At 46.6% G+C, this 72,089-nt stretch overlaps 1 protein-coding gene across 1 annotated transcript; it reads left to right on the top strand.

The window, feature by feature from the left end:
* Positions 1-22,272: 22,272 nt before the first annotated feature.
* TMEM35B (transmembrane protein 35B) lies at positions 22,273-68,099 on the top strand. The gene is made up of 3 exons (XM_063954418.1): positions 22,273-22,474; positions 65,952-66,132; positions 67,694-68,099. The coding sequence occupies exons 1-3, from the start codon at positions 22,367-22,369 to the stop codon at positions 67,822-67,824; spliced, it is 420 nt and encodes a 139-aa protein (XP_063810488.1). The 5' UTR covers positions 22,273-22,366; the 3' UTR covers positions 67,825-68,099.
* The last annotated feature ends 3,990 nt before the right edge of the window (positions 68,100-72,089 follow it).

Genomic DNA, 72,089 nt, shown 5'->3' with positions numbered 1-72,089 from the left:
TATGGTTATCACAGAAGGCAGCTCTGAGTACAAGGGGAGCTACACTCCTCTGCTCTGTTCAGGCTGAACATGTAATATTTTTCAGACTCCCCCGAGAAATTGGCGCTCATCAGAATCCGGCAATCTGCAGATCGGATCTGTGTCTGGGAATTGCACCTTAAGGTAGGTACATTCTAGGACAACTCACATGTGATGCGATGTCGTCAGCAACAGGACCCAGCGGGGGTGCCAGCATCGGCGAGTGCATACTTACATATTTTAAGGATAATGTGAATTACCAATCTGATGTGCAATTAGTTATAGAGGAAATCATGAGAGAAAAAAGAGTGGGGATTGGTTCCCTCCTGAATCAAACCCAGTATCTTTTTACATTGAGATTGTTTGACAATTTAAATAATTTAGACCAATTTATAGCCTAAAACATTGTTGATTTTACATGTACATATGGTACATTTTGCGTATTACAGCATTTGCACCTAATTTAATATTAAGTCAAAGCAATCTATATTTAAAAGGCACAAGGCTAGATGCGTCATCGCTTGAAGAGTGATAAAATGGAGAGAGAAAAAGTACCAGCCAGTCAGCTCCTAAATGTCATTTTTCAAACATTGCCTGTGACATGACATATAGAAGCTGATTGGCTGACTTTTTCTCTTCCATTTTATCACTCTCCAAGCAATGACGCATCTAGCCCACAGCATCGGATAGCTTGCGTGAACATCACCCTCAGGTTACTCAGGATGGGCAGGCTGTTCACACTGCTGGGGCTAGCAAAGCTGCGCCCAAGGACACAGCACCTGTCCTAGTCCTCCCAGAAAACAGGGGCAACATGCCTCTGCCTTCAGGAATACTGTCCAGGTATGCCCACTCCGCCACAAATTCTAGCAGCCTGCACATGCGCTGTTCCCCCCAGTTCCGTCAGTTTACATACCAACCTGAATAAGGCCCTAAGTTCAATTAAGCACAGACATATGTTGTTTTCTTCTTCCATAACTTCAATTGGGAATTATTTTAATAACAGCAATAAGGCATCTAGAGAATCCTGCTTGTTAGAAGCTACAGTACTTATTTCTCCCAAAGCAATGAGGAGGATGGGCCTTTCCAGATCTGGAAAATTACCATGTGATCTGTCACTTGGACCATCCGTAAGATTGAACATTCAGGGCCTGATTAGAGCCGCATGCAATCTATATTCACTGCCAATATTTACATAATTGAGCATTTATTTGCGTGAAAATTCTGAAACCTGCTATAGCGCATTCGTACACACAAAGTATTGCTGTGATAGAAACAGATGGTATCAGAAGAGTGGCAGAAAAGTAAAGGGTGTTCTTAGGCAGTGACTGGAAGGTGGCTACTAGTAAATGCAAAAATGGACAGTTCAGTGGGCGGATTATGAGTCATGGGCGTGTCACTGCAAGCGGCTGCGTTCCCAGATACTGCAAGTATAGGAGGCCATGGTCAGACAGAGACACTGCACCTGCCAGAGGGCTGGTGCAGTCTTTTGATTGTGAGACCAATGGTGATGTATAAGAATGCATCAATAAGAGAGGGAGGAAAGAAAAAAGGAAAGAAAGGGAAAAAGAAAGAAAGAGGTAATAATGGGGGGAGAGAGAGAAAAAAAAAGAGGTGAGACAGAGATGGGATGGAGGGAGATGAGAGAAAGGGAAAGGGAGTAAGAAAGATGGGGGAGAAAGAGGGTTCGAAAGAAAGAGGGAGAGATGAGGCAGAGAGGGAGGGTGAGAGGGAGGGGTGGGGGTAAGAGAGAGCAGGGGTGAGAGAGGTAGAGAATGAGACAGAGAGGTGAGACAGAGAGGTGAGACATAGAGGGAGGGATAGGGTTGAGAGAGAGGAGCGGGGGGGGGGGGGGAGGAGAGAGAGAAAGAAAGACAGAGGGGGGAAAGAAGAGGTGAGAGAGAGAAAAAGAGAAGTAAGACGGAAGTTGAGAGAGGGTTAGTAAAAGAGTTGCATGGGGTAAAGAGAGGGGGGGGGGGGGGTACAGGTGGCACTGTGTACCTTGCTCTGTCCACTGTCCACCCTTTAGCGTGTACCTCAGGTATCTGCAGGTCCCCCTTCTCATCAGTGCTGGTAGCAGCAGGTTCCCCTTTCAGTGCCAGTAGCAGCGGGTCCCCTCTTCTGGTTTGTGGGATTGTGACGTCGGGCAACAGCAGCGTCAGAGAGGGAAAGAAAGACAAGGGGAGTGGCTGGATTGGCTGCACCACCTCCTTCTGCTGCTAATACTGCGCTGACAGTGCTGCTGCATGCCCCTTCATTGCACCACACTGCCGCAGTTCTATGTTTAAAAAAAAAATGTAGTGTCAGAAACTACATGGGGGTGGGAATGGGCCCATGTGCCCCCTTCGCTGGATCCAACAGTGCCTCCAGTCACCACACACACCGCCTTTCCTCTCCAGTTAGTATACACTAGGGATGGCCATCGGTGGGTTATCCATAGATTTTACCATCAGTGTAAAAACCTCGATGGTGGGAAACCATCTGTAAGGGAACCATCAATTGTTTTGACCATTGATGGTCACCATTACTTTAGTATTGAGCTAGATGCGGGCCAATCAGGGCCCAGGGGCGTGGATTTGTGAGTGTCATCGATGGTGGGAAACCAACTGGTTCTCCCCCATCGATGGTAAAAGTAGTAACCATCGGTCATAGACATCAATGATTTTGAATCATCGATGGTCAATGTCAATCCCTAGTATACACACACACACAGCCTGTTACCCCCGAGTCACCACACACACACAGTGTGTTCCCTTGAGTCACCACCCTCCACACAAACACATAAACATACATGCATGCATGCATACATACATAAGTGTTAGCTCCAGGTCCCCACAGGGGGAGCAACAGGGCCAGGCCACACACAAACAACCTCCGGGGCCCAGGCAAAGTTGAGGGCGTGGCCTAATCATGGACTCCCATGACCAATCTCCCTTAAAAAAAAGCCCTAGAATGCACATGGCTGCACCTGGCTGTCGGCAGAGCTGGCCCGGTAGAGGAGGAGGAGGCACAGGTGTCGGGATATGCCCAGCACCAGCAGTTAGGTGCCTGTAGGCGCAGCCTGCAAAACCACCACTGCCCAAGCTGAGTCGGCCCTAGGCGTGGCATGCATGACACTAGACATGTTAAATGCCCTAGGCATTTGATTAGTTTGCCTATGGCTGGGGCTAAAATGACACAATCCATGTCATTAAGCCCTGCCCCATCCAATATGGCACTGCAATCCTGCCCGCTTCCAGGATTTTAGTGAACTGGGCAGGATGCGGAAGACCTGCCTGATATTCTGGAGGTGCGGGGGACTATCCGAAAAATCTTGAGGGATTTCTGGGAGAGTATGGAAGTATTGAGCAAAGTAGCGGTAAGTGGGTGCCTGTATGGCATCTAACCACTGAAGAAGGGCGTATTAAGAGAGGAGGCGGACCGTGTGCACTCTCCGTCAAAGCCCCCTACTTTCTAGCATACAGCGGCAGTGACTCTGAGCACTAGCTGGTGCGCAGGTCATCAGGGTGGTGCTCCATTTTCCCGTTGACTTGTGCAGCACCTAGTTCTACGAATCACTGTCAGTATTAAAAACATGGGTGCAAGCACCCATTACAGATACCTCACTACACTGAGGTAGAGTGCGGCGGTTCCGGTATGAATGGTGGACCATGTTATGGTCGACAGTCATTAGGTCGACCACTATTGGTCGACATTGACATGGTCGACATGGACACATGGTCGACACATGAAAGGTCGACACATGAAAAGGTCGACATGAGTTTTTTTTTTACTTTTTTTGGTGTCGTTTTTTGCGTAAAGTGACTGGGAACCCCAATTAGTGCACCGCGTCCCCTCGCATGGCTCGCTTCACTCGCCATGCTTCAGGCATGGTGCCTTCGCTTCGCTCGGCACACTTTACCGTTCCAATCGTAGTCCATGTGGATCGTAAAGTATGGAAAAGTTCCCCAAAAGAAAAAAAAGTTAAAAAACTCAGGTCGACCTTTTCACGTGTCGACCTTTCATGTGTCGACCATTTTCATGCGTCGACCATGTGTCCATGTCGACCATGTCAATGTCGACCAATAGTGGTCGACCTAATGACTGTCAACCATAACATGGTCGACCATGTGAACGGATACCGAGTGCGGCTGGGTCAACACAGCAGCATAATGCAGAAAGAGGGACTGACACATGACCACATCCTCACTCCATTTTCCCTTCCAAAATGTTGGAATGTGAGTTATCAATCCATTCGCATTCCGAAAGGAGGACGCATGTTCCTGTATGCAACTCAGAACCAGGACAGTACATCCCAGGAAGTGTAATATGTCATGTTTAGATGCAAAGTGCTTAGTATATTTTAACCAACAATCACAGTAAGTTTGAAGATAATAAGATTTTAATTACCTACCGGTAAATCCTTTTCTTGTAGTCCGTAGGGGATACTGGGAATCCATTTAGTACCATGGGGTATAGACGGGTCCACTTGGAGCCATGGACACTATAGAAGTTTGATAACGTGTGCTGGCTCCTCTCTCTATGCCCCTCCTACCAGACTCAGTCTAGGAAACTGTGCCCGAGGAGACGGACATACTTTGAGAGAAGGATATAGATAAGGAAAGTGGTGATATTTCGAACCAGCACACCCAGAACAAGAGGAAAGCGATGCTAACCAGACTTGAAAACCAGAACAGCAACAGGTGAACCAAACAACAGTATTTAAAAAAGAACCGTGCATGGAAGAACGAAGCACCGGGCGGGTGCCCAGTATCCCCTACGGACTATGAGAAAAGGATTTACCGGTAGGTAATTAAAATCCTATTTTCTCTTACGTCCTATGGGATACTGGGAATCCATTTAGTACCATGGGGAAGTACCAAAGCTCCCAAACCGGGTGGGAGAGTGCTGAGGTTCCTGCAGAACTGACTGACCAAACTGAAGGTCTTCAGAGGCCAAGGTATCGAACTTGTAAAACTTAGCAAATGTGTTCGAACTCGACCGAGTAGCTGCTCGGCAGAGCTGTAATGCCGAGACACCCCGGGCAGCCGCCCAAGAGGAATCCACCGACCTAGTAGAGTGGGCTTGTACAGATTTTGGAATCGGCAAGCCTGCCGTGGAATAAGCATGCTGGATAATAAGCCTGATCCAGCGAGCAATTGACTGCTTTGAAGCAGGACACCCAATCTTATTGGCATCATATAGAACGAACAGCGAGTCTGATTTCCTGTGACGAGCAGTTCACTTTACATATACCTTCAAAGCCCTTACAACGTCCAAGGACTTTGAAGTAGCAGAGGTGTCAGTAACAACCGGGACTGCAATTGGCTGGTTGATGTGAAACGCCGACACCACCTTAGGAAGGAATTGCTGACGAGTCCCGAGTTCAGCTCTGTCCTCATGGGAAATCAAGTAGGGGCTCTTGTGAGACAACGCCCCTAGCTCTGACATGCGCCTGGCTGAGGCCAAGGCCAACAGCGTGACGATCTTCTAGGTAAGATACTTTACGTCTACCTCCTGTAACGGTTCAAACCAGTCCGACTGGAGGAAAGTCAGAACCAAATTGAGATTCCAAGGTGCTGTGGGGGGCACAAAGGGAGATTGGATGTGAAGAATACCTTTCAAGAACATCTGGACCTCAGGGAGAGAAGCCATTTGTTTCTGAAAGAAAATAGACAAGGCCGAAATCTAAACTTTTATGGACCCTAGGTGTAGGCCCACGTCAACTCCCGACTGCAGAAAAAGCAGGAAACGCACCAGATGAAATACCACCGTGGAATAATGTCTGCTCTCACACCAAGAGACATATTTTTCCAGATACGATAGTAATGCTTTGACGTTACCCCCTTCCTGGCCTGGATCATAGTAGGGGCCTTGTCAGGAATCCTGGCTAAAATCAGCCATTCAACTTCCATGCCGTCAAACGTAGCCGTGGTAAGTCTTGATAGACGAACGGACCCTGTTGCAGAAGATCCTCTCGAAGAGGCAGAGGCCACGGATCTTCAAGGAGCATCTCGAGAAGATCTGCATACCAGTCCCTTCGCGGCCAGTCAGGAGCAATGAGGATTACTTGAGCTCTTTTTATTTGTTTGAGAATTCTTGGGATCAGAGGAATAGGAGAAAACAAGTACACCAGCTGGTAGACACATGGAGTTGTCAGGGCGTCAACCGCTACAGCTTGTTGGTCCCCCGACCTGGAACAATACCGCTTGAGCTTCTTGTTGAGTTGAGAGGCCATCATGTCGATATGTGGATACCCTCACCGATGTGTCAACCACTGGAACACCTCCGGGTGGAGGCTCCATTCCCCCGGGTGTAGGTCGTGTCTGCTGAGGAAGTCTGCTTCCCAGTTGTCTACTCCCGGAATGAAGATCGCCGACAAAGCCACGGCGTGTTTTTCCGCCCAGAGGAGAATCCAGAACACCTCTGACATTGCGGCTCTGCTTTTCATTCCGCCCTGTCGGTTTATGTATGTTACCGCCGTCACATTGTCCAACTGGACTTGAATGACCTGATTCTGAAGAAGAGATGAGGCCTGCAGAAGGGCGTTGTATAATCCCGAACCTTTGACCCTCCACTAGGTGAGAAGTTTGTAGCCACCACAGGAGGTGGCTTCCACCATAAAGTTTGCAGAGTCTTGTATGTGTTGCAGGAGCAAAACAATTTCCTCTTGAGTTACAGTGTCTGTCCCCTCAATTAAATTACCAGACCATTTAGCAATGGCTCGAGTAATCCACCCACATGCTATAGTGGGTCTCTGGGCCACCCCTGCAGCTGTATACAAAGATTTGAGTGTAGTCTCAATCTTACGATCAGCTGTATCCTTTACGGAGGCTGCACCAGGAACAGTTAGTACTATTTTACGTGAGAGCCTGGAGACTGATGTATCCACTATCGGTGGGTTTTCCCATTTTTTCTTATCCTCAGGATAACCGTCTAGGATTTTGAAATTTATCTGGAGTAACCCACAGTTCTTCAAACAGGGTATTTAGTTCCTTTGACACAGAAAAAGTGGCTGAGGACTTTTTCTTTATATTAAACAAAGATTCCTCACACTTCTCTGTCACCTTATCAGGGATATTTAGGACGTCTCTGATAGAATTTATGAGAGCCTCTACACCCTGTGACAGAGTGCCCTCCCCTACCTCTAAGTCCACCTCACCTTCCTCCATTTCAGACCCTTTATTATCAGAGTCAGAATGGAGGATATGGGCCAAAGTACGTTTTTGCGGACATTTGGTAGAGAACTGAGACGCTGATCTGGGTACGGAGTCCTTTTGCATAAACTCAGCCATAGACTGTCTTAAGTATTGCGTCTCTTTCTCATTACGAGATAGTTTAGTAGAGATGGTGGAAATCATCCCCTAATGGAGTCCAGCCATGCTGGCTCCGCCCCACTAGCTACAGAAGGGATACTACACTGAGGGGGGATTCAGACCTGATCGTAGATGTGCTAAATTTAGCATATCTACGATCAGCTTCCCTGACATGCGGGGTGACGCCCAGCACAGGGCTAGTCTGCACCGCATGACAGGGCCGACCCCCCCTTCCCAGCACTCTTTGCCTGACATACTGCAGCAGTGACAGCACACACACACATGAAAAGGTTACATGCACAATTAACCCACAAAGAGCTCTTCCCGAGAGACACAGAGAGAGGATAGAACCAGCACACGGCGCCCTTAACGCTAAAGCCAAGCTTAGCCGGGTTGCAGACTTAGGGGGTCATTCCGACCCATTCGCTCGCTGCGTTTTAAAACAGCAGAGAGAACGGGTCCCTGCTGCGCATGCTCCGTAGTGCGCCTGCGGGACGGCCGAAGGCCGTAGCAGGACAGCGATCGCCTCTGCCTGATTGACAAGCAGAGGTGATCGATGGGTGGGAGGGGGCAAAACGGGGGCATTTGGCCGCCGTTTCGTAGGCGCGGTCCTGCCAACGCAGGCATGGCCGGACCGAACGGGGGGCGGGCCGCAGCGGCTGCGTGACATCATACGCAGCCGCTGCGGGCCAGGGAGCGAGGAATAGATCCCGGCCAGCACGCTAAAGTTTCGCTGGCCATGAATTACTCCTGAAGTGCAAAGGCATTGCTGCTGTGCGATACCTTTGCACTTCTCCGAGGGGAAGCCGGACTGACATGCGGGGCGGACTAGCCCCGTGCTGGGCGCCCCCCCCCCCGCATGTCAGGAAAGATGATCGTAGCTGTGCTAAGTTTAGCACAGCTACGATCAACTCGGAATGACACCCTAAGTACCTAGATTAGGGACTCAGGGGATCATTCCGAGTTGATCGCAACTTTTTGCTGCCCGTGCGATCAACTAGACGCCGTCTATGGGGGAGTGTATTTCTGCATAGCAGGGCTGCGAACGCTTGTGCAGTCCTGCTATGCAAAAAAAAGTTTAATGTAAAAGAAGACCAGGGTAAGAGTTACTTACCCTGTGCGATCGATCCAGCGATGCAGGTCCCGGAAATTGACGTCAGACATCCGCCCTCCAAACGCCTGGACATGCCTGCGTTGGACTCACCACTCCCCAAAGATGGTGAGTTGCCGCCCAGTTACGCCTTCCTCCTGTCAATCTTCTTGCGGTCGCCGCTGCGACCGCTTTCCTCGCTAGCGGCATCGCTGCCTGGCAACGCCCGTCGCCAGGCAATGACGCGCCTGCGCAATGCGGCTGCCATACATGCGCAGTTCCTACCCGATCCGCGGCTGCGAGGACGCGTAGCGTGCAATCAGGCTGGAATGACCCCCTTAGTACACTAGTATATAGCTCCCCCCTGCTATGACCCCCTTGTACCGCTGAGGTAATCTGGAGGCTCTCCGAAGGAGTTGCACATCCCTGTAGTCAGCGTCTGTGTAAGCTGCAGTAGGGTAAAATGGCACCTGTGAGCCCCACCCGTCTTCCCACTCTTCTTTATACTGGCTTTATGTGTCTGAGTGCATAAAATGGAGTAAGCCCCCTTTTAAGCCTGTATTGCCAGTCTGGGTACTGTGTACACTACAGTGTTCTAAGGGGGCATGTACTAAGCAGTGATAAAAGTGGAGAAGTGAGCCAGTGGAGAAGTTGCCCATGGAAACCAATCAGCTGCTCTGTATATTTTTATAGTATGCAAATTCTAAATGTTACGTCAATGCTGATTGGTTTCCATGGGCAGCTTATGCCGCCATAATGGCAGACGACCCGCTAACTGGGACACCGGCTTAGTACTCACCACTCTTCTTTCTTCTGGCTCTGTTAGGAGTGGCGGCGTGATGCGGGAATGTATGCACGCCGTGGTAGGGCTTGCAAATAGTTCCCTCAGGATCTCGCATCCTGTCAGCGTGGAACAGGACCATTAACCCTTAGTGGGGTAGGCCCGTTTCCCCCCCCCCTAAGTCCCATGAAGCAGGCAGATGGTGGTGTGTGAAGTGATGTGTTCTCTGTGTATCTATTTGTAGGGGATGTGGTAATGATCACTCGATGTAAATGAAATATAGGATTTTATTTGGATGTAATAGGATTAATATTCCATAGTCAATAATGAATGTCCCAGGTTGGTTCACCACTTATCAGGTGTGTCTTGCAGACTACCCTTTCTCTGAGTATACCCTCCTATTGGTATACTGATGGAGCTACAGCTCAGGTAAATGTTAGGTATGCCCTAGGGGCCACCTTTACCATAGGTGTGGATGGTCCTATGTATCCTCTGATGCTGTGTCTATTGTTAGGTTTGTGGTTAAGTTTATGGTGTGACTAGTGCGGCGTCCCGCCTGTCAGACCCTTCCGTGTGTGGCAACGAGTGGCGTGGTCATATACTGTGTAATGAAACTTACCGCCGGGGGCAGGTGCTACCTGCCGCCGGTGACCAGTTCTTAGCCGTCCTCAAGCCTGTGTTCCTCGATGTATCCTCTCTGGGTGTCCTCCGTGTCTCAGAAGCCGCGCACCTTGTCTGTAAATGCCGGTCTCCTAAACTCCCGTCCCGTCCTCTGACTTCCTGGTTCGCGCGTCACGTGCCGGGTCACGTGAGCGCGATGTGTGCGGAAGCGTCTCCTTCTCCAGCCGGAGAGAGGAGAATGTATGTGGCAATGTCGGTAGTAAAGTCTGTGGGTCCCAACGCGTTTCAGCACTGATGCCTTTTTCTAGGGTTACCCATATGGTGTTCAGTGGCTTATTTATGCTGTGATCGCTTTCCTGATTGGTCCTTCCTCGGTGTCCCAATCTCTATTCTGATTGGGAGGCGGACATGTCAATCATCCAGATTAGGTGTCAGTGATTGGATGTGTGACTGTTTTGATTGTGTACATGAATTGGGTGTTAATCGGATATCCTTTACATAGGAAACCTTGTATTTATGTTGATGTGTGTTAACCTGCATGGTGGAAGAAGGTTGTGTACCAAAAAATGTACTGTTGGAGGGGAGATACTGAATGTTTTTTGTTGTGATATAAAGAAATTGTCACCGTTAGTGATACTGTGAATATTTTCTATATTGTGATAGAAGGAATTGTCACAGTTAATGGTACTGTGAACATGAATGGATATTTGTTAATATAATGCATGTGTGTTGTTATTGTGTGGTCGTAATTGTCACAGTTAATGGTACTGTGAACATGGTTGGATATTTGTTAATATATTGCATGTGTGTTGTTATTGTGTGGCCGTATATGTCCTTTACTGATGATTGCGGACCAGGGTGATATGGTGGTATGTGTCGATGACTGGCCCATATTGGGGAGGGAAGTGGTGCAGAAGGTCTCAAATGGGGGGATGTGGGATCAGCTTGTACTAAATGGCTGTTGCTGATTCTAGTAAATTGTTCTGGTGCGTGTATTGTATGCTGCACCAAAAGTGTCAGCAGTACCTAGCTAGATTTTGTTAATATGAACATTGAGGATGAGCGAGTGTGGGGGGGGGGATGAAAGGGCAGGTGGGGATAGGATTGCAGGTACATTATTTTTGCTGTAGCTGTGATTTACATGGCAGTGGTCGTGTTGTACTCTATATTAAGGCCTCGTGGTGCGAGTGTCTTTAGATTGAAGATCCACCTGAGTTCTTCTCTATTGATTTTTTTCACATAATCCCCCCCTCGCCAGTTGTTAGTAACCTGTTGTATTGCTATGAATTGTATTTTGGATGGGTCCTGCATGTGTGTCTCCTTGAAATGTTGTGAGACGCTGTGTTGTTCATAGCCTTTCTTTATGTTGTGGATGTGTTCAGAGATCCTGATCTTAAGTGTTCTAATGGTACGCCCGACATATTGTAGTCCGCACGGGCATGTGATCAGATATATAACCCCTTTTGTGTGGCAGGAGATTTCTTCCCTAATGGTGTATTTCTGACCTGTGGTGTTCGATGTGAACTCAGTGGTTCCTTTAGTTGATCTTGAGTTGGATGTTCTACAACCTAGACATGATCCACAATAATGGAATCCCTGCCTCTTCCCTGTGCCGTGTAATTTTGTCTGTTGTGGTCTGGTTGGTGGAATGTGGTTGTGTACAAGTTTGTCCTTGAGATCTGGGGCTTTCTTGTATACTATTTTGGGTTGTGAGGGTAGTATTCTTGCTAGGGTTTCATCTTGCATAAGGATCGTCCAGTGTTTTAATATACTCTGTTTTATTTGACCTGCTCCAGTGTTGTATTGTGTAACAAAATAGATGTCCTTATTGTTTTGTTTTTCGTCCCTTTCTTTGTATTTAAGAAGATCTTTCCTGTCTGTGTTTTCCAATTTTTTGTAAGCTTTGTGTACAATTTCTTTATCATAATTTTTGTCTATAAATTTTTGTTTGAGGTCTAGTCCCTGTGTACGGTAGTCTTCTATTTGTGTGCAGTTTCTTCTTAGTCGTGTAAATTGTCCTGTCGGGATGCTTTGGAGCCAATTCGGGTGGTGGCCACTTGTGGATAAAATGTAGCTGTTGACGTCCACCTGTTTGTGATGTGTGCGGGTGTGGATCTGATTGTCCTTGATGTAAATGTCTAAGTCAAGGAAAACTGCTTGTGTCTTGCTGTGCTTAGTGGTGAATTGTAAATTTCTATCGTTGTTGCTGATGTATAGTAGGAATGTATTTAGGTCATGTTCTGTCCCTTTCCATACAAGTATGATATCGTCAATGTATCTGCGCCAGAGGACCAGGTTCGCCCCAAAGTCATGCCCCTTCCAGATGTGATCCTCCTCCCACTTGCTCATGAAAAGATTCGCATAACTTGGTGCGAACCTGGTCCCCATGGCGGTCCCTGTCTGTTGTTTGTAATATTCGTCCTCAAACCATGTATAGTTATGCTCCAATATGAATTGTATTGCCCTGATTATGAAGTCAGTCTGTGCCAATGGTATTGTGGCATCTTGTGACAGAAAGTGTTTGGAACTGTCAGTCCCTTGGTCATGTTTTATGATGGTATAGAGGGATGTTACGTCACTGGTCACTAGTATCATGTCATCTGCCCAGGTTATATCTTGAAGTAATTGAAGTATATGGGTGGTGTCTCTGAGGTATGATTTTTGTCTAACTACATGTGGTTGGAGGAATGAGTCTATATATCTGGATAGGTTGGAGGTAAGGGAATTGATCCCTGATATGATGGGTCTTCCTGGCGGGTGTTCCAAATCTTTGTGTATTTTGGGAAGATAATAAAGGAACCACTGAGTTCACATCGAACACCACAGGTCAGAAATACACCATTAGGGAAGAAATCTCCTGCCACACAAAAGGGGTTATATATCTGATCACATGCCCGTGCGGACTACAATATGTCGGGCGTACCATTAGAACACTTAAGATCAGGATCTCTGAACACATCCACAACATAAAGAAAGGCTATGAACAACACAGCGTCTCACAACATTTCAAGGAGACACACATGCAGGACCCATCCAAAATACAATTCATAGCAATACAACAGGTTACTAACAACTGGCGAGGGGGGGATTATGTGAAAAAAATCAATAGAGAAGAACTCAGGTGGATCTTCAATCTAAAGACACTCGCACCACGAGGCCTTAATATAGAGTACAACACGACCACTGCCATGTAAATCACAGCTACAGCAAAAATAATGTACCTGCAATCCTATCCCCACCTGCCCTTTCATCCCCCCCCCCACACTCGCTCATCCTCAATGTTCATATTAACAAAATCTAGCTAGGTACTGCTGACACTTTTGGTGCAGCATACAATACACGCACCAGAACAATTTACTAGAATCAGCAACAGCCATTTAGTACAAGCTGATCCCACATCCCCCCATTTGAGACCTTCTGCACCACTTCCCTCCCCAATATGGGCCAGTCATCGACACATACCACCATATCACCCTGGTCCGCAATCATCAGTAAAGGACATATACGGCCACACAATAACAACACACATGCAATATATTAACAAATATCCAACCATGTTCACAGTACCATTAACTGTGACAATTACGACCACACAATAACAACACACATGCATTATATTAACAAATATCCATTCATGTTCACAGTACCATTAACTGTGACAATTCCTTCTATCACAATATAGAAAATATTCACAGTATCACTAACGGTGACAATTTCTTTATATCACAACAAAAAACATTCAGTATCTCCCCTCCAACAGTACATTTTTTGGTACACAACCTTCTTCCACCATGCAGGTTAACACACATCAACATAAATACAAGGTTTCCTATGTAAAGGATATCCGATTAACACCCAATTCATGTACACAATCAAAACAGTCACACATCCAATCACTGACACCTAATCTGGATGATTGACATGTCCGCCTCCCAATCAGAATAGAGATTGGGACACCGAGGAAGGACCAATCAGGAAAGCGATCACAGCATAAATAAGCCACTGAACACCATATGGGTAACCCTAGAAAAAGGCATCAGTGCTGAAACGCGTTGGGACCCACAGACTTTACTACCGACATTGCCACATACATTCTCCTCTCTCCGGCTGGAGAAGGAGACGCTTCCGCACACATCGCGCTCACGTGACCCGGCACGTGACGCGCGAACCAGGAAGTCAGAGGACGGGACGGGAGTTTAGGAGACCGGCATTTACAGACAAGGTGCGCGGCTTCTGAGACACGGAGGACACCCAGAGAGGATACATCGAGGAACACAGGCTTGAGGACGGCTAAGAACTGGTCACCGGCGGCAGGTAGCACCTGCCCCCGGCGGTAAGTTTCATTACACAGTATATGACCACGCCACTCGTTGCCACACACGGAAGGGTCTGACAGGCGGGACGCCGCACTAGTCACACCATAAACTTAACCACAAACCTAACAATAGACACAGCATCAGAGGATACATAGGACCATCCACACCTATGGTAAAGGTGGCCCCTAGGGCATACCTAACATTTACCTGAGCTGTAGCTCCATCAGTATACCAATAGGAGGGTATACTCAGAGAAAGGGTAGTCTGCAAGACACACCTGATAAGTGGTGAACCAACCTGGGACATTCATTATTGACTATGGAATATTAATCCTATTACATCCAAATAAAATCCTATATTTCATTTACATCGAGTGATCATTACCACATCCCCTACAAATAGATACACAGAGAACACATCACTTCACACACCACCATCCACCTCTCCAATCAATCCAATCCCTCGCACACCCTTTAGAGCGCGCTGACCACCACGAAATACGCAATTGTAACAGGAGGTGGGACACCTCCAGGTCAGCTGCACACTCAGCCACCATCCCCCAATGTGAGCGCAGCCTTCAACCATATTTAATCACTGTCTGTCCATCAAAGGCTGCAGCACACACACCCCATCCCCTACCATCCCATTGCCCAGTGTACATACTAACACACTTAACCAGCCACACATGGGACTCCTAGACTACAGAAATGAACGTATAGATAGGGCCAGATTAACATTCAACAAATTTGAACAAACCACCTCATTTCTCAGCAAAGGACAGGACTTATGTACACACATCGTCAAGTTAGAACGTTTACTCAAACAGGAAACAAAATTATGGTGGGATACATTCGCCCTACAATGGTATGAAGATCAGAAAACAATACCAAAGGGTCTCAACATCAAAAAAATACCCACACATAACAGAAACAACACAGAATTTATGGACAAATGGAATAACACACTCAAAGACTGTTCCCTAAAACTGATACACATTATCATAGAACAACATGAGAAAGACTTAGAAACAATAGATAAAGACATCATTTCATTACATAGTGAATTGGAATCTTACCACAAGGATCAGGACTATCAAGAAATAGAGACACTTACCAAAAACAGATTAAAGAAAGGGGAGGACATTATTATTGAAAGAAAAAAGAAAAAATTTCTTAGAGACAAGTGGGGCATCAAAACCACACACAAAAGGAAAATACCCACCACACCCAAACCCTTAGCCATTCCAGATAACACCAATCCACCTCACAGAACAAATCGGAAAAACATCATTAACACAACATACAGACATCCGAAAACAAATAGGATCCTGACGTATCAAGAGTACATGACAGTGCTACACTCTACAACAAACGGACAGACACAACCAGACTCCGAGACAGAATCAGATATCACTGATACATCATGCATGAAAGACATAGAATCATCATTCTCCATCCACGAGATAGAGGACCCAAACTACGAAGACACAATAAGACAATCCCTAGAAACAGGCTGTCTAACAGCAGTATCAGACATACAGTTAGAAACACCATACGAGAATGGAAAAAAGACAAACGCATACACCGAAAGATCACACGACCAAGCACCCAACACCACCACCCAAAACGGAGAAAATTGGGACATAGATTTTTTAGATCTGGAGGCAGGCATTGCAGCCTGCCGCACACCCGTAACAAAGAAACAAAACAACAAAAGAAAAACACTAGAAATAGAAGGGGGTGCAGGGGAGGCCAAAAGAATAAGACCACCAAGGGCCCTGAGAAAACCCCGCTGACTGAAGGAGTATTTAACTTAAGCAGCTTCCCATTAGGAGATCAACATAAGAAATTACTAAACAAAGGCCTCAAGTTTGCCCCTACTAAAAAAATGAACAAGTTCGAAACCTATATGGACATACAAGCATTTACTAGGAAAATCACCCTAAAAAAGTTCTTCGCACAGACCCACTTACAACACCGACCTGTTACCGAAACCTCAGCATTCAAACATACTGAATGCAAACCACAATCGACCTTTTACCCACAACACATAAAGGGACACTTAATCAACACATTTGAAAAATTAGTAACAAATGACCTAGAGAAAATCAACAAGACTCACAAACAACGTCTCAACCTAGATAAGGGAGAAATACAGGCAATGGAAGAACTAAAGGGCTTAAAAACATTAATCATCAAACCAGCAGACAAGGGGGGAGGTATAGTGCTACTTGACAAAAGTGACTACATCCTAGAATCATTACGCTTACTTGGGGATACACATACCTACATCAAACTGAAAGGGGACCCAACACAAGATTATCAACGGCAGCTACAATCACTATTAAACGAAGGTTTATCCACAGGAATCATCAACAGAAAGGAATTTGATTTTCTCACACCAACCAACCCAGTAATACCGGTATTTTATTATCTTCCCAAAATACACAAAGATTTGGAACACCCGCCAGGAAGACCCATCATATCAGGGATCAATTCCCTTACCTCCAACCTATCCAGATATATAGACTCATTCCTCCAACCACATGTAGTTAGACAAAAATCATACCTCAGAGACACCACCCATATACTTCAATTACTTCAAGATATAACCTGGGCAGATGACATGATACTAGTGACCAGTGACGTAACATCCCTCTATACCATCATAAAACATGACCAAGGGACTGACAGTTCCAAACACTTTCTGTCACAAGATGCCACAATACCATTGGCACAGACTGACTTCATAATCAGGGCAATACAATTCATATTGGAGCATAACTATACATGGTTTGAGGACGAATATTACAAACAACAGACAGGGACCGCCATGGGGACCAGGTTCGCACCAAGTTATGCGAATCTTTTCATGAGCAAGTGGGAGGAGGATCACATCTGGAAGGGGCATGACTTTGGGGCGAACCTGGTCCTCTGGCGCAGATACATTGACGATATCATACTTGTATGGAAAGGGACAGAACATGACCTAAATACATTCCTACTATACATCAGCAACAACGATAGAAATTTACAATTCACCACTAAGCACAGCAAGACACAAGCAGTTTTCCTTGACTTAGACATTTACATCAAGGACAATCAGATCCACACCCGCACACATCACAAACAGGTGGACGTCAACAGCTACATTTTATCCACAAGTGGCCACCACCCGAATTGGCTCCAAAGCATCCCGACAGGACAATTTACACGACTAAGAAGAAACTGCACACAAATAGAAGACTACCGTACACAGGGACTAGACCTCAAACAAAAATTTATAGACAAAAATTATGATAAAGAAATTGTACACAAAGCTTACAAAAAATTGGAAAACACAGACAGGAAAGATCTTCTTAAATACAAAGAAAGGGACGAAAAACAAAACAATAAGGACATCTATTTTGTTACACAATACAACACTGGAGCAGGTCAAATAAAACAGAGTATATTAAAACACTGGACGATCCTTATGCAAGATGAAACCCTAGCAAGAATACTACCCTCACAACCCAAAATAGTATACAAGAAAGCCCCAGATCTCAAGGACAAACTTGTACACAACCACATTCCACCAACCAGACCACAACAGACAAAATTACACGGCACAGGGAAGAGGCAGGGATTCCATTATTGTGGATCATGTCTAGGTTGTAGAACATCCAACTCAAGATCAACTAAAGGAACCACTGAGTTCACATCGAACACCACAGGTCAGAAATACACCATTAGGGAAGAAATCTCCTGCCACACAAAAGGGGTTATATATCTGATCACATGCCCGTGCGGACTACAATATGTCGGGCGTACCATTAGAACACTTAAGATCAGGATCTCTGAACACATCCACAACATAAAGAAAGGCTATGAACAACACAGCGTCTCACAACATTTCAAGGAGACACACATGCAGGACCCATCCAAAATACAATTCATAGCAATACAACAGGTTACTAACAACTGGCGAGGGGGGGATTATGTGAAAAAAATCAATAGAGAAGAACTCAGGTGGATCTTCAATCTAAAGACACTCGCACCACGAGGCCTTAATATAGAGTACAACACGACCACTGCCATGTAAATCACAGCTACAGCAAAAATAATGTACCTGCAATCCTATCCCCACCTGCCCTTTCATCCCCCCCCCCACACTCGCTCATCCTCAATGTTCATATTAACAAAATCTAGCTAGGTACTGCTGACACTTTTGGTGCAGCATACAATACACGCACCAGAACAATTTACTAGAATCAGCAACAGCCATTTAGTACAAGCTGATCCCACATCCCCCCATTTGAGACCTTCTGCACCACTTCCCTCCCCAATATGGGCCAGTCATCGACACATACCACCATATCACCCTGGTCCGCAATCATCAGTAAAGGACATATACGGCCACACAATAACAACACACATGCAATATATTAACAAATATCCAACCATGTTCACAGTACCATTAACTGTGACAATTACGACCACACAATAACAACACACATGCATTATATTAACAAATATCCATTCATGTTCACAGTACCATTAACTGTGACAATTCCTTCTATCACAATATAGAAAATATTCACAGTATCACTAACGGTGACAATTTCTTTATATCACAACAAAAAACATTCAGTATCTCCCCTCCAACAGTACATTTTTTGGTACACAACCTTCTTCCACCATGCAGGTTAACACACATCAACATAAATACAAGGTTTCCTATGTAAAGGATATCCGATTAACACCCAATTCATGTACACAATCAAAACAGTCACACATCCAATCACTGACACCTAATCTGGATGATTGACATGTCCGCCTCCCAATCAGAATAGAGATTGGGACACCGAGGAAGGACCAATCAGGAAAGCGATCACAGCATAAATAAGCCACTGAACACCATATGGGTAACCCTAGAAAAAGGCATCAGTGCTGAAACGCGTTGGGACCCACAGACTTTACTACCGACATTGCCACATACATTCTCCTCTCTCCGGCTGGAGAAGGAGACGCTTCCGCACACATCGCGCTCACGTGACCCGGCACGTGACGCGCGAACCAGGAAGTCAGAGGACGGGACGGGAGTTTAGGAGACCGGCATTTACAGACAAGGTGCGCGGCTTCTGAGACACGGAGGACACCCAGAGAGGATACATCGAGGAACACAGGCTTGAGGACGGCTAAGAACTGGTCACCGGCGGCAGGTAGCACCTGCCCCCGGCGGTAAGTTTCATTACACAGTATATGACCACGCCACTCGTTGCCACACACGGAAGGGTCTGACAGGCGGGACGCCGCACTAGTCACACCATAAACTTAACCACAAACCTAACAATAGACACAGCATCAGAGGATACATAGGACCATCCACACCTATGGTAAAGGTGGCCCCTAGGGCATACCTAACATTTACCTGAGCTGTAGCTCCATCAGTATACCAATAGGAGGGTATACTCAGAGAAAGGGTAGTCTGCAAGACACACCTGATAAGTGGTGAACCAACCTGGGACATTCATTATTGACTATGGAATATTAATCCTATTACATCCAAATAAAATCCTATATTTCATTTACATCGAGTGATCATTACCACATCCCCTACAAATAGATACACAGAGAACACATCACTTCACACACCACCATCCACCTCTCCAATCAATCCAATCCCTCGCACACCCTTTAGAGCGCGCTGACCACCACGAAATACGCAATTGTAACAGGAGGTGGGACACCTCCAGGTCAGCTGCACACTCAGCCACCATCCCCCAATGTGAGCGCAGCCTTCAACCATATTTAACCATGAAGCAGGCAGGCTGGTGCCATCCAGTCCTGCGTGAAAATAACAGACTTTGAAAATAAATACAGAAAACTCTTCAGGAGTTTCCAGAGATGTGAACGGCTCCTTCGGACACATTTTCTAAACTGAATCTGGTAGGAGGTGCAGAGAGGGAGGCAGTGGCGGAACTAGCGAGCGGTGGGCCCAGGTGCGAAAAAATGCTTTGGGCCCTCCCATCCCGTCCAAGTCCACCCCCTCACCTCTGGAGAGGATCTGGTGATGAGGGGGACCTGCTCAGGGCCAGAGAAATGGATACCTAGCAACAGTGCCGTAACTAGACATTTTAGTGCTGTGTGCAAGAAACAGCATCGGAGCACCCCCCCCTATGTAAAACAGGGGCAGTGCGCGCCGTAGGCGCGTGCAAAAAATATAGCGTCGTGGCTTCATGGGGGAAGGGGTGTGGCCACAAAATAATACCAATTCATATAACGGTGCACAGTAGTCTCCATTATTCAAATTACGCCGCACAGTACCCCCACTACACCAGGTAGAGCCCTTTTTACACATTAGGGCGGACAGATTCCCCTTTTTACACATTACGGCAGACAGCATCCTCTTTTTACACATTACGGTAGACAGCGCCCCCTTTTTACACATTACGGCAGAAAGCGTCCCCTTTTTACACATTACAGCAGACAGCGTCCCCCATTTTACACATTACAGCAGACAGCGTCCCCCATTTTACACATTACAGCAGACAGCGTCCCCTTTTTACACATTACGGCAGACAGAGTCCCCTTTTTACACATTACGGCAGACAGAGTCCCCCATTTTACACATTACGGCAGACAGCATCCCCTTTTTACACATTATGGCAGACAGCGTCCCCCATTTTACACATTACGGCAGACAGCGTCCTGTTTTTGTGCACATCACACAATCCAACACCCCTTATGCATTTTATATCTATCACCCCTTGACTCCCCCTATGCCTTTATGCCTATAACTCCCACACCCCAAATATACGCCTATCATCCCAAGCATTCACACACCCTTTGTATAAATAATGCCCATCATCCCTCCCCCACACTCCTTATATACTGTACCTATTACACCCCTTATTTACATAATGCATATCACCTATACTTTATGCCTATCAACCTCCCCATTCCACATACTGAATACCTAAAGATCACCATGACAGGCAGTTTTTACCTGTTTGGATGATAGTGGCTGTTCCTCCCAGGATGAGAGGTTCCATGGCAGGTATCAGCTCTGCTCTCCTCTGTGCATGCTAAGATTCTGTCTTTCTGGAGCAGGAATCGGAAGAACTAGCCAGGGTCAAGCACGTGTAACGGAGCCAGGGACAGCACGGGCTGGTGAGCTGCTATGGTAGCATTTCATGGCAGTGGCCGGCAGCTCAGTAATATTACTTGATGCAGCGGGCTGGGGGCAGCGATCACATCTCCTTGCCCGCGTCTCTGAGAGGGGCTGCGGAGTCCAGTCAGCCTGATTGCAGCCGCTGCCTGATTGCATGTAAAGGAAGGAGGAGCCTTTCCCTTGCTGCCATTGCTGCGGCCCCAAAACCTCTAAAGTGTACCAGCGGGGGGGAATATGTCACCCTACCCAGCCAGCCACTGCTGATGGTCGGGAGACAGTGGAGGAGCCAGTTGCCCTCTTCAGGGCTGGAGCCTGGAGGCAACAGGCTCCGTTGCCTCCGGGACTTCCGCCCCTGATTCCTAATCAGTGTGGCCGGAAGTGCTCCTCTGTGTCAGCGGCAGCAGCAGGGACGGGCTGGCATGGGGTCATGCGTAGTGACGCCGCAACGCTGGCAATACAGCACGGCGGACCAGCTCAGAAGCTCTGACCAAGACCAAGTGACGGGGTAAGCGAGGGGGCGGGGCTTTGGCCGGACAGCGGCATGTAATGAGTCAGTTTGACTCATTACATGCCGCGCAGGCTTTGGGCCCCTTGACAGTGGCGGGCCCAAGTGTAAGGCACTGCCTGCACTGGCGGTAGTTCCGCCACTGGAGGAAGGAGCCAGCACACGTTATCAAACTTCTATAGTGCCCATGGCTCCAAGTGGACCCGTCTATACCCCATGGTACTAAATGGATTCCCAGTATCCCCTAGGACGTAAGAGACAAACAGGAGAACCTCACGGGAATACTTGAAATAGTTGCATACTAAATTATCAAGAACTAGGGCTATAATATAAACCTGAATATTTGCTGGAACAGAGAGATGCTACTACTAGGAAGGAAGTGCTGCTCTCTGCATTCTCTACTCTATAACAAGTGGCGGGCGGGACCTGGGATTGTTTTTGCTTGAGTGTAGATACCAGAGCAGAGTTGGGGAGGCGGGAGAGTCCGCACTGCTCCCTCCCCCTGTAATGTAATGCTCCGTTGTTGCTGGGCTGGCCCAGGCACTGAGCGGGAGCCGGGAGGGTCTGGGCACAGACGGAGCAGCAGCCATGGCCTTTGTGTACACTGCTATCAGGGTGCTTTTGGGGCTTTTCTTTGCACTCAGCGGAGTGATCAAACTGACTGATCAGATCTCAGCAGAGGTGTACCAGACGATGGTGAGTGCTGGCCCGGGTGGCTACATGCCCAGAGCACAAGCGGCAGACCCAGCGTGTACACGCACATACATCCGTACACACACATACATGCATGAGCACAACATGCCAGCAGCAGTCTTATCCATGCTCCCTACAGCCAGCTACAGCAGCAGGTTCCCAGTCTGTGTACTAGGCCGGGCAGGCAGGCGTTGCTCAGTGCAATCCTGTGGTACCCATGTGTGTCATTATCCTATAGCGTAGTATGAGCTAACTCTCCAGCTATACTTGTATAGCGAGCTCTCATCTCTCCCGGCGGTAAGTAGCGGACTAGCTGGCTTGTGCTATGCTATAAGCGGAAATGAGCAAAACAAATGTTTACAGTAGCATCCTATGGCTACCAGCCTGCTCCAGGGCAAGCCCAGCCACTGTGCCCCACAGAGCAGTAGCGGCGGTAACCAGTGCTACAGCGATATCGGCCCCATAGCCAGCGGCAGAGGGAAGTCCCTGTGATTGCTAGGAGAGGACCCCGTGATTGCCTGTAGGAGCCAGGACTGGATGGGGACAGTGGGCTGCATTGCTTGGCAGTGCACAGGGGAAGGGAGGGGGCTAGCTGTCATTATGTTATCACACCGCATCTTATTACATACATACAGACAGACGTGGATAATGTGTATGTTTCTTACAGCAGACTATACTGACTAGCCAGTATCATGATTGCGGTTATGTCCTGCTCAGACTGACCTCTGATCTCATTGATGCAATGATAGGGGTCAGAACTGAATACATGGCAGAGTATTATACACAGGCTAAAGTCTGATAGACTTCTGTATGAACTATTGCACCACGCTATCTGTTTCCGTACAAAGATCACCTATGAGAAAGATGACACAGGTGTTGCACAATTAAATGGCATATCGTTAGAATAGAACCATCTAGCACTTTGTGCATACAGTGATGCACTGAACTTATGCTTATTTGTTGTGTTCTGAACAGTAAATCAGAGTTTTGTTTTGCATTATGTTGTTGTAATGAGTGCAAGCTGCCATGTTGCTTATTTTGTTAAATGTCCAAATCTATTTCTGCTGGCTAACACAAACTGATGGATATTGGCAGAACGCTACAATTAAGTGTTTTGTATCTTTACATTACGGGCCTTCATTTTCTATTTGGGGGTCATATGGTAGGATATATCCCATAATCTCTCTGAAACTACTAAAACATGTTTTAAAACTCGCTATTGCATTGCAAGTGTGCTAGTACTACTTTGAAGGACAACTGTCATCTAAGCATTGTGGCACCATGTATCTCCTTCAGTGGTGCCAACTCTGAAATGGAAAAACAAGCAACTGATGACTAAAAAATAAGCCCAAACCAATCCTAAAAAGCCAAACATTGTTTTTTTAATTAAAATACATATAATTATTAGTGCTATGTCTGGCTGCTACTACTAAGTGTAATCTCAGGTGCTGCTGGATGGATTGAAGACAAGTTCTGGAACTTATCTTGAACTTTTTCTTCTGGTATCTGGTTTTCCACTAGACATTATTGGCCTCATTTAGACCCTGTCGCAGACAGACGACAGTCTATTTTCAGTTATCTGCACACGCACCACTGCTGCAATTTGTATGCTATCATGATGTGTTCGCATCATGATTGAGAGGCGATGGGTGTCTGGGGGTAGCGTTGGGGCGAGGAGTGTCACGGGAAACGCCTGCGTTTCCTGCAATCGGAAACATGGTTGTGGTGCCCCTGCTTACGCAGCCATGCTGCATAGGCAGGGGTCAACCTCTATTTTATAATAATAATAATTTTATTTATATAGCGCTCTTTCTCCAGTAGGACTCGAGGCGCTTAACAGATACATAGCATAATATAGTACAGAAAATAATGAAGTACATTTTCATAAAATACAGAAGCATGAAGATACTAAAAGGGACATTATGGAAATGCTTGAGTAAACAGAAAAGTCTTGAGTCTACTTTTGAAGGATTCTATAGTTGGGGCCTCTCGCACTGTGCGGGGAAGTGAGTTCCATAGAGTCGGAGCCGCATGACTAAAAGCTCGACCCCCAGATGAATTACGGTAGATTCTAGGTACTGCTAAAAGTCCTTCATCTACAGATCGCAGTAATCGAGTGGGGCAGTATGGGGTCAGAAGCTGTTTCAGGTACCTTGGGCCTTGGTCATGTAATGCTTTGAAACTCAGTAAGCCAATCTTGAAGATGATTCGCCATCGTACAGGCAGCCAGTGAAGGGAGTAGAGGTTGGGTTTTATGTGGCTAGAACGGGGCTGGTTGGTTAATAGCCTGGCAGCTGTGTTTTGCACCAGCTGTAAGCGCTGCAATTCTTTTGCTGGTAGACCAAGGTAGAGGGCATTACAGTAGTCTAAACGAGATGATACAAATGCATGTATGACTTTCTTTTTCATCCACTAGGGGTCACTGGAGTACTCTTGGGATATGGACGGCTTACGTAGGAACAGCACTGAATATTTAAATTTAGAACACTCCACCCCTCCATATCCCCGAGTACCTCAGTGTTTTTTCTGTGCTCGATAGCAACAGTTCGTTTGTGGCTGGGTCCACAATTACTTTGAATTTTTTATTTTTATATTTTTCTATTTTATACACATCCCTTTCCCCCTTCCAACAGGCAGGGTCAGGGATAGTGCAAGCTGCTGATAGCAGCAGGGGCGTGTCGGTCCTCTCTAAAAGAGCACCCTCACAGCCACACACACAGATCTCCTGCAGGCTGGCCGGCGCTTACTGAGAAGCCCCGTCGGAGCCTCATCACAAGAAGTGCAGGTATGTGAGCGGGGCGGTCAGCTTCCGCTGCCGCCCCGAGGTGTGGGGAAGGCGCTGGGTTCCCTCTGCTGACGGAGCCGCCGCTGCTCCGGCCGCCGTGTCTAATAGCCCGCCCGCTGCTCCGGCCGCCGTGTCTAATAGCCCGCCCGCTGCTTCTTATGGCCCCACCGCTGCTCCGGCCCCGCGTCTCAGAAGCCGCCCGCTGTTCCACCCGCCGCTTCTCAGAGCCCGCCCAGCTCCGGCCGCCGCTTCTCAGAGCCCGGCCGCCGCTTGTTCAAGCCACCGCTGCTCTGCCCGGTAATCATAGCGCTTCACAGCGCGCTCCCAGTCCCGCTGGCGGCACCACAATACCCGCTGCCCGGCCCGCACTGCATCCGCAACGGAGCAGACGCGGGGGGGGGACAGCAGCAACATCAGCAGTATGACCCACATATATATATATATATATATATATATATATATATATAATGCTGTTTTATACTGGCAGGGATTTTATACAGGCTGTTTATAATATCAGTATGAATAGAACCTGCACTGTGATTATAAGTGTATGCATGGCAGCCATTTTAACCATGCTTCCTGTGTCTTCCTGCTGTGATTCCAGAACGTTCCAGTACTACATCGCTACTCCACCGGAGGCGCAGGGGTGTTAGTGGGAATTTGGAATCACATTTCATAGTACTGGCCACGTGTACTGCACTTGGCCAGATATATATATATATATATATATATATATATATATATATATATATATATATATATATATATATATATATATATATATATATATATATATATATATATATACAGAGACACCTTACTACTATTTTACTGAGTCGTGCAAGTGTCTGTTTTTTGTGTATTGTATTGTCTGTCGCCATAATGAGTAAGGCACCAGCAAAAACTAAAAAGCATAATTGTAAATAAGAATTTACTTACCGATAATTCTATTTCTCGTAGTCCGTAGTGGATGCTGGGAACTCCGTAAGGACCATGGGGAATAGCGGCTCCGCAGGAGACAGGGCACATCTAAAGAAAGCTTTAGGATCACCTGGTGTGCACTGGCTCCTCCCCCTATGACCCTCCTCCAAGCCTCAGTTAGGATACTGTGCCCGGACGAGCGTACACAATAAGGAAGGATTTTGAATCCCGGGTAAGACTCATACCAGCCACACCAATCACACTGTACAACTTGTGATCTGAACCCAGTTAACAGCATGATAATAGAGAAGCCTCTCGAAAAGATGGCTCACTACAACAATAACCCGAATTTTTTGGTAACAATAATTATGTACCAGTATTGCAGACAATCCGCACTTGGGATGGGCGCCCAGCATCCACTACGGACTACGAGAAATAGAATTATCGGTAAGTAAATTCTTATTTTCTCTGACGTCCTAGTGGATGCTGGGAACTCCGTAAGGGCCATGGGGATTATACCAAAGCTCCCAAACGGGCGGGAGAGTGCGGATGACTCTGCAGCCCCCAATGGGAGAACTCCCGGTCCTCCTCAGCCAGGGTATCAAATTTGTAGAATTTTACAAACGTATTTGCTCCTGACCAAGTAACTGCTCGGCAAAGTTGTAAAGCCGAGACCCCTCGGGCAGCTGCCCAAGATGAGCCCACCTTCCTTGTGGAGTGGGCATTTACAGATTTTTGGCTGTGGCAGGCCTGCCACAGAATGTGCAAGCTGAATTGTACTACAAATCCAACGAGCAATAGTCTGCTTAGAAGCAGGAGCACCCAGCTAGTTGGGTGCATAGAGGATAAACAGCGAGTCAGATTTCCTGACTCCAGCCGTCCTGGAAACATATATTTTCCGGGTCCAGACAACGTCTAGCAACTTGGAGTCCTCCAAGTCCCTAGTAGCCGCAGGCACCACAATAGGTTTGGTTCAGGTGAACGCTGAAACCACCTTAGGGAGAAACTGAGGACGAGTCCTCAATTCCGCCCTGTCCGAATGGAAAATCAGATAAGGGCTTTTACAGGATAAAGCCACCAATTCTGACACGCGCCTGGCCCAGGCCAGAGCCAACTTTCTGTGAGATATTTTAACTCCACAGATTTAAGTGTGTCAAACCAATGTGACTTTTGGAACCCAAAAACCACCTGGAGATCCCAAAAGTGCCACTAAAGGCACAAAAGGAGGCTGTATATGCAGTACCCCTTTAACAAATGTCTGAACTTCAGGGACTGAAGCTAGTTCTTTTTTGGAAGAAAATTGATAGAGCCGAAATTTGAACCTTAATGGACCCCAATTTCAGGCCCATAGATACTCCTGTTTGCAGGAAATGTAGGAATCGACCCAGTTGAATTTCCTCCGTCGAGCCTTACTGGCCTCGCACCACGCAACATATTTTCGCCAAATGCGGTGATAATGTTTTGCGGTTACATCCTTCCTGGCTTTGATCAGGATAGGGATGACTTCATCCGGAATGCCTTTTTCCTTCAGGATCCGGCGTTCCAACGCCATGCCGTCAACGCAGCCGCGGTAAGTCTTGGAACAGACAAGGTCCTTGCTGGAGCAGGTCCCTTCTTAGAGGTAGAGGCTACGGATCCTCCGTGAGCATCTCTTGAAGTTCCGGTTACCAATTCCTTCTTGGCCAATCCGGAGCCACTAATATAGTGCTTACTCCTCTCCATCTTATCAATCTCAGTACCTTGGGTATGAGAGGCAGAGGAGGGAACCCATACACTGATTGGTACACCCACGGTGTTACCAGAGCATCTACAGCTATTGCCTGAGGGTCCCTTGACGTGGCGCAATACCTGTCGAGTTTTTCCCAGCGGTTTATAATCATGTGGAAGACTTCTGGGTGAAGTCCTTACTCTCCCGGGTGGAGGTCGTGCTGAGGAAAACTGCTTCCCAGTTGTCCACTCCCGGAATGAAAACTGCTGACAGTGCTATCACATGGTTTTTCGCCCCGCGAAGAATCCTTGCAGCTTCTGCCATTGCCCTCCTGCTTCTTGTGGCACCCTGTCTGTTTACGTGGGTGACTGCCGTAATGTTGTCCGACTGGATCAACACCGGCTGACCTTGAAGCAGAGGTCTTGCTAAGCTTAGAGCATTGTAAATGGCCCTTAGCTTCAGGACATTTATGTGAAGTGATGTCTCCAGGCTTGACCATAAGCCCTGGATATTCCTTCCCTGTGTGACTGCTCCCCAGCCTCGCAGGCTGGCATCCGTGGCCACCAGGACCCAGTCCCGCATGCCGAATCTGCGGCCCTCTAGAAGATGAGCACTCTGCAACCACCACAGGAGGGATACCCTTGTCCCTGGTGACAAGGTTATCCGCTGAAGCATCTGAAGATGCGACCCGGACCATTTGTCCAGTAGGTTCCACTGGAAAGTCTTGCGTGGAATCTGCCGAATGGGATTGCTTCGTAGGAAGCCACCATTTTTTCCCAGAACCCTTGTGCATTGATGTACTGAGACTTGGTTCGGTTTTAGGAGGTTCCTGACTAGCTCGGATAACTCCCTGGCTTTCTCCTCCGGGAGAAACACCTTCTTTCTGGACTGTGTCCAGGATCATCCCTAGGAACAGAAGACAAGTCGTCGGAACCAGCTGCGATTTTGGAATATTGAGAATCCAATCGTGCTGCCGCAACACTACCTGAGGTAGTGCTACACCGATCTCCAACTGTTCCCTGGATCTCACCCTTATCAGGGAATCGTCCAAGTAAAGGATAACTAAAATTCCCTTCCTTCGAAGGAATATCATCATTACGGTCATTACTTCAGTAAAGACCCGGGGTGCCGTGGACCATCCCTACGGCAGCGTCTGAACTGATAGTGACAGTTCTGTACCATAACCTGAGATACCCTTGGTGAGAAGGGTAAATTTTGACATGAAGGTAAGCATCCTTGATGTCCCGAGACATCATGTAGTCCCCTTCTTCCAGGTTTGCAATCACTGCTCTGAGTGACTCAATTTTGAATTTGAACCTCTGTATGTAAGTGTTCAAAGATTTTAGATTTTAAAATCGGTCTCACCGAGCCGTCTGGCTTCGGTACCACAATAGTGTGGAATAATACCCCGTTCCCTGTTGCAGGAGGGGTACCTTAATTATCACCTGCTGGGAATACAGCTTGTGAATGGCTTCCAAAACTGCCTCCCTGTCAGCGGGAGACGTCGGTAAAACAGACTTTTGGAAACGGCGAGGGGAATACGTCTCGAATTTCAATTTGTACCCCTGAAATATTACCTGAAGGATCCAGGGGTCTACTTGCGAGTGAGCCCACTGCGCACTGAAATTCATTGAGAACGGGCCCCCACCGTGCCTGAACTTGTAAAGCCCTAGCGTCATACTGAGAGCTTGGCAGAGGCGGAAAAGGGTTTCTGTTCCTGGGAACTGGCTGATCTCTGCAGCCATTTTCCTCTCCCTCTGTCACGAGCAGAAAAGAGGAACCCTTTTGTCCGCTTGCCAACCAGGACTGCGCCTGATAATACGGCGTCTTATTTTGAGAGGCGACCTGGGGTACATCCCCTTTTTTTTTTAAGGCAATACTTCCAAATGCCGTTTGGAATCCGCATCACCTGACCACTTTACTGGTATAATTGGATAACGCACTTATACTTGATGCCAGTCGGTAAATATTCCGCTGTGCATCATGCATATATAGAAATGCATCTTTTAATTGCTCTATAGGCAATAATATACTGTCCTTATCTAGGATATCAAATTTCCAGTCAGGGAATCCGACCACGCCAACCCAGCACTGCACATCCAGGCTGAGGCGATTGCAGGTCGCAGTATAACACCAGTATGTGTGTAAATACATTTTAGGATACCCTCCTGCTTTCTATCAGCAGGATCCCTAAGGGAGGCCATCACCAGAGAGGGTAGAGCCCTTGTTCTTACAAGCGTGTGAGCGCCTTATCCCCCCTAGGGGGTGTTTCCCAACGCACCCTAACCTCTGGCGGGAAAAGGTATACTGCCAATAACTTTTTAGAAATTATCAATTGTTATCGGGGGGAAACCCACGCATCATCACACACCTCATTTTATTTCTCAGATTCAGGAAAACTACAGGAAGTTTTTCCTCACCAAACATAATACCCCTTTTTTTTGGTGGTATTTATATTATCAGAAGAGTGTAAACTTTTTCCATTGCCTCAATCATGCAATGTGTGGCCCTATTGGAAATCACGGTTGTCTCTTCACCGTCGACACAGGAGTCAGTATCCGTGTCGGCGTCTGTATCTGAGGTAACGGGCGCTTTAGATCCCCTGTATGAGACGTCTGGACATGCACAAGCTGAGTAGCCGGCTGTCTCATGTCAACCACTGTCTTTTATACAAAGCTGACACTGTCACGCAATTTCAACAGTACATCCACTCAGGTGTCGACCCCCCAGGGGGTGACAACACTATTACAGACACTCTACTCCGTCTCCTCATCATTTTTCTCCTCATACATGTCGACACAAACGTACCGACACACAGCACACACACAGGGAATGCTCTGATAGAGGACAGGACCCCACTAGCCCTTTGGGGAGACAGAGGGAGAGTTTGCCAGCACACACCAGAGCGCTATATATATACAGGGATAACCTTATATAAGTGTTTTTCCCTTTATAGCTGCTGTATTGTTTATACTGCGCCTAATTTGTGCCCCCCTCTCTTTTTTAACCCCTTTCTGTAGTGTAGTGACTGCAGGGGAGAGCCAGGGAGCTTCCCTCCAACTGAGCTGTGAGGGAAAATGGCGCCAGTGTGCTGAGGAGATAGGCTCCGCCCCTTTCTCGGCGTCCTTATCATCCGTTTTCTTGTATGTTTTGGCAGGGGTTAAATGCATCCATATAGCCCAGGAGTTATATGTGATGCATTTATTTTAGCCATAAAAGGTTTTCTATCGATTTATTGCGTCTCAGGGCGCTGCCCCCCCAGCGCCCTGCACCCTCAGTGACCGGAGTGTGAAGTGTGCTGAGAGCAATGGCGCACAGCTGCGGTGCTGTGCGCCTACCTTTATCTGAAGACAGGAAAGTCTTCTGCCGCCGATTTTTCCGGACCTCTTCGCTCTTCTGGCTCTGTAAGGGGGCCGGCGGCGCGGCTCCGGTGACCCATCCAGGCTGAACCTGTGATCGTCCCTCTGGAGCTAATGTCCAGTAGCCTAAGAAGCCCAATCCACTCTGCACGCAGGTGAGTTCGCTTCTTCTCCCCTTAGTCCCTCGATGCAGTGAGCCTGTTGCCAGCAGGTCTCACTGAAAATAATAAACCTAAACTAAAACTTTCACAAAGAGCTCAGGAGAGCCCTTAGTGTGCACCCTTCTCGTCGGGCACAGAAAATCTAACTGAGGCTTGGAGGAGGGTCATAGGGGGAGGAGCCAGTGCACACCAGGTGATCCTAAAGCTTTCTTTAGATGTGCCCTGTCTCCTGCGGAGCCGCTATTCCCCATGGTCCTTACGGAGTTCCCAGCATCCACTAGGACGTCAGAGAAAAGTCTGTAGCAGTGTGTTATCGGATGGATCTACCACATGTACAGTATGTTTTGTGGATTCGGTTCAGAATACGATTTCTGCTCCAGTTTTACAGCCAATTTCCTCACCGAACCCTCCGTGGGAAATGTTAGTAAATGTACTGGATAGGTTACAATCAGAATTGACCGCCGCTCGACAGGAGCGGGAAACGGCAAGATCTGAGTCTAGGGTGAGACCGCCAGAACTACCGGAGGCCTCTCAGCCTTGCGTAAGGTCCAAATCCATTTTGGGTAAACGGGATAAATTTCATATGTCTTATGATTTTCCAGTTTCTGCTATGTTGCATTCTGACGATTCCATGCCAGATCTCACGGAACAAGATGAGGGTGAGGAGGGCGAAGTGGAGTCAGATAGTGAGGATTTTAACAGTTCCGGCATTGATGATCTCATCAGAGCGGTACGTCAGTCTCTGAAGTTTACTGAAACTGAGGAGCCTCTCACAAATGATCAGGTCGTATTTACTAAACGACAAAAAAAACTCCAATAAGTTTTCGTGTCTCGGAATCTCTTAATCAGATGTTAGTAGAAACACGACAGAATCCAGATAAACGGTTTTCTATACCTCGCAGATTTAAGTCTAGTTACCCGTTTCCAGACTCGGTAACATGTACATGGGAGAATCCACCAATAGTTGATTCGTCAGTGTCGAAGCTTACCAAGAAATTAACCATACCAGTGCCAGCAGCTACTACGCTTAAAGACCCTTCAGATCGCAAGATAGAAACTATGCTAAAGTCCATGTATGTAGCAGCAGGTGTGATGCTGAGACCTGGATTGGTTGGCATCTGGGTCACTAAGGCGCTCATAATATGGATTACAGAACTCAAATCTGCTTTACATGACGAAAACCTGATACTTCTTGCAAATCAAATGAGTGAGGCTGTAGAGTATCTCTGTACAGCGTCTACTGACGTCTGTCAGCTCACTTCTCGTATTTCATTAGTTACGGCACGAAGAGCACTCTGGCTGCGTGCTTATCATGCGGAGGCAGAGGTCAAACGAGGTATAGAGGCGTTGCCTTACGATGGCAAGAAGTTGTTTGGTCCTGAATTGGACGCATGGATTGCTGAGGCTACGGGAGGTAAGTCTGTTTTCTTACCATTGCCTCCACCGGTATCAAGAAGGAGGTACGCTGGACCTTCGTTCAAATCCTTTAGACCTCAGTCCTTTCGAGGACGTGGCAGAGGAACAGCCACGCCTGCTAGACGTGGACGTGGTTTCCAACAAACCAACACAAGTCGCCAGGACGCTAAGGTTACCAACAAACCAGTGGCATGACGGGCTATCAGCCCATCTCGGTTCTCCGATTGTGGGAGCACGCCTTCAGACGTTCCATTTGGCGTGGTTCCACACATCCGCGGATGGGTGGATCCGCAATTTAGTGTTAAAAGGTTACAAAATAGAGTTCGACTGTCTTCCGCCTCTGCGGTTTTTCAAGACAGGATTGCCTCTGTCGGACGACAAGAGGGCGGTTTTGCAAATTGCCATTCAGTCCCTACTGGCTTCAGCAGTTTTGATTCCGGTCCCTGTACATCAGCAGGGTCAGGGTTATTATTCCAGTCTGTTTGTGGTACCGAAGCCGGATGGCTCAGTCAGACCAATATTGAACTTAAAGGGTCTCAATCAGTACGTAACTTACTACAGATTCAAGATGGAGTCTCTGCGTTCGGTGATTGCGGGTTTAGAGCCAAAGGAATTTATGATTGCGCTAGATCTCAAGGATGCGTACTTACACATTCCAATTTGGCAGCCTCATCAGAAATTCTTACGGTTTGCAATACGCCAGAACCATTACCAGTTTCAGGCTCTACCGTTTGGCCTGTCGTCAGCGCCTCGGGTATTCACCAAAGGGATGTCTGTGATGATAGCTCATCTCAGATCCCTGGGAGTGACAATAGTTCCGTATTTAGACGATCTGCTCTACTAACGTACGAGGTACTGGTTCACCACGGTTGGATTGTCAATTTCAAGAAATCACATCTAATTCCGTCTCAACGCCTTCAATTCCTAGGTATGATTCTCGATACGGTCAATCAAAGAATTTACCTACCACAACAGAAAGTACAGATTCTACGCCATCTAGTACAATTAGTGCTCAAGCCACGCACAGTGTCTGTACACTTGTGCATTCGCCTCTTAGGCACAATGGTGGCAGCTTTCGAAGCGCTTCAGTTCGGAAGATTTAACTCGCGTCCATTTCAACTGAATGTGCTCGCCCAGTGGTCGGGCTCGCATCTGCAGATTCACCACAGGGTGAGGTTGTCGCCAAGGGCAAGAGTGTCTCTGCTCTGGTGGCTCAAGGAACACAATTTAACCGCAGGAAGACGGTTCGGAGGCTGGAATTGGATAATTCTAACTACGGACGCCAGTCTCAGAGGTTGGGGAACGGTAATTCAAAATTGTCAGCTCCAGGGTCTCTGGGCGGATCACGAAAGATTGCTGTCTATAAATGTCCTGAAACTCCGCGCAATTTACAATGCGCTACGACAAGCAGTGCACATGCTTCGCTCTCAGCCTGTCCAAGTGCAGTCAGACAATGCGACGGCGGTCGCATACATCAACAAACAAGGAGGAACGAGAAGCCGCATGGCAATGCGGGAAGTAGCTCGAATCCTCAATTGGGCGGAATGCCAACAGGTGATATTGTCGGCCGTGTTCATTCCGGGAGTGGACAACTGGGAAGCGGATTATCTCAGTCGTCGGGATTTTCATCCAGGCGAATGGGCATTAAATCCAGAAGTGTTTCACATGTTGGTCCAGCGATGGGGTTATCCTCAGGTGGACCTGATGGCGTCTCGACAAAATCACCAAACGTTCCAGTATGTGTCCAGAACAAGAGATCCAAAGGCAGTGGCGGTGGATGCTCTCACTGTTGCGTGGCCGTACAGTCTTGTGTATCTGTTTCCACCGTTTCCATTGCTCCCTCTGGTGCTAAAACGGATCAAAAGAGAGTCTCTCACAGTCATACTAGTGGCGCCTCATTGGCCTCGGAGAGCTTGGTTCTCGGATCTCCAAGGACTACTCGCAGACGATCCTTGGCCGCTCCCACTACGTCCAGACCTGTTACAACAGGGTCCGTTCCTTTACCCCGATTTAGCGCGGCTGCGTTTGACGGGGTGGCTGTTGAGACCGCCCTCTTAAGAAGAGAGGGCATTCCAGAATCGGTTATACCAACCATGTTTCGAGCTAGGAAGCCGGTTACGGCAGCTCATTATTACAGAATATGGCGTGCCTATATAGGTTGGTGTGAAGCTCGGAAGTTTCCGACATCATCTTTCAAGTTATCCCGCCTTTTGTTGTTTCTACAAACAGGGTTAGATGGAGGACTGCGTTTATCTACACTAAAGGTGCAGGTATCTGCTTTGTCAATTTACTTTCAAAGACGATTGGCTCTATTGCCGTCTATACGCACTTTTCTCCAAGGTGTCCTCAGAGTACAGCCTCCATTCATTCCACCTACAGCGCCATGGGACTTGAATCTGGTTTTAGATTTTTTACAGTCTTCATATTTTGAACCCTTACAGCAAGTGGATATAAAGTTTCTCACTTGGAAAACAATTTTTCTTCTAGCCTTAGCTTCGGCAAGGCGTGTTTCGGATTTGGGTGCCTTGTCATGCAAGTCACCGTATTTGGTGTTTCATGATGACAGAGCGGAACTTCGGACGAATCCCGCTTTCTTACCAAAGGTAGTGTCATCTTTTCACATCAATCAACCAATAGTAGTTCCTGTGTTGACAGCACATTCTGGAACTCTGGATGTGGTACGCGCATTACGCGTTTATGTATCCCGAACGTCTTCAGTTCGTAAGACGGATACGTTGTTTGTTCTCTATGATGCTGCCAAGATGGGTTGGCCAGCGTCTAAACAAACCTTATCCAGATGGATAAAACTGACCATACGTCAGGCTTACCTTCATGCTAGGTTACAGCCGCCTACATCAGTAACCGCTCATTCCACACGTTCTGTGGGAACTTCATGGGCAGCTGGTCGGGGAGCTTCTACGACGCAGCTTTGCCGTGCGGCTACATGGTCTTCAGTGCACACGTTTGTGCGCTTTTACAAGTTTGATACGTTTGCGGCATCAGCATCTAGCTTTGGCCGCCTAGTGTTACAGGTGCCAAACAGCTCTCCCGCCCACGGGGGAAGCTTTGGTACGTCCCAAGAGTACTCCAGTGACCCCTAGTGGATGAAAAAGAAAATAGGATTTTGGTACTTACCAGGTAAATCCTTTTCTTTGAATCCATAGGGGGCACTGGACGCCCACCCAGAGCAGTTTTACCTAGTTGTGGTGAGTTCTGAGGATCTTATGGTAACACACTTTCACCGACTGGTTCAAATTATCACGTGCTGGTTAGGATGTCAACTGTTTAGTTGTCAGTAACGTTATGTGTCAACTTCGTTATTGTCCGTTATGTTATATGTAATACTCCATTGTCAACCTCTCTATAGTTCCTGTTCGGCTCAGTAAAAAACACTGAGGTACTCGGGGATATGGAGGGGTGGAGTGTTCTAAATGTAAATATTCAGTGCTGTTCCTACGGAAGCCGTCCATATCCCAAGAGTACTCCAGTGCCCCCTATGGATTCAAAGAAAAGGATTTACCTGGTAAGTACCAAAATCCTATTTTTGGCATATCATCTGAGGGAATTAAGTGCTTGATTCTGGCTATGTTCCTCAGGTGAAAGAATGAGGATTTGATTGTGGCTGATATCTGATGTTTAAGTGTCAAGCCACCATCCAGGACAACGCCAAGATTCCGCACACGATCACTGGTCTGTAATTCTGAATCCCTGAGTGTAAGTCCAGTTGGTTGGCTATGCTGCAGTCTTGTCCTTTGATGTTGCGGTCGTATCATAAGGACCTCTGTTTTATCCGGGTTCAGTCGCAGCCAACTGGCGCCTGTAGTTCAGCTAGACAGCCATTTAGGGTTGCTATTGGGTTATCAGTGCCCGGAGCAAAGGACAAGTACAGTTGTGTATCATCTGCATAGCAGTGGTAGACCAGGCTATGGCGCCTGATTATTTCGCCCAATGGGAGCATGTATACTGCAAAAAGCATGGGGGATAGTATAGAACCTTGTGGGACACCACATGGCAATGGCACTGGTGGGGATGAGTATGATCCAGATGATACTCTCTGTGACCTGCCTGTGAGAAATGATTTGAACCAGCTTAGGACTGTGCCATCCAGACCACAGAAATGTATCAGTCGCTCAATCAGAAGCCCATGGTCCACGGTATCAAATGCTGCCGAGAGATCCAGAAGGATTAATATTGAACAGTCACCTCTGTCTCTTGCCATCAGAAGATCATTTAACACACACAACAGGGCTGTTTCAGTGCTATGTCTTCTCCTGAATCCTGATTGAAATGGATCATAAATATCATGGGTTGTCAGGCGGGTTTCCAGTTCATTTGCAACGACTTTCTCAATAACCTTCCCTAGGAAAGGAAGGTTTGATACCGGTCTGTAGTTGGTCATGCAGTCGGGATCTAAATTAGGTTTTTTAAGAAGCGGTCTAACAATTGCTTCCTTTAGGGGTCGAGGAAAAATGCCTGTCTGCAAAGAGCATTGAACAATTTTTGTAAAGACAGGACCAATTATATCCATACAACCTATTAGAAGCTTGGTTGAGGCCGGGTCCAGATCACAGGTGGTGGGACGCAAAATCCGAGCAATTTCAGCAGTGTCCTTTACATCCACTGGATCAAAGCTGGTCCATGAAGGCAGGTAGCTTATATTGGCAGGCTTTGTAGTTTGGCACTCCTTTGATGGCACTGTGGAGATTCCAGCCCGGATGGTGGATATTTTATCTGCAAAGAAGTTTGCAAACTCGTTGCATCTTGCCTGGGAGAGGGTCTCATCAGTCTGCAGGCATGCTGGCTTGCAAAGCATCTCCACTGTGTGGAAAAGTTGAGATTGTTGTGATGCAATTGTATTGCTATCACATCGCAGGGCGGCGCCACACATGCTTGGCGGCCCCCAATATGGTATTAGTGGTCGCAGATTTTGCTGAAAAAGATTGCTTACTATCATTTTTTCACTGTTTCAGAAAAATGGTAACAGCCATTTGACACAATTTAAGACTTCCAAATTAATCTCTTCATCCACAACTTCTCACCTATATCTTTGTGAGGATCTGTGTTGAATGGATGAATAACTTACTACTTCTGATGGTCGGTGCCAGTGGTACCCTAAAAAAAACAAAAAAACAAGCAACCGTCCAAAAGAACAAACAAACTGAAATAAAAAACCATGCCCAATTCCGCTTATTATAAGCGGAATTTGCAACTATGATTCCCTTACAGAGACTGACTACAACTTTACACACACCTACTGTGTTAAGTTATGCTAATGCCGTAGAAGGCATCTTGTGTAAATAGACACCTCCTTGCTTCATCCAAAAACATGGCATCGGATCACTCAGCGGGTCCATCGGTCATCTGAGTAACTTTCAGGTTACTCAGAATGACCTCTGCAACTGTTCTGTTGGGCCAGGAAATCTGTGTCGGAAGACGCAGACCCTGGCATCAGCAATCCCACAAAACTGAGGCAACACGCCCCCTTTTTGGGCAGTCGTTCCCTTCACTGCCTCCTCCCACACCCAAACTGCTTCAGACTATCACTCCACTCACCTGGCGTCTGCAGCTGCACTTCATTCGAGGTTGCAGAACCTGAACTGCACATCTGCAATATGGGTCCTGCAGTTTTCTGAACATCGGAAAATTTACGAGAACATCGCTCCTGCATTGGTCCATGAATAGGGCTCCGAGACCAGAAACCACGTTGAGGGCCTAATTCAGATCTGATCATAGCAGCAAATTTGTTAGCAGTTGGGCAAAACCATGTGCACTGCAGGTGTGGCAGATATAACATTTGCAGAGAGAGTTAGATTTGAGTGGGTTATTTTGTTTCTGTGCAGGGTAAATACCGGCTGCTTTATTTTTACCATAGGCGTGCGCTGCTGAGGATAGAGTAGACGCTCTCCTCAGGCCAGTACAGTGGCATCGGGGACATTGTGTCAGGCTGCAGGGCAGTGCTGGAGGGATGCTACCATTCGCCCACTGCTCTTAGTGCTGCCCCGGAGCAAACGCAATTATAACTCTGTCTCTCTCTCTCTCTCACCCTCCTTCCCTTTCTAAAAGCCTGCCATAACGTGTGGGTATTCTGCCTGCGTAATGTGTAAAAAGGGGGACTCTGCTGCTGTACTGTGTAAAAAGGGGGACTCTGCTGCCGTATTGTGTAAAAAGGGGGACTCTGCTGCCGTACTGTGTAAAAAGGGGGACTCTGCTGCCGTACTGTGTAAAAAGGGGGACTCTGCTGCCGTACTGTGTAAAAAGGGGGACTCTGCTGCCGTACTGTGTAAAAAGGGGGACTCTGCTGCCGTACTGTGTAAAAAGGGGACTCTGCCTGCCGTAATGTGTAAAAGGGGACGCTATCTGGTGTAATGTGTAAAAGGGAGCTCTACCTGGTATAATGTGTGTAAGTGGCGCTACTGTGCAGTGTCATTTTAATAATGGGGACTACTGTACATCGTAATAGGAATTGTTATTATTTTGTGGACACGCTCCATTCCCATGAATCCACGCCCCTATATTTTTGTTGCGTGCCTACGGTGCGCACTAGCCCTGTTTTGTGTATTGGGGGGCACCGATGCTGTTTTTTTTTTGCACACAGCGCTAAAATGTCTAGTTACGGCACTGACATACAGTATATTATAATGTGTGTGTAAAATATATATATATATATATATATATATATATAATGTGTGTGTGTTAACCCAGCAGGCAGTGCTAGACATGCCCAGTAGGCGGTGTTGCATCTAAACCCCCCCCCCCCCCCCCCCCTGCAGTGCACATGGTTTTGCCCATTAGCTAACAAATTTGCTGCTGCGATCAGGTCTGAATTAGGCCATGAGTCACTTCATGGGCAATATTTCTTTGCCAATAGTGAATTACGTTGGCCCAAAGATTTAGCATTGCTTATTCAGCACAAGGTTTGCATTCCATCCTGGGCCCTATCTGTGTGGACTTTGTATATTCTCACTGTGTTTGCGTCGATTTCCTCTAGGTAAAGAACTGATGTGAATGACTAGATATTCTCTGTAAAATGCTTAATAATATGGGCACAGTTTGTAAATAATAGTTAATCGATTTGTAAATTTCTCATGGATTTTAGTCCAGCCCACAAATATAGCATATATAATTTTGCTGCTTTTGTATTAGATCTTTAGAGTGGTGCTAGCAACTAGTAAAAACATAGAAGTGCCCAACCCAAGACACCCATTTTCTAGTTTTGCAGGAGTTTGGGTGCGGGCTTAGATGGAGAGTGAAGCCTAATGTTGAATCCCAGGTGTCAAACTGGTGCCTGTGATACACAAAGCGATGCCAATTCCCGGAACAACCAGCCAGCGCAAATATTACATACAGCATAACAAGTAAGTTTACATATGCTTACCTCCCCCACCCCGCACTGAGTGGTTGGCGCTGCAGTTGCCGCTGGTCATAGGCAAATTCTTCTTTTTCCCATTTTGCCTTAAGTTGTTAGAGCTCCAGGTTTACCTGCCGGTTGTTAGGTTTGGAGGGGCACAGGTTATTTTTTTATTTTGTTTTGCCAACCGAAACGGAGCATGAGTAGGGCTCATCCTCTACAGTCTTACTGTATCTTCAGGAGATGAGGCCTACTCATCCTTTACAGCGAATGCATTAAAGCTGTCCACACAAAAATACAGAGCAGCAGCCAAGGAGTTTGCAATTGAAGGGTGTGGTAGGCAAGGTTGACAGTAACTAGGTTGACCACTATTGGTCGACAGTAACTAGGTCGACATGGTGTAGGTCAAAAGGTCAACATGAGTTTTTTTTTGGCTTCGTTTTCTCCGTACAGTGACTGGGAACCCCATTTAGTGCACCGTGTCTCCTCACATGTTTTGGGCAAGGTGCTTCGCTCGCCATGTTTTGGGCAGGTTACTATTCCCAATCGTAGTCCGCGTGGATCGTTAAGTATGAAAAAGGTATAAAAAAAACGAAAGAAAAAAAATTGTGAAAAACTCCTATCGACCTAGAACATGTCAACCTAGAGACCCTGTCGACCTAGTTACTGTCTACCTAGAGACCAGATCCCGTAATTGAAGACTACATGAACCTCCAGGTTCACTACGATATGCCGGCGACCAGCATACCGGCGCCGGGAGCCCGACCGCCGGCTTACCGACAGTGTGGCGAGCGCAAATGAGCCCCTTGCGGGCTCGCTGCGCTTGCCACGCTAAGGGCACGGTGGCGCGCCACGCTATTTTATTCTCCCTCCAGGGGGGTCGTGGACCCCCACGAGGGAGAATAAGTGTCGGTATGCCGGTTGTCGGGATGCCGGCGCCGGGATCCTGTCAGTCAGCATACTGAAGACCACCCGAACCTCCATCTGTTATTGTATTAAACTTCTGACAACATTGCTGGGAATTCTGTGTCAGGTAAGTCAGAGAGGTGAGATTGAGTCTTCCAACGGTCCTAACTTGTGCTCCAAGACTAGAAAATTGGTTAAAAACAAACTTTTTTTAATTTTGTGCGAAACAGTAAATATGTCAACTGGTTTTGACTAGATCATACATACTTTTAATGAACAAGTGCATAAAAAAATGGTTCCGACCCCCTTGCTGGTGGGATATACAGGTTGAGTATCCCATATCCAAAATGCTTGGGACCAGAGGTATTTTGGATAACGGATTTTTCCGTAGTTTGGAATAATTGCATTCCATAATGAGATATCATGGTGATGGGACCCAAGTCTAAGCACAGAATGTATTTATGTTACATATACACCTTATACACACAGCCTGAAGGTAATTTTAGACAATATTTTTAATAATTTTTTGCATTAAACAAAGTGTGTGTACATTCACACAATAAATTTATGTTTCATATACACCTTATACACACAGCCTGAAGGTCATTTAATACAATCATTTTAATTATTTTGAGCATTAAACAAGGTTTGAGTACATTGAGCCATCAGAAAACAAAGGTTTCACTATCTCAGTCTCACTCAAAAAATTCCGTATTTCGGAATATTCCGTATTTCGGAATATTTGGATATGGGATACTCAACCTGTAGTAGTATAATTTTCTATGTTTTGTCATACTTGGCGCCCAAGGGCTCTGCGCCATTCTTTCTATGCACTTGTTCTGGGAGTTGGGATAACCCTAGGGGAGGATTCCTAGGCAGCCTTGGTCCTGCATTGCAGTTGTTTTTCAGTATGTGTACTTTAAATTCCTTAAGCTAATGAGCTAGCTGGTTAGGCAACTGTAATTTAAAAAATATATATAATAAATTCTAACTTTGAAATATTGCTTCAGATACAAATCCAGCACGTTGGAGCGTAAGCTGACAAATAACATAGCACCTCTTCTAATGCACTCACAAGAGACTTGAGACGGAGCCAATTACAGGTGTGTCGTCATACATCTAGCCTCAATACGCCATGTGTTACGAGATACCTGGCGTGCGTGAGATGACAGGTCCCGTGCAACTCTGCTAACGTCTGGTGTCTTTTTGCCAAAAATGCGTTTTAATCTCAACACGATGTATCTAAAACGCACAAGGAGACTGATTCATTTGATATGACAATTGTATGTTGTGTGTGACTGAGTCTGTATATGGAGCAGAACAGAACTTCTACTAGAGAAAAGCTGCGGTTGCTACATTTTATCACTTTGTATTTAGATTCAGATACTCAGTCGTACACAATATACAAGTGTCATGTATCAAATTAATAAGCACAGTCTCCTCGTGCATCCTAGTTTATTGCGACTAAAGGTCCATACACACTTAACGATAAAATGAGCGACGTCGCTCATTTTCCCCCTCCTTGAGCGACGTCGCTCATTTTATCGTCAAGTGTGTATGCCGCCAGCGACGACCGATGTGCGGCCCCGCGGGTCGGCAACGATCGTCGCTGTCGGTAGGGCATGCATGAAGGATGTGGACTATCGTCCACGACCTTCATGCAGGGCTGGCGGGGGCGTGACGTCACTGAGCGATATGAGCTGTCATATCGCTCAGTGCGTACAGGCGGCCGCCGACCGGCCGGCCCGGGAGGGGGAAACGTTAGACGATGTCGCAAACAGAGCGACATCGTCTAATGTGTATGGGCCTTAAGATACATTTTTGGCATACTAAGAGGGGTTGTTTGGTGTGACTGTAGCAAAGATGTATCAAGATATATCTCTACCTACTACAAAATGCAAAATATATCTATAAAAAAATAAATATAAGAGTAAATAAATCACCAGCCAGTATTATGTTATATAAAGAACAAGAAACATAATGAGAAAGAAAAACAATTTATCAGATTATAATGTTTATAGTAACTATATTGTTTATTAGGACAAGTTACAAAATGAATATAGATGGTCATCCTATTTAAGTAATATAAACAATAATGTGGTCATCAAGCAAGCCACTGACTTGTAACCTTTAACCACGTGCCTAGCATGGTGGCATCAGATGCGACCAGCAAGTGTTTTTTCTGACCTGGTCGCACAGGATGCGACCAGTCAGAGAGTGTTAGCAGCGGCAGGGAAGAGAAACCTCCCACCGCTGCTGCTGTCAGGGGGACTGGAAGGTCCCTTTGCCTGCCTGCAACCTCCCCTTAGTGTTGCCGTGCTGCCAATTATTAATGATCGGCCAGCATTGCAGGACCCCACACCAAGCGGCTGCAGACAATAGCAGCCGCAGGAAAAGGGTAAACTAAACGGGAGAGTCATTGTTTGGAGACTAACTAGACAAATGGATCTCCAAAGCTACAGTGGGTAAGTCTACGTATCTTCCTTTCGCAGCTCCCCCAGCCAGGAAAGCTTATTCAGCTTCAAATTTACAGTCCTTTCGGACGGCCAAGTTTAAGGGATAATCCAGAGGTGCTTCTACGGCCTCCAGAGGCGCAAGAGGTAAACCACGCAAACCAGCAACTGCAGGTGCTCAGAAACAGAGCTCAGGCTCTGCTTCCTTAAAGCCTTCAACATGACTGTGGACTGCGATGCCTGAAGGACTGTCAGGTGGTAGCCCAACTAAAATTCTTCGGTCACATCTGGTCAAGTTCGTGCCAGTCACATCTGGTCAAGTTCGTGCCGGGATCACTGGGTCATAGATCTTATTTCCCAGGGCTACAGACTGGAGTTCCAAGAGCTTCCACCTCACAGATTCTTCAAATCAGGCTTACCAGCTTCACAAGAGGCAAGTATAACTTTACAGCATGCCATAAAAAAAGTGGTACAGACTCAAGTCATTGTTCCAGTTCCACCTCATCTGCACAACTATTCCAACTTGCTTGTAGTTCCGAAACCAGGCAGCTCGGTACGACCGATTCTGAACCTCAACTCCTTGAACCCGTTCTTAAGAGTGTTCAAGTTCAAGATGGAGTCTCTGCGAGTGGTGATCTCCGGCCTGGAGGAAGGGGAATTCCTAGTGTCTCTGGATATCAAGGATGCGTGCCTTCACATTCCGACCTGGCCACCTCATCAGGCTTATCTACGGTTTGCACTGCAGGACTGTCACTACCAGTTCCAGGCCCTGTCATTTGGTCTCTCCACGGCACCGAGGGTGTTCACCAAAGTGATGGCAGAGATGATGTTTATACTACACAAACGGAGTGAATATAATTCTGTACCTGGACAATCTTCTGATAAAGGTGCCGTCCAGGGAGAGGTTGCTGAACAGCATTGGTCCAACTAGGTACAATGCAATCTTAGACCTGGTATTAACAAACAATCAGGATTTGGTATCGGGTATTATAGTAGGGGAACCCATAGGAAACAGCGACCACAATATGGTCACATTCAATATCAGTTTCTACAAACAGCCCTATACTGGCTCAACTAGGACTTTAAACTTTAGCAAAGCAAATTTTGAAAAGATGAGGGTATTTTTCAGGGATATTGAATGGGAAGGTTTGTTTTTAGGAAAAAATACTACGGAGAAATGGGAGGTACTAAAATTCCTGCTAGCTAAAAATACACTCAAATATATTCCTATGAGTAGCAAAAAAGGGAATAAAAATCATAAACCGATGTGGCTTAACAAAAAGATTAAGGAACTTATGGGCAAGAAAAGGCGAGCATTTAAAAAATACAAATCTGACGGGGAAGCAGAGTCATTTCAGCACTATAAGGAATGTAACAAAAATTGCAAAAAGGAAATAAGAGCGGCTAAAGTAGAAACTGAAAAACTAGTAGCAAAGGAAAGCAAAGCGAATCCCAAAAAATTATTTAAATACATTAATAGCAAGAGATTAAAAAAGGAGAGTATAGGCCCTTTGAAAGACAAGTTGGGAATCTTAAGCAAAAATGATAATGACATAGCGGACACACTAAATGAGTTTTTTTCAACAGTATTCACTAGAGAGGACCAAATTCAGGGACTGACACACAATCTCAATAATGACAATATCACACTGATAGGTACTTATTTAAGCGAAGAAGTAGTCTGTGACCGATTTAAAACATTTAAAGATTAATAAATCACCAGGGCCCGATGGTATTCATCCAAGGGTTCTAATGGAGCTTCACTCTGAACTGGCAAAACCGCTATCTTTGATCTTTGAGGATTCAGTTATATCGGGTATGGTTCCCAAAGACTGGCGTATAGCGGAAGTAGTGCCTATATTCAAAAAGGGAAGTAAAGCTGAACCAGGTAATTATAGACCAGTTAGTCTTACATCTACAGTGGGGAAAGTATTGGAAGGTATTCTAAGAGATAGTATTCAGAAGTTCCTTGAAACCAATAAGGTCATTAAAAGGAATCAACATGGGTTTATGAAGGACAGATCTTGTCAAACCAACTTACTTGGCTTTTATGAAACAGTAAGCGCAAACCTAGATCAGGGTAAAGACGTGGATGCAATCTTTTTAGACTTTGCCAAAGCGTTCGATACTGTACCACACATGAGACTTATATACAAGCTACAAGAATCAGGGCTAGGAAGCACAATATGCACTTGGGTCAAAAACTGGTTAGATAATAGGAAGCAGCGTGTTGTGGTTAATGGATCTTTTTCAACTTGGACTGAAGTGCTAAGTGGTGTGCCGCAAGGCTCAGTATTAGGACCGCTATTGTTCAATATTTTCATTAACGACCTAACAGAAGGTCTAGAGAGCATGGTGTCAATTTTTGCAGATGATACCAAATTGTGTAAGGCTATAAATACAGAGGAGGATGCCGAGTCTCTTCAGAACGACTTAGTTAAATTAGAAGCATGGGCAGCCAAATGGAGAATGCGCTTCAACACAGACAAGTGTAAGGTAATGCACTGTGGTAACAAGAACAAAAATTACACCTACCTACTAAATGGGGTTAAATTAGGGGATTCTGTACTGGAAAAGGACTTAGGTGTCCTCATAGATAGCAAGCTAAGCAGTAGTACCCAAAGTAGGACTGCAGCAAAGAAGGCTAATAAGATATTAGCATGCATAAAACGGGGTATTGATGCTAGGGACGAGAGTATTATACTCCCGTTATATAAATCACTAGTGAGGCCACACCTTGAATACTGTGTACAGTTCTGGGCACCGTACTACAAAAAGGATATCCTGGAGCTTGAAAAGGTACAGAGGAGGGCGACCAAACTAATTAAGGGCATGGAGACAATGGAATACAAGGAAAGGCTTGAAAGACTAGGCATGTTTACATTGGAAAAGCGGAGACTAAGAGGGGATATGATCAACATCTACAAATATATAAGGGGACAATACACAGAGCTTGCGCGGGACCTGTTTTTGGTTAGATCAACACAGAGGACTCGTGGACACTCGCTCAGGTTAGAGGAAAGGAGGTTCCGCACAATACGGCGTAAAGGCTTTTTCACGGTAAGGACAATACGTGTTTGGAATTCCCTGCCCGAGGGAGTTGTAATGGCGGAATCTGTCAACACCTTTAAGAATGGGTTAGATAAATTACTATTGGATAAGGATATCCAGGGGTATGGTGCATAGTCATGCATTATAGTTACTATAAATAGGGATAAAATGCAATGGCTGACAGCAGCATCAGTCAGAAATTTTAGTCAAATCATCATGCATAGGACACCACAAATAGGTTGAACTCGATGGACAATTGTCTTTTTTCAACCTCAGATACTATGTTACTATGTCTTTCAACCAAACTTCTCCAGGATCACGGGTGGATTCTGAACCTTCCAAAATCTCACCTAGAGCCAACATGGAGGCTCCCATTCTTGGGAATGATACTAGACACAGAGGGGTAAATTTACTAAGATGGGAGTTCTATTTAAGATGGGATGTTGCCCATAGCAACCAATCAGATTTCTCTTGCGTCCTACAGGATGCTGGGGACTCCAAAAGGACCATGGGGTATAGACGGGATCCGCAGGAGCTTGGGCACACTGAAAAGACTTTGACTGGGTGTGAACTGGCTCCTCCCTCTATGCCCCTCCTCCAGACCTCAGTTAGACTTTGTGCCCAGGACTGACTGGACACTCACTAGGCTCTCCTGAGTTTCTCTAGAAAAGACTTTTGTTAGGTTTTTTATTTTCAGGGAGACCTGCTGGCTACAGGCTCCCTGCAGCGAGGGACTGAGGGGAGAGAAGTCAGACCTACTTCTACTTAGTTAAGGGCTCTGCTTCTTAGGCTACTGGACACCATTAGCTCCAGAGGGTTCGATCACTTGGTTCGCCTAGCTGCTTGTTCCCGGAGCCGCGCCGTCACTCCCCTCACAGAAGCCAGAAGAAAGAAGCCGGGTGAGTATGCAGACGGCAGAAGACTTCAGTAACGAGGTACAGCGCAGCGCTCCATGCTCCCACACACTTCACAACGGCACTCGCAGGGTGCTGGGGGGGAGCGCCCTGGGCAGCATGTTACTGGGTCTTGGAAGCTGGCAGAAGGCTTTTCGGTACCTGGGCACCGTTTTTCGTACCCCTGCCAGCATTTTCAATTTTAAATTTTAGCGGGCTGAAGCGCGTCGGGAAGGGGCGAGGCTTAACCGCACAGCTCACAAACGCCATTTTCTCTCATCCACGCCGCTGCATGAGACGCTGGCCCGGGACCTCCAAGCTCCACTACAAGTAACAGGGAGCTAATCGGGGGGGGGGGGGGCACAGATATTTGGTGCATAATTATTGTTTCTAGCAGCGCTTTCAACATATATTGTTTGGTGGGATATATGGGCGCTGGGGTGTGAGCTGGCATACTCCCTCTGTGTTTCTCTATCTGGGCTTCCTTGTGGGTCTGTTCCCTAGCTGAGGCAGTGTGTATGTGTCGGTGTGTCGATACTCCGTGTCGGCATGTCTGAGGCTGAGTGTTATTCCCCGGAGGAGGTTGCTGGGGGAGCAGATGCGGGTCTGGAATTGGCTCTGTCGGCGCAGCCGACACCTGATTTACTTACAATGTTAAGTACACTTAATACAAATGTGACCTCCTTATCTAATAGGTTAGATAAATCGGAGTCTCAGACACAGGTGTGGAGGAAATCCATGGAGGATGCTTTGTCTCAGGTGCAGACCCCATCAGGGTCACAAAAGCGACCGTTTACCCAGTTGGTAGATACGGATACCGACACGGATTCTGATTCCGATGTCGACTTCACTGAGGCTGCTTTACACCCACGGTTAGTTAAGAGTATTCAGTACATGATTGTGGCTATAAAAGATGTTTTACATATTACTGACGAACCTGCGGTGCAGGAAACAAGGATTTGTTTGTTCAAAGGGAAAGGTGAAGTTTCCCCCCTCTCATGAAATGAATACTCTTTGTGAAAAGGCTTGGGAGTCGCCAGACAAGAGGTGGCAGATTCCCAAGAGAATTTACATGGCGTATCCTTTCCCCTCTGATGACAGGGAAAAATGGGAGTCGTCTCCAAATGTCGACAAGGCTCTATCCCGTTTGTCTAAGAAGGTAGCGCTTCCGTCCCCTGACACAGCAGCTCTCAAGGATCCGGCGGATCGCAAGCTGGAGACGTCTCTGAAGTCCATTTTCGCTACTACGGGTGCATTGCTCAGACCTGCTGTGGCGTTGGTATGGGTGAGTAGTGCTATTGCTAAATGGGCTGAGAATTTAGCTGCTGATATGGATACCCTTGATAAAGATAATGTTCTTTTGACTCTTGGTTATATCAAGGACGCTGCAGATTACCTGAAGGATGCGGCGAGGGATGTTGGTCTCTTGGGATCAAGAGCCAATGCCATGGCGATCTCGGCCAGGAGGGCGGTGTGGATCCATCAATGGAATGCTGATGCGGACTCCAAGAGAGCTATGGAAGCTCTCCCCTTCAAAGGTAATGTCTTGTTTGGTGACGGCTTGGCTGACCTGGTGTCTACCGCGACTGCGGGTAAGTCATCTTTTCTTCCTTATGTTCCCACACAACAGAAAAAGGCACCACATTAGCAGATGCAGTCCTTTCAGCCAAATAAATACAAGCGTGGAAAAGGTTTGTCCTTCCTCGCTTCAAAGGGTAGAGGAAAGGGAAGAAAGTCGCCTGCAGTATCAGGCGCCCAGGACCAAAAGTCCTCCCCTGCCTCTACCAAGTCCACCGCATGACGCTGGGGCTTCCCTGGGGGAGTCCGGACCGGTGGGGGGCCGTCTGCGGATCTTCAGTCAGGTCTGGGTTCAATCAGGCCTGGATCCTTGGGTCCTAGATATAGTATCTCAGGGATACAAGCTGGAGTTTCAGGAGGTGCCCCCTCACCGGTTTTTCATTTCGGCCTTGCCAATGTCTCTTCCGGACAGGGAGGTGGTGAAGGCAGCAATACAAAGCTGTGTCAACAGAGGGTCATTGTTCCCGTCCCAACGGGGGGAGGGGTTCTACTCGAGCCTCTTTGTGGTACCGAAACCGGACGGTTCGGTCAGACCGATTCTGAACCTAAATACCCTTAATCCATACTTGAAAGTTTTCAAGTTCAAGATGGAATCTCTTCGAGCTGTGATTTCCAGCCTAGAAGGGGGGGATTTTATGGCGTCAGTTGACATAAAGGATGCCTACTTACACGTCCTGATATATCCTCCGCCTCAAACTTTCCTCAGTTTGCGATACAGGATTCTCATTACCAATTTCAGACGTTGCCGTTTGGGCTTTCCACGGCCCCGAGGATTTTCACCAAAGTCATGGCAGAAATTATGGTTCTCCTTCGCAAGCAAGGGGTTACAATTATCCCGTACTTGGACGATCTCCTAATAAAGGCGAGGTCCAAGGAACGGTTGATGAGAAATGTGAATTTGTCTCTGTCGGTTCTGCGACAACACGGTTGGCTGCTAAATTTGCCAAAGTCTCAGTTGATTCCGACCACTCGGCTGCCCTTTCTGGGCATGATTCTGGACACGGACTTACTCTCCGTGTTTCTTCCGGAAGACAAAGCTCTGGAACTGCAGACGATGGTCAGGGAGCTTCTGAGGCCGACGAGTGTGTCGATTCATCAATGTACTGGGGTTCTGGGGAAAATGGTTGCTGCGTACGAAGCCATTCCGTTTGGCAGGTTTCATGCCCGGGTGTTTCAGTGGGATCTGCTGAGCAAATGGTCCGGGTCTCACCTGCACATGCACCGGAAGATAAGTCTATCTCCCAGGGCCAGGATTTCTCCTGTGGTGGCTACAAAGTTCTCACCTACTAGGAAAGCGCCGATTCGGTATCCAGGATTGGGCCCTATTGACAACAGATGCAAGTCTCCGAGGCTGGGGCGCAGTCACCCAGGGAAGAAATTTCCAGGGGAAATGGTCGCTCCAGGAATCTTGTCTCCACATAAATGTTCTCGAGTTAAGAGCCATTTACAACGGCCTGCTACAAGCAAGAAGCTTTCTTCAGGGTCGGCCTGTCCTGATACAGTCGGACAACATAACAGCGGTGGCGCATATAAACCGTCAAGGCGGAACAAGAACAGACTTCCTCAGCAGACACGATCTCCATCCGGGAGAGTGGGCTCTTCACCAAGAGGTATTTGCAGAGTGACGAAGCGTTGGGGAATTCCGCTGATTGACATGATGGTGTCTCGCCTCAACAAGAAGCTTCCGAGGTATTGTTCCAGGTCAAGGGACCCCCAAGCCAGTGCAGTGGACGCCCTGGTGACTCCATGGGTGTTTCAGTCAGTGTATGTGTTCCCTCCGCTTCCTCATATTCCAAAGGTACTGGGAATCATTCGACGAGCAATGGTTCAAGCGATTCTCGTCGCTACAGATTGGCCAAGAAGGGCCTGGTATCCGGATCTTCAGGAATTACTTGTGGAAGATCCATGGCCGCTTCCTCTAAGAGAGGACCTGTTATTGCAGGGACCATGCGTGTTTCCAGACTTACCGCGGCTGCGTTTGACGGCATGGAAGTTGAGCACCAAATCTTAGCTCGAAAAGGTATTCCCGGGGAGGTCATTCCCACTCTCCTTAAGGCGAGGAAGGAGGTTACGGCGAAACATTATCATCGTATTTGGAGAGAGTATGTTTCATGGTGTGAGACTAAAACTGCTCCTGCGGAAGAATTTCACTTGGGTCGATTTCTCCATTTTTTGCAGGCAGGCGTCGATGCAGGCCTGAAATTGGGTTCCATAAAAGAGCAGAGGTTCAGACTTTTGTGAAGGGAGTGATGCATATCCATCCTCCGTTTGTGCCCCCTGTGGCACCATGGGATCTTGAAGTGGTCTTACAGTTTCTTATGTCTTCCTGGTTTGAACCTTTGCGTAAGGTTGAGTTAAAATGTCTCACTTGGAGACTGGCGTCTGCCAGGCGAGTGTCAGAGTTGGCGGCCTTATCTCACAAGAGTCCGTACTTGATTTTCCATTCGGATAGAGCGGAATTGAGGACTCGTCAACAATTTCTGCCGAAGGTGGTTTCTTCGTTTCACATTAACCAACCTATTGTGGTACCTGTGGCTACGGATGCTGTGGCAGTTCCAAAGTCTCTTGATGTTGTGAGAGCTTTGAAGATCTACGTCACCAGAACGGCTGTTGCCAGGAAAACAGAGGCCCTGTTTGTCCTGTATGCTTCCAACAAGATTGGTCATCCTGCTTCGAAGCAGACTATTGCACCTGGATTTGTAGTATGATTCAGCAAGCTCATTCTTGGGCTGGGCTACCGGTGCCGAAATCAGTAAAGGCCCATTCTACCAGGAAAGTGGGCTCATCTTGGGCGGCTGCCCGAGGGGTCTCGGCACTTCAGCTTTGCCAACCAGCTACGTGGTCGGGTTCAAACACCTTTGCTAAGTTTTACAAGTTTGATACCCTAGCTGAGGAGGACCTCATGTTTGCTCAATCTGTGCTGCAGAGTCATCCGCACTCTCCCGCCCGTGTTGGAGCTTTGGTATAGACCCCATGGTCCTTTTGGAGTCCCCAGCATCCTCTAGGACGTAAGAGAAAATAGGATTTTAGTACCTACCGGTAAATCCTTTTCTCCTAGTCCGTAGAGGATGCTGGGCGCCCATCCCAGTGCGGACTGTTACTTGCAGTGTATTCTTGCTGGTTGCATTAGTTTACAAACGGGTTGTGTATTTGTTGTTTCAGCTTGTTGCTGTAGTTAATTCATACTGTTATCTGGTTTACTGTTACTCCGGTTGTACGGTATGTTGTGGTGTGGGCTGGTATGTTTCTAGCCCTTAGTTTAAACAAAAATCCTTTCCTCGAAATGTCTGTCTCTCCTGGGCACAGTTCCTATAACTGAGGTATGGAGGAGGGGCATAGAGGGAGGAGCCAGTTCACACCCAGTCAAAGTATTTTCAGTGTGCCCAAGCTCCTGCGGATCCCGTCTATACCCCATGGTCCTTTTGGAGTCCCCAGCATCCTCTACGGACTAGGAGAAAAGGATTTACTGGTAGGTACTAAAATCCTATTTTCAGGTATAATCTTCTAGAAGGTGCTAGATAAATAACAAGCAAAATCTGATAGGTTGCTATGGGCAACATCCCATCTTAAATAGAACTCCCATCTTAGTAAATTTACCCCAGAGTCGCAGAAAGTGTTCCTTCCGTTGGAAAAGGCCTGAAGCCAACCCGGATATCGATGCATCTATGCATTCGCCTTCTGGGGAAGATGGTGGCCTCTTACGAGACGCTTCAATACGGAAGGTTTTACGCAAGACTCTTCCAGCTCGATCTGTTGGACAAATGGTCCGGATCGCATCTTCACATGCACCAGAGGATGCGTCTGTCACCAAAAGCCAGGTTCTCCCTTCTGTGGTGGCTACAGATTTCTCACCTCGTCGAGGGTCTGTGATTCGGAATTCAGGACTGGATCCTGTTAACCACGGACGCAAGCCTCAGAGGTTGGGGAGCAGTCACCCAGAGGGTGCAATTTTCAAGGAAGATGTCAAGTCAGGAAGTCACCCTTCCCATCAACATTCTGGAACTCAGGGCCATATACAAAGCCCTTCTGCAGGCCTCATATCTTCTTCAGGGTCGGGCCATTCAGGTCCAGTTGGACAATGTGACGTACATAAACTGACAGGGCGGAACGAAAAGCAGAGCAGCAATTTCAGAGGTGTCAAGAATTCTCCTCTGGGCAGAAATAAAATGCTGTGACGCTGTCAGTGGTCTTCATTCCGGGAGTAGATATCTGGGAAGCAGACTTCCTCAGCAGACACAACCTGCACCCGGGGAGTGGGGCCTTCACCCGGAGTGTTCAGTTGCTTGACTGGGGATATCCTCACATCGACATGATGGCCTCTCGTCTCAACAAGAAGCTCAAGCGGTATTGTTCCAGGTCAAGGGACCCACAAGCAGTGGCCTTAAACGCTCTGAAGACTCCATGGGTCTATCAGATTGTGTACTTGTTTCCTCCAATTCCTCTGATCCCAAGAATTCTAAAAAGGGAAAAGGTTCAAGCAATACTCATTGCTCCGGACTGGCCAAGAAGGGCCTGGTACGTGGAACTTCTGGAGATGCTCCTCGAAGATCTGTGGGCTCTACCTCTTTGCGAGGATCTTCTGCAACAGGGCCTGTTCGTCTATCAGGACTTACCGCGGCAACGTTTGACGGCATGGAAGTTGAACAGCTGATTCTAGCCAGAAGAGGGATCCCTAACAAAGTTATCCCAACTATGATCCAAGCCAGGGAGGTGGTAACGTCTAAGCATTACCACCGTATTTGGAAGAAATATGTTTCTTGGTGTGAGAGCAGAAATTTTTCTGAGGTGGAATTTCACCTGGGACGTTTCCTGCTTTTTCTTCAGGCAGTTGTGGATGTTGGCCTACGTCTGGGTTCCATAAAAGTCCAGATTTCGGCCTTGTCCATTTTCTTTCAAAAACAATTGGCTTCTCTTCCTGAGGTCCAGACGTTCTTGAAAGGTGTTCTGCGCATCCAACCTCCCTTTGTGCCTCACACTGCACCTTGGGATCTCAATTTTACTGCTGCAGTTCCTCCAATCGGACTGGTTTGAACCGTTACAGGAAGTGGACGTAAAATATCTTGCGTTGAAGACCGTCACACTGTTGGCCTCGACGTCCGCAAGACATGTGTCTGAGCTGGGGGCTTTGTCTCACAAGAACCCATATTTAATTTTCCATGAAGACAGAGCTGAACTCAGAACTCCTCAGCAATATCTTCCTAAAGTGGTGTCTGCGTTTCACATTGACCAACCTATTGTGGTTCCAGTTATCAGCGACACTTCTTCTACTTCAAAGTCTTTGGATATTATGAGGGCTTTGAAGGTATACGTAAAGAGGACAGCTCGTCACAGAAAATCCGACTCGCTGTTCGTTCTCTATGATCCCAATAAAATTGAGTGCCCTGCTTCAAAGCAGACAGTTTCACGCTGGATCAGGCTCACTATCCAGCATGCTTATTCCACGGCAGGTTTGCCGGTTCCAAAATCTGTACAGGCCCACTCTACTAGGTCGGTGGGTTCTTCCTGGGCGGCTGCCCGGTGTGTCTCGGCTTTACAGCTCTGCCGAGCGGCTACTTGGTCTGGTTCGAACATGTTTGTTAAGTTCTACAAGTTCGATACTTTGGTCTCTAAGGAGCTTCAGTTTGGTCAATCAGTTCTGCAGGAACCTCAGCACTCTCCCACCCGGTTTGGGAGCTTTGATACATCCCCATGGTACTAAATGGAATCCCAGTATCCTCTAGGATTTACCGGAAGGTAATTAAAATCCTTTCTCGTAGTCCATAGAAGATACTGGGCGTCTACCCAGTGCTTCGTTCTACCTGCACTGTTACTTGGTTCAGTTGTTGCTGTTCCTGTTTAAAGTTGGGTTAGCTTAGCTTTCCTCTGGTTTGTATGTTCTGGTTCGGAATCTCACCACTATCCTTTTATATACTTCTCTTAAAGTATTTCCGTCTCCTTGGGCACAGTTTCCTAGACTGAGTCTGGTAGGAGGGGCATAAAGGGAGGAGTCAGCCCACACTATACAATTCTTAAAGTACCCATGACTCCTAGTGGAACCATCTATACCCCATGGTTCTAAATGTAACCCCAGTATCCTCTACGAACTACGAGAAAAGGATTTACCGGTAGGTAATTTAAAATCCTATTTTATCATTTTAAGGGTGTGGTATGTAGGGTCGACAGTGTCTAGGTTGACAGTAAGTAGGTCGACATGGTTTCTAGGCCGATATGTACTAGGTCGACATGAGTTTTTTTTTTCTTCACTTTTTTTTTTTTTGTGTCGCTTTCTCCGTGCATTGACCGGGAACCCCAATTAGTGCACCGTGTCCCCTCGCATGGCTCGCTTCGCTCGTTATAATTCCCAATTGTAGTCCACGTGGATCGTAAAGTTTGAAAAAGTTCAAAAAATTTGAAAAACCTCATGTCGACTTTTGTCATGTCAACCTAGAGTACCTGGAGACCATGTCGGCCTACTTACTGTTGACCTATAGTGACCAGATACCATCATTTTATACCTCCTGCCCATCTTTCTATCATTACTGTAGCAATGGGTGTAAAATAGGTGTTTGTGGGGGGGGGGGGGGGGGGTTTACACTTTCACTCCTCTTCTGCACTCATGCTGTCACAACTACTACATCATATAAAGTTATGGGGCCCATACGTCTGGGATGGATTGCCTCAAATCCCCATTCTGATGGGTTTGGGGTATTTGGTAAATCCTTTATTTATTTTTGTTTTATTTTTTAAATCACTTTGTAGGTTGTATCTATGCCTTTTTCATCAGATTGTATTGCCTAAACCTGTACATGTTGTTTTGTATGACCTGTTTCAACAATAGTATGTGCATTGAATAGTAACTGTGCCTTTTGTTGTGCAAGACACTGCAGAACAACCAAAATCCTAAGTAATACAAAATGTTTAGTAAAAAGAAATGGAAAGTTTTTGCTTAGTTATGATGGAAGTTCCCTTGGGTGATAATTATAACCCTCTCACAAAAAGATGTAGCTCACATCTGTACATGCTCTGATAACAGGAACACTATGCTACATTCCATTTTCAGCTTCTTCTAAGTAGTTGAATTTATTTTCAAGTGAATTAATAGCCATATAATGCTGCAATATATGAATATTTATGTATAGAACACCAGCATATTATTGCAATCATGAACCAATAAATTAATATAAACAAGACGGGTCAATCTTACAATAGAGTGTGTGTGTGTGTGTGTGTGTGTGTGTGTGTGTGTGTGTGTGTGTGTGTGTGTGTGTGTGTGTGTGTGTGTGTGTGTGTATATGTATATATATATATATATATATAAATATAAAAATAATGTGACTGTAAGAAAAAGTGCATTTCAAGTTTATGCTCTGCTCTTTCTCTCACCAACCAATCCTTTTTCCAAGTAATCATCTCTTCTTGGTCCTCCAGTCCATGCCGTCTCTTTAAAACTTTCAACACTCTCCTTCGCCCCATCCTCCCTCACTGCCACTGATTTTGCCTCCTTCTTCATCTCCGAAATTGAGGAAATCCGACTCAACATCTCCTCCCGTCACTCCTCTGCTGCCTCCATCATCCTTCCACCTCCATCTATCCCACCCTGTCCTTCTGTCCCACTTCAGACAAGGAAGTCCACTCCCTCATCTTATCCTCCCCCTCCCCTCCCGTCTTCTCTGCCTTCTCTCTCCCCCACTGCCTGCTCCCACTTTCCTCATCTCTTTAACCTATCGCTCTCTACCGGCATCTTTCCCTCACCATTCAAACATGCTCTGGTCTCGCCTATTCTCTAAAAAACAACCAAAGAGCCTTCATCACTCACGAACTTCCACCCCATCTCTCTTCTCCCATTCACCTCCAAACTACTTGAACAACTGGTCTACAGTCGTCTCACAAGCTACCTCTCTGACAACTCCATCCTTGATCCACTACAATCTGGCTTTTGCCAGCTCCACTCCACCGAGACTGCCCTGGTGAAAGTCACCAATTACCTGCTTTCGGCCAAATCCAGGGGCCACTTCTCTCTGCTCATCCTTCTGGACCTCTCTGCTTCCTCTGACACCGTGGATCATCCTCTGCTCCTCTGCACACTCCAAAACGTTGGCCTCTCTAGCACTGTCTTTGACTGGTTTAAGTCTTACCTTACTAACCGCTCCTTCCCTGTGTCTGCCTCCGGCACCACCTCACACCCTTCCATTTTCCCCGTTGGTGTCCCTCAGGGTTCTGTCCTAGGCACCCTTCTGTTCTCCCTGTACACCTCTTCCCTGGGTGCGCTTATTAACGCCTTTGGCCTTTAATACCACCTCTATGCTGATGACACACAATTCTACCTCTCCTCTCCTGATCTGTTCCCTTCTGCCCTCTCTCAGGTTTCCAGCTGCCTCACCGCCATCTCCTCCTGGATGTCTGAGCGCTCTCTGAAGCTCAACATGGACAAAACTGAACGCATTATCTTTCCCCCAGCCAGAGCAACACCCCCTACCAATATCTCTATCACTGTTGACAACACCATCATCTCCCCCGTTCCCCAACTCCGCTGCTTGGGCGTCACTCTCCTTTGCACCTCACATCCAAGCTCTGGCACAATCCTGTCAGTTCCAGCTACGCAACATTGCTCGCATCAGGCCATTTCTCTCCCAGAGTGCAACTAAAAGTATCATCCACTCACTGGTCATCGAACGACTCGACTACTGCAATGTTCTCCTCACTGGCCTCACCTTCTCCCATCTTGCTCCCCTCCAATCTGTCCTCAACTCCGCAGCTTGGCTTATCTTCCTCTCCCGCCGCTCCACATCTGTCACTCCCTTTCAACAAAATCTACACTGGCTCCCATTCCCCTACATAATCCTCTTCAAACTCCTCACCCTCACATACAAGGCCATCTCTAATTCCACTGCTCCCTACATCTCCATCCTCCTCTCTCTTCATACTCCCGCCCCCTACGGTCGGCCAACGAGAGTCTGTCCTGGTCACTGCTTCCCAAGCTCGAGTTCAAGATTGTGCTCCATTAGACTCTCCCCGACCTTGCAAAGCTTCAAACGGGCACTAAAAACCCACCTATTCATCAAAGCATCCCCTTCCGATGCATAACGTAGTCCTGAGGCTGCTCCTCCATCCCCCTGCCTCATTCCTTGAGCATCTCTGCTTTGCTTAAATACTGCCATCCGACTACCACCGGCTTGCTTGCACCTCATGTCATCTGTCTGTCGCCCCTTCCCACTAGATTGTTAGCTCTTCTGAGCAGGGCCCTCTTTCCTCTTGTGAAAGCCCTCTTCTCGACACGTTTCACTCGCAGCTATCTCCTACTTAGTGACCATCTTTACCCGCTTTTTCTCCTGCTGGTAAAGGCTCATCTCTATCTATGGCCACCAGCCCCAAGTAGTAGAAAGATTACTCGCTCGCTACTTACATCTTAGCTGTGGGGGTAATTCAGAGTTGCTCGCAGCAGCAAATTTGTTAGCAGTTGGGCAAAACTATGTGCACTGCAGGTGGGGCAGCTATAACGTGCATGCAGAGAGAGTAAGATTTGGGTGGGTTATTTTGTTTCTATGCAGGGTAAATACTGGCTGCTTTATTTTTACACTGCAATTTAGATTTCAGTTTGAACACACCCCACCCAAATCTAACTCTCTCTGCACATGTTATATCTGACCCCCCTGCAGTGTACATGGTTTTGCCCAACTGCTACCAAATTTGCTGATGCGATCAACTCTGAATTAGGCCCTGTATTATGTTTTGAGAATTGTGGTGCGCTTTGTTACCTGTACTCTATTTTTGTTTATTTACTGTAATGCTAAGTTTTGTCTCCCTGTACTGTCCTTTGTACGGTGCTGCAAAACACTTGTGGTGCCTTATAAATAAAATGTAATAATAATAAAACAGTGATGTATGTACAGTCCTCCATGGTGTTTGTGTACTGTATAGCAAGAAAGTGAAAGTACGTTTTGTGGGCCCGATTGAGCATGACACGCAGAAGTGCGAAATCGCTATTAGTTGATTTCTGCACTTCTGCGCATGCGTCTCTCGGCAGGGCGATGGACCCGGCATGCGGCGCGGCCTTGCCCTCTGCTGGGCAGCCCCCCGCATGCTAGAGAAAGGTGTTGTAGTTTTTCGCAAACCTACAACTCAACCTGAATTAGGCCCTAAGTAAACTTTCTAGAATGATACTTTGGTAAAATAACTTAGGGGGCCATTTATCATCACATATTCAATGCAATCAGGGCAAGATATTCTTAACCAGGATCGCAATATGCGATCACCTGCATGGACAAGGGCTATGAAAGGAGTCCGTCCCTGTGATGTGCTGTGGGGGATGCAACTGCCGGTGGGAATGGAGAGATCGCAGCAGGTATCGGACTGCAGCAGTCCCTCCTACATATATACGGGTAATCACTAATATTTATAGCTAACTCCCAAAGCAAAAGCCACAAATATACAATGATAACTGGACCCCTTAGTGAGGTTAATAAGATACGAGAAAAAAATAACTCAATAGGCAAATTTTGGAGGGGAATTTCTGGAGGACAATATCTTGACTCACCAGAATCGCAGCCGTGTTTGCATCTTGCAGGTATTTTATCAGGCACTGGTGGTCATTCCGAGTAGCAGCAGTGCAAACGCTAGGCCGCCGCCCTCTGGGAGTGTATCTTAGCCACAAAATGCCGGTGGTGGGGGCGAGCACAACAAAGCCCCTTGAGAGCTCGTGGCAGGCTGCGCTCGTCACAGGTTCTTTCTCCGGCAGGGTCCACAGGTTAGCCACAGGATAACGTTGGGATATGATGAAGCGACTGTGGATTTATACCAATCGGTCAAAGCTTTTCGGCCTCCCAGCATGCAATGGGCCCGTCCATACATCCCCGCCTCCTGGCTCAGGCAAATCAGGTTTTTGTTTGGTGCGGCAGGAGCCAGACCATGGTCAGAGGGCTGCTGGCTTTCAGTAGCCCTAAGCTTTCTTATAATATTTTTATAGTCTTACTATTTTTTTCTTGAGTGATCTTTCTAAAAAGCGTCTTATACATACCTTAGAGTCACTCCAACAACTCTCCGCCAGGTTGCGACAACGCTTACCCACAAGTACAGTGCTGTTTCGGCGGGCGTCTGCATCGGATATACTAGCAGGTCCAGCAGACGTTACCAGGCTGTGGCCAGAGCACGGGGAGAAGGTAAGGCATCGGTTTTGCTTAGATGGGGAATACGGACACAGCCGCACTGTTTTGGGAGGAGACTACCAAACAGTCGCTGACGTGGCTGCCACCTCTGGTGCACCAGCGCTAGGCCTCAGGGATCATAGGCATGAGGCCGCGATCCCTAGGGTTGATGTCAACAGTGGGGAGTCAGACACTCTCCTGGTCGCCCCTACCCCCGGTTCATGACCAGTTTCCTCCGAGTCTCCCACCATGAACTGTTTTCCCGCTTCCGTCTGAGACGCTGTATACGAAGGGAACCCAGGCGCAGCATAGGCGGCTATATGACTGGTGCATCTATGTTAACTGAGCGTCTGTTCACTATAGGTTCATGGAGCGGCAGTATACACTAGTAGCGTCTGTATCCACTCGGCGTTCACAAACGTATTGATCAGTCCTGGAAGCGGGGTGAGTCTCTGTATCCCACTCTACTGAGTATGGGTAATACAGCACTAAGTCTCTATCTAACTTTTGAGTACGAATAGTTAGATAAGTGCCTATTGCATATGAGTCTGTATACTATTACTGTTTCTTTCGCTATGCGTCTGAATACGGTAGATCTGTTTAAACATGATTCAGTAATATGTTCTCCTACATACTTGAAATGTATTTGTAGTTGATGATGTGCTCATATTGCTTATTATACTAATGTATAACATGTGACTGACTGCTAATGTAATTGCTGACTTTCCTATATATTCTGTCAGGTTTTTTTTCTATTCCAATCCTCAATGCTGGCGCAAAGCAGGGTAAGGACGGATTGTATGTCACTTTAAAAAGCTTAAAGTGATTACAGTCACAAATTGTGTAGTACACTGTGGAAGTGTTGATTATTTATCATGTCTAAAAGCGGCAAAGGTGAGGCCAACTCCTGTACCAGGGATAGGTTACACAATTAACCCTTACATGCAGCTTCTCAACTGCAGTTTATTACTTCCAGCAGTAGACTCTCAAAAGAAACCGGCTGATAAGCCAGTGGTAAGTAAATCTACATCCTCACAGGCTACACGTTTCAGATGAGGATTCCACGGAGGATGAAAGCTCAATAAACTCTGGTTCTGTATACGAAGAGGAGGAGGAAGGTCTCGGCTCAGTGGATATAGCGGAGTTAATTAAAGCAATGAAAGCCATTCTATCCTTAGAAGATTCAGCAGAGCCTGTGTTAAAAACCAAGGCACCTGTGTTTAAACGTCCCAAAGCGGTTAAGACTGAGTTTCCGGGGTCAGTTCAGCTGATGGAAATCATTGAAGAGGCTTGGGCTACGCCCAATAAAAAGTTTAGAATCCCTAGGAAATGTAATTCTAATTATCCTCTTCCAGCTGTGGATTGTTTAAAAAGGGAGGTGGCTCCCAAGGTAGATATGCATATGATTCGATTAGTGTGAAAATCTACATTACCTTTGCCTTCAACATCATTAAATGATGTCACGGATAGGAGAGTGGATGGTTTTTTAAAAAACTATTTTCCCTGTCTGGGGCAGTCATAAGACCACCCATGGCTTCAGCTTGGATGGCAAAGGCAGTGGCTGCCTGGGCTGATGCATTGGAGGGGGATTTTTCAATGGCATCTAGTGAGCAAAAATCCCATATAGCACATATAAAACAGGCTGCGATGTTCTTCGAAGAAGCAGCAGTGGATATGGGTACTATTGCCTCAAGGGCACCCACTTCAACAAGAGCTGCTCGCAGAGCAGTTTGGCTACGTACATGGAAAGCTGATGCAGAATCTAAGAAGGTTTTGGAATCTTTGCCTTTTTCTGGAGATATTCTTTTTGGTAAAGAATTGACAGATCTTTTGGAGAAAAAAAGTGATGGCAGGCAGCACCAATTAAACAAGTCTGGTAAGACTAAAAAGCATCGGGCTACCCGAGGACCGGTTGGTAAAACAGAAATAAGCCATCAGCCTGATGGTGCGGGCCTCCACCTGGGGAATCCGAGGGTGGGGGGCCGAATTCAGTTTGCACAGATCTGGCAGCAGTCTACAACAGATGCCTGGGTGCAGGAAGCTGTATCTCTCGATTATGCTTTTGCCTTCAAGAAGCATCCTCCTCAAAGGTTTTGTTTGTACCAGCCCGTCTCTGGTAGAGACGAAGGCCAGGGCTTTGCAAGAGGCAGTTCAGAAATTGCTTCAGTCAGTAGTAATAATTCTAGTTCCTCCTGCACAACCAGGACAGGGTTTTTACTCCAACCTGTTTCTAGTTTAGAAGCCAAATGGGTCATTCTCGCCCATTCTCAATCTCAAAGTGCTGAACAAATACATTTGGGTACCTCGGTTTCATATGGAGACTTTACGTTCCATCATTTTGGCCATGAAGCCAGGGGATTATATGGTATTCCTGGATAAACAGGATACTTACCTACATGTTCCTATAGCACTGTCCCATCAGTGCTATCTCAGGTTCGCTATCCTCCAACAGCAATTTCAGTTCCAGGCCCTACCTTTTTGGGTTAGCCACAGCCTCCAGAGTATTTACCAAAATTTATGGTGGTAATGGCACCTTATCTCCGCCAGCAGGGGATAAGAATTTTTCCATACTTCTACGATCTTTTAATCCTAGCACAGTCTCGGGATTTGCTCCAATGTCATCTACAACAGAAAAATAACGTGTCTGCAAAGGCACGGGAGGCTCATAAATTGGGCAAAATCGTCTCTGGTTCCGTCACAATGGATGACTCACTTGGGGGCTGTACTGGATTCAAGCATTCAGAGAGTAATTTTACCTTTGAACAAGATATCCAAAGTTCAGTCAAGGATTCAGGAGTTGCTACACAGTAAAAAGGTATCCATTCATGCAGCAATGCGTGTGATGGGATTGATGGTGTCAACATTCGACATGGTGGAGTATGCACAGTTCCACTCGAGGCCTATGCAGCATCTGATCCTTGCCAAATGGAATGGGTTTCATCAGATGATAAAAATGCAGACTATGGTTCTTACGATTGGTGTATGAAGGTCATTAGCCTGGTGGCTACAGACATCCCACCTGGACAAGGGGAGACCCTTTTGGATATCGGATTGGGAAATTCTGACAACGGATGCCAGTCTCCAGGGCTGGGGAGCAGTGTCAGTAAGGTTTTGTTTCCAGGGGCAATGGACCAAGGAAGAAGGTTGCCTGCCAATAAATATATTGGAACTTTGGGCCATATACATGGCACTGATTCAGGCAAAGGACATTCTTGGGGGGAAAACCAGTTCAGATCCACTCACAATGCGACGGCAGTAGCGTACCTCAACCATCAGGGAGGAACTCGCAGCCAAAAAGCTATGAAGGAGGTAAGTCGCACACTAAAGTGGGCAGAACTTCATCATCCAGACTTGTCTGCAGTGTTCGTTCCGGGAGTCCTAAACTGGGAAGTGAATTTTCTCAGTCGACACGCCATTCAGGCAAGTGAATGGGCTCTACACCCAGAGGTCTTCCAGACTCAAGTCGACAGGTGGGGGTTGCCAGAGATAGATCTCATGGCGTCCCGCCAGAACAACAAAGTTCTCGCATACGGGTCAAGAACAAAGGATCCCAGAGCGATCTTTATAGATGCCCTGCGGTGAGATGGGACTTTAATCTGGCCTATGTGTCTCCAATCACCTTATTACCCAGGGTGGTGAGAAAGATAAAGCAAGGAAAGGATGCCGTGATACTAATAGCTCAGGCTTGGCCCAGAAGACATTGGTACACCGATCTGCAGAGAATGTTGATGGATGCTCCAGTCTTGCTCCCTCAACGTCCAGATCTACTGATGCAGGGTCCTTGTTATTGCAGACATCTGTATCGACTGTCTTTGACGGCGTGGCTTTTGAAACCTCTATCCTGAAGTCAAGAGGATTCTCACAACAGATAATTAAAACAATGCTCAGAGCAAGGAAACCTTCCTCCGCTCGCATTTATCACTGAATATGGCAAACCTATATTTATTGGTGCAGTGTACGTAAAATGGACCCTAGATCTTTCAGAGTTTCCAGGGTCTTAGCATTCCTTCAGGCAGGAATGGATAAAGGTTTGAAGGTGGCTTCCGTGAGAGTGCAAGTGTCAGCATTGACTGTATGGTTCCATAATAAAATTGCCAAGTACAGAATGTGCATACTTTTTTCTAGGGAATGCTGCGCATTCAACCTCCTTTTGTTCCTCCTACAGTGCCTTGGGACTTAAATTTAGTCCTAAAGGCCCTTCAAGTTGCCCTATTTCAACCACTTAATAAAGTGGATCTTAAATGGTTGACAGCTAAAGTTCTCTTTCTACTGGCCATGGCGTCAGCTAGAAGAGTATCAGATCTAGGGGCATTGTTATGTCGCCCTCCTCCATTTCTGATCATTTATCCAGATAGAGCAGTTCTCAGAACTAAATATGGGTATCTTCCCAAGGTGGTGTCTAAATTTCACCTTAACAAAGAAATTGTAGTCCCGACTTTCCAGGAACCGGGCCTTTCTGCGGGAGCTGCGTCGCTGAACGTGGTCCGTGCTTTAAGGATCTACGTGGATCGTACCAGTGCCATCAGAAAGACAGATTCTCTCTTCATTCTCTACGGATTTCACAAGAGAGGATGGCCTGCTGATAAGCAGACACTGGCAAGGTGGCTTCGGATGACTATTTCAGAAGTATATTCTCAACCTGATCTCCCTGTTCCGGCTAATGTCTCTGCTCACTCTACACGTAAGGTAGGTCCATCATGGGCAGCACAACATGATGCTTCAGCAGAACAGATATGTAAGGCAGTCACATGGTCTTCCATTAACGCATTCATTAGACATTATGCCATGGATACCTTTGCCTCTCATGATGCTGAATTCGGGCGAAGGATTCTCCTGTCCAATGAGGAGCGTCCCCCACCACTAAATTGCTTTGGGAAATCCCATTGTTATCCTGTGGATAACCTGTGCACCCTGCCGGAGAAATATACGTTATGGTAAGAACTTACCGTTGATAACTGTATTTCTCCTAAGTCCACGGGATCCATAGGGATCCCACCCTGGCTCACCTGATTTGAGGATCCTTTTTCTCCTTAACCTCTTCCTTCTTGTACGGAAGGGTGTGCATGTGTGTTCTCGCCTGATTACGGCTATATATGATGCTCCTACTTGAGCTTTGGGAATACAACTGATTTTGTCTGAGCCAGGAGGCGGGGATATATGGACGGGCCCGTTGCATGCTGGGAGGCCGAAAAGCTTTGACCGATTGGTGCAAATCCGCTGTCGCTTCATCATATCCCAATGTTATCCTGTGGATCTAGGAGAAATACCGTTATCAACGGTAAGTTCTTACCATAACGTATATTTTTCCACTCACGAGTAGGAATAGTCCCTGCTAGTCGGCATGCCGACAGTTGGGATTTTCAGGGTTCGGGATGTAGTGGTCGGTATTGTGACCGGCAGTCACATTACTACACCACGTAAGGAATGTGTGATGAAAGCTGCTTTATCACTAACCATTCCTAGGCTAAGCTACAAAATGGCGATAATGAATAATTATAGTTCATGCAGAAATTAAGAGTGTATCCTAGGTATTATTGTTTATATAGCGATACCATATTGCTGTACAGAGACTATTGAGTCACCCATCCCCTTCCCCATTGGAGCCTACAGTCTAAATTCACTAACACTCAGACAGCACCACTCACATTTTACCTGCAAGCAATTCTTCTATTTACAGGTACATTTTACAATTCAAAGTGTATGCATCCTTACATGTTCGTTTATTGTTGTCCATATAAAATATAATTGTTATTAATCCTGCTTTTTCTCTTCCAAATGCAGAAGTCCAAATTTGTGCATTATGCTGATGTGTTCCCTCTTAAAGACTTTGGTTTCAAGCCCGATCCTGACCAATACATGCTGGCAGTAGGATGGGTGGAGTTAGTGGCTGGAATACTGCTGGCTGTCGGTCCTCAGATTCTGCAAGAGATTAGTAACTTCGTGCTGAGTATAATAATGATTGGTATGAATGGTTGAGTTCATCTTCCTGTTTACTTCTGTTGGGCGTTTAACTTGAAATGTCTAAAGCTACAATACTGTTCAAGCTGAGTAGGGTGAAAGGGCTCGGTTAGGTAGTACGTGCAGGGAGGCACCCTTACCCTCCATTATAAATATGTGCCACGGGAGCCTTTTCACAATGGGAGAAGAGGGGGCCACAGAATACGGAATCTCTCTAGTCTCCATTTCGAAATGTAAATAGGTTTTAGGAGGGGAGGGAGATTTCCAATGTTGAGCAGTTGTGGCCCTAGCAGATATGACAATGTGCCCATGGACATAACTAGCAGATTTGAGATACTAATGTTAAAGGGCCAGAGAGGGTTCCAGGGTTAATGTAATTATTATTTATTACTAGTTATTTATATAGGGCACACACATTCTGCAGCGCTTTACAGAGAATATTTGGCCATTCACATCAGTCCCTGCCCCATTGGAGCTTACAATCTATATTCCCTACCACATGTACACAGACACATTCACGCTAGGGTTAATTTTATTGGGATCCTATTAGCCTACCAGTATATTTTTGGAGTCTGGGAGGAAACCCACGCAAGTACTTAAACATCATGTAGAAGAGAAAACACTGCAATCCATAAACGGTTATAACGCGGGACAGTTAAACAGTACTTTTTAGACACCCAAGCAATCGTCAATATTCACATGCATCCGCGCCCAAACAGACGGTTTAGCCTTGTAAAATGGCTAAACCTGTCTAAAGTCCAGATTTGGCCTCCCAAAATGCCGAGTTTGCACACATTTTTTTCTGGCGCCTCAGGAGACTACGAGAAAAAGAATTTCCTCCTTGGCTGCTGGGCGCCCGAACGGCAGAACAGTTGAATTCCTGCCATCTAGTGGCGGCCGCGAGAAAAACAATTGAATTCCCACCTGTAAGTGCTGTTTTGTTACATCTGTGATGTGAATAAAACAAAAATAATTAAAAAAAAAAAAAGATGATGCTACTCCGCCCGGAGTGTCTCAGTCGTGTTGGTCGTCTTGCGTTGGATGGCATATATACATTAGGTGTATGAGGACACATAAGTATTATATCTAATACCTTTCTGACAATCCGTATTTCTTGTTTCTTTCATCCCTCATTTAGAGAAATGAACTAACCAATGTCATTTGTAGCTAGTTCAAGGGTTGAGAAATTTACTTTGAGAGGGCTTTATCAAAACTTAAAATATAATTTATTAATTATTTGCAGGCATATTGTGGTGCCTAGATATAAAGATACATAGCTTAGGGGTATTTGTAAAGATTGGGGAGAAGAATTAATGAAATCCGCTATAAATTTCTTGCCTAAACACACCGAGAAGTGGTGGCTTGCACAAGCCTCAGAAGAGAAAATTTACCCTTTGGTCTATTACATATTATAGTTTCAATCCTCAAAAGCTATTGAGATGTCAGACTTCAGTGATTTGCACGGTTTCAATTGTACGTTCCTCTGGAGTTTGTGTAATCATGTTACCCTTGTTCTTCAAAACATTACTACTCTGATATTACTCCCTATTGTTTGTTCCCTTCAGGTGCAATCTACACTATTTTAGTACTTAATGAACCAGTCGCCATGTGTGCTCCTGCTACTATCTCTCTGGGACTTCTCTTGTTGCTTAACATCCGGGGGCGAGGCAAAAGATCCAAATCGAAGCCTGAGTGAGAATAACTGGACGTCTTGTGGACCGACGCCGGACCAATCACTTTCATAGTGTAAACCACTGTCTTACAATGTGGGGACTTTTAAGAAGTATTGTGAGCCTTCTATCTGTCTATGTTAACCATCTTGCTATTCAGCAAGTCAAATATTGCTCAGCTGTTTATAACTGAGATTAAAACAAATTGTCATACTGCTAAAACGTGCGGATGAGTGTTTATAATCGGAGTACAGATAATCATATGTTTTCCAATAATAAAGCCATTTATTTTCAACAAAAACACACAGTATGTTACTTGCTTCCTTTTATTTCATGTCACCACTTTAATGGAATGTATTTGTACTGTTTCATTACAAGCAGTCCAGGGTCACAATAAATATAATGTTCAGTAAAAACCTACATACAATGTTACAACATTGTCTAGCACTGTTAATATATTCTGGAATTAAATTGACAGAATACTTTGAAAAAGTGAATCTTCAAAAAAGTGGCCTGTAATCTACAGATGCTCATAATGAATTTTATTATCAGACCAAAGTAACATGACTCCCCTGGGGCCTATTTTGTGATATAACTCCTGAAAACACCAGTTTTCTGGTGGTACCCGCAATTAATAAGTATTCATCGATTGGGGGACCGCAGTAGATCTCCGAGATTACACCCATTAGCAAATACAATATGTGATAAGCCACTCGTCATTTCTACTCTTCTGCTACGCTATTCTTGTGTTTCTAAATTGAGTGCGAATTTACCAGGAGGCACCACAGACTTTAAAAATGGCAATAGAAGGACAAGCTGTATCTGTCAGCTGCTAACCCCATACATGCCTGATAGAGAAAGCTGCACAAAATTGAAGTTGCTCAATTTATAAGTGATAGCAGGTGCTTGAAACGGAGGGTTATCTAGAAAAGAAATACAGAAGTCCACCATGTCACTGCTGTAAACCAGTAATAATGTTGCCATTCTATTTGTACATAAAACGCCTGATTCTGAGTTGGAATTAACTTGTAACTAAACACAACATGTAAAAGGCCCCCAGGTAAAAACTTTGTATTTTACTACCTCTACAGTTGTTGGCTGCAAACCTGAGATGCGAGCAACCTTGCACAGGTAGCATATGACAAGAATTATAGCTTCACTGTGAGCACAACACACATAATTCTACACTTTACAGTAATACCCCTTTCACACACAAACCTCGGCTTTAACCCGGTTCAGAGCCAGGCCACTGAGCACAGGTTGAAGCCGGGGTTTCACTACTTACCCCCCATACATGGTTGGACCTGGGTTATTCCCGGGTGGTCGCGGATTACACCAGACACGGGTCTTCCACCAGGCAGGGGACACTTGGAGATAATGTAATCCCAAAGCGCCATTGTGTCCACCAATCTGCACCTATTAGGCATGACCCAGGTCATTGCAACCTGGGTTATGCCGTTCACACTACTGGCGGCCCTGGTCGGACCCGCGAATAACCCTGGTACCAAGTAGTGTTGCATCTGGGTCATGACTCAGGGACGTGCAGTGAGCTAAATAGCTCAGGAGGCACTGGATAGCACCAGAGCCAGATTTACACACAATATATGAGCCAAAGGGTACATCTGGGCATTATACACAGGTGCAGCAGTATAAACTCCTGGAAATGTGGTGAGTTCTGATCAGAGATGTAGGGATAAGATAGGCAGGGGAGGCACTGCCCCACCTGCCATAGAATTTATTTTTCATATACTTTATACAATCAAAACTCTGGCACAAACGTTAGTATGACAGGAAAGGCTCTGCCTACCCCACTGCACCAGCAAAAACCCAGTGTTAAAGGGGTATAAGTGGTAGGAAGTCAGATGGAGAATGTACAAAGTGAATTAAAAAAATAGTCTGCACTAATAAATCCATCAGCAGTCAGCAGGAGTAGGCAAACTGGTACTCCAGGATTCCCTGACACAGTTTTGCGGTTAGGCCATGCTAAAACTGGCAGGGCATGCTTGGATGTGTAGTTCCACAGAAGCTGGATTGCCACAGGTTGCATTCCCCTAATGCCTCTTGGTAAGGCCATTACAACTCTGTCATCAAGATGCCTACTACACCAATGAAACGGCCATTTCTAAAGGTGTGTACACACGATGCAATATGCACTTAACTTTTCTTACGATTTTGACTATAGTCAAAATTGTAAGGAAAGTTAGTGCATATTGCACCGTGTGTGCACAGCCTGCGATGCCGATGCGCGGTCCCGCGGGATCGGCATCGCAAGCAAAAATAGAATGTGCAGGCAAGTCAATTTCTCTTACGTCAAAGAGGATACTGAGGTTCCCTTTAGTACCATGGGGGGGTATAGATAGATCCACTAGGAGCCATGGGCACTTTCAGAATTTGATAATGTGGGCTGGCTCCTCCTTTTATGCCCCTCCTACCAGACTCTGTTTAGAAAATGTGCCCGGAGGAGCCGGTCACGCTTATGGAAACTCCTGAAGAGGTTTCTGCATTTATTTTATGTTTGCTATTTCCAGGCAGGGTTGGTTGGCACCAGCCTGCTTGCTTTGTGGGACTATTGGGGGGGAAAAGGCCCAACTTCTTGCAGGGTTAATGGTCCCGTTCTCTGCTGACAGGACACTGAGGGAACTTTTCGCAAGCCCAACCACGGTGAGCGTACATTCCCGCAGCACGTCACCACCCCTAACAGAGCCAGAAGAAAGAAGAGTGGTGAGTACTAAGCCAGTGTCACGACTAGCGGGTTGCCGGCCATTATGGCGGCATGAGGGTACGGAGACGCACGGCTTCTAACCAGGGCGGAATGCGTCTTTAGACACAGTACAAAGCTGCGTTTCCGTACACTGTACACAGTACCCACACTGGCAAACACAGCCTTAAAACGTTTTTTCTCTCCATTTTAAGCACCAGATTACCTCAGCCAGTATAAAAAAAGCAGGAAGACCGTGCGCCATTGAAGGAGCGGGGCCTTTACTATGGGCGGATCCAGCAGCTCACCACTGCCATTTTCCCTCTGCAATAGACACGGATGCTGACTGACAGGGACGCGCAGCTCCTCTGGGGAGACTCCAGATTACCTCAGCGGTACCAGGGGGTCATAGCAGGGGGGGAGCGATTATTAGTGTACTAAGTCCCTTATCAGGGTATTTAGTCTGCGACCCGGCTAAGCTTGGCATTAGCAATAAGGGTGCGGTGGGGGCTGGCTCCAAATAACTGTCTCTCCCTGAAGGGTTCTTTGTGGGTTAATTATGCTTAACTTTTTCCTGTGTGTGTGCTGTCCCGACTAAAATTATTCAGTCACATCTGGTCAAGTTCCTGCTAGGATCCTTGGGTCATAGATCTTATTTCCCAGGGCTACAGACTGGAGTTCCAAGAGCTCCCACCTCACAGATTCTTCAAATCAGGCTTACCAGTTTCACAAGAGGCAAGTATAACTTTACAGCAGGTCAATCCAAAAAGTGGTACAGACTCAAGTCATTGTTCCAGTTCCACCTCATCTGCACAACAAGGGGTACTATTCCAACTTGTCTGTAGTACCGAAACCGGACGGTTCAGTACGACCACTTCTGAACCTCAAGTCCTTGAACCCGTTCTTAAGAGTGTTCAACTTCAAGATGGAGTCTCTGAGAGCTGCGATTTCAGGTCTGGAGGAAGGGGAATTCCTAGTGTCTCTGAATATCAAGGATGCGTACCTTCACATTCCGATCTGGCCACCTCATCAGGCTTATCTATGGTTTGCACTACAGGACTGTCACTACCAGTTCCAGGCCCTGCCATTTGGTCTCTCCATGGCACCAAGGGTATTCACCAAAGTGATGGCAGAGATGATGTTTCTCCTTCGCACGTAGAGAGTGAACATAGGGGGTCATTCCGAGTTGATCGCTCGCTAGCAGTTTTTAGCAGCCGTGCAAACGCATTGTCGCCACCCACTTTTCTGGGTGTCTTTTCTGTTTGCAGAAGTGTGAATGCTTGTGCAGCAGAGCGCCTGCAAATTCTTTTTGTGCAAAACAAGACCAGCCCTGTAGTTACATTTCGTGTGCGTTGATTCTAACTATGGAGCGACTGCTTTTGACGTCGCACACCCGCCCAGCGAATGCCCAGCCACGCCTGCGTTTTGCCAAACACTCCCTGAAAACGGTGAGTTGCCACCCAGAAACGCCGACTTCATGTCAATCTTCCTGCATTCGGCCGTGCGACAGGAATGTTCGTTAGACTCTGTGCAAACCCACGATGCTCATTGTACCTGTACGACGCGCCTGCGCATTGCGGTGCATACGCATGC

This window comes from Pseudophryne corroboree, chromosome 2 (assembly GCF_028390025.1).
Source record: "Pseudophryne corroboree isolate aPseCor3 chromosome 2, aPseCor3.hap2, whole genome shotgun sequence".
Taxonomy (NCBI): domain Eukaryota; kingdom Metazoa; phylum Chordata; class Amphibia; order Anura; family Myobatrachidae; genus Pseudophryne; species Pseudophryne corroboree.
The sequence above is the reverse complement of the archived record's forward strand: the minus strand, read 5'-3'. Positions and strand labels throughout refer to the sequence as shown.

What these genes read in the sequence shown, in the direction of transcription:
- TMEM35B (XM_063954418.1), top strand. Translation starts at nt 22,367, where the DNA reads ATGGCCTTTGTGTACACTGCTATCAGGGTGCTTTTGGGGCTTTTCTTT. An exon ending in CAGAGGTGTACCAGACGATG is followed by an intron (nt 22,475 to 65,951) that starts GTGAGTGCTGGC and finishes TTCCAAATGCAG; the next exon opens with AAGTCCAAATTTGTGCATTA. An exon ending in GCTGAGTATAATAATGATTG is followed by an intron (nt 66,133 to 67,693) that starts GTATGAATGGTT and finishes TGTTCCCTTCAG; the next exon opens with GTGCAATCTACACTATTTTA.